This window comes from Odocoileus virginianus, chromosome 3, assembly GCF_023699985.2.
Source record: "Odocoileus virginianus isolate 20LAN1187 ecotype Illinois chromosome 3, Ovbor_1.2, whole genome shotgun sequence".
NCBI classification, from domain to species: domain Eukaryota; kingdom Metazoa; phylum Chordata; class Mammalia; order Artiodactyla; family Cervidae; genus Odocoileus; species Odocoileus virginianus.
In genome coordinates, this window is record NC_069676.1 from 72,719,373 (window position 1) to 72,791,461 (window position 72,089).

Here is a 72,089-nt window from a genome sequence, read left to right on the forward strand (position 1 = left end):
AGAATCAGATGATTTGCTGAAGGGTTCCTGCAAATTTTCACATTTGAATCTACCCACCTGCTTATTGCTGCTAGAGTAGCAACAATATCGCTTCTGCCTGGCTTTCACCTTTCAGTCTAATTTGCATAACTTTCATTGCTAGAAGATAAGCTAGACAGCTGCTGGCAAAGCATTTTCATATGGGTTATGTGTGGGGGCGCGTAACATATTGCATGTAGTTTTTTGGGGTTTTTTTTGGTTAGAGTTTATTTTGGGGGGAATATAATTGTTATGTTTATATAATTACATTCTAGTTATATAATTATATATGTTGAGCATATATCTCTCCCTCTTGGATGTCCCTTCCACCCCCTATTCCACCCCTCGAGGTCATCACAGAGCATGGAGCTGAGCTGCCCGTACTGGCCTACAGGTTCGCAGTTAGCTATCGCTTCTACACATGGTAATGTGTTCATGTCAAACCTAATCAGGTAGTTTTTAACTCTTAATTCGTGACCTGGCAATTCTTAGAAATGCTTTCTAATTACTAGTTGTTGCTCATTGTGACTCTTCTCCAGCAATATCCTACATAAGTAACTACCTCTAACTGCTCTAAGTGCATATAACTACTATGGTATAAAGATGATCATGATATACAATAAATGGATGGGTTAGTTAACCCTTTTCTCTTGTCTTAATAGAGCCCTAACTCCCCTTAGTCTAAGAATTCTGTCTGAGATATCACTCTAATGTAATGGAATATTATTCTTTAACTTCTGAAGACATAGGAAGGAGAGTCTTTTAAAACTTGTTTTCCAAAATACAAGCATAGAAAAACTGTTACTGTACACACAACTGTGTACATGCAGTCATGTGTGCTAAGTCACTTCACTCACCTCTGATTCTTGGTGACGTTATGGACTGTAACCCAACAGAATCCTCTGTCCATGGGATTCTCCAGGCAAGAATACTGGAGTGGGTTGCCATGCCCTCCTCAGAGGGATCTTCCTGACTCAGGGATCAAACCAGAGTCTCTTAGGTCTCCTGCATTTGCAGGCAGGTTATTTATCTCTAACGCCACCCCTAGAGCCCTACTTTACACTCGGGATCATGTTTAATTCTTCACAAGAATATTGTGAGGCAAATACTTCAAGCACCTCTGTTTGCAGGTAGATAAATAGTGGGCTACTTGAACTGAGCAGCAGAGACAAACTCCCAGTTATTAAGCAGTACAGCTGCAGAGTCTAAACTCCCAACTGCTGCACTATCACTTCTCGGAGTACAGATAGGATCACATCTCCAGACTCCTACCATTAAATCTTGTTTTCTCCCAGAACCTAAAATAACTCTTTCTCCCTCCCTCCCTCTCTCAGGTTCTCTATCTCTATCTTTATCTCTCTCCTGAAGCATCCTTTTCTAGTCTCATCCTTATCAATGTAAACCCTTCCCACCTTTCTCTGGGAATTTCAATCATTCTTTCCCTCCTTTCAACCATTTCTCACTTTTATTAAATTTTTTTGGCCATTCCTCTCCTGGCAAACCATATGCTTACAACATTATTACTTATATACTTCAAAATTGTCCTCAAACACAACTGTTTACTACATAAAATGGCAGTGATAAACAAATAATTAAGAACTCCCTTCATCATTTAGGGGAAATGCTGTATTTTTTAATTTCTTTGTACATTATAATGAAATGCAACTGAGAGTTGTCAGTTAGTCATATCTGTTCATAAGATAGGATCTAAACTTGAAAGTAACAGAATTGTTACTCTAATCCATAACTCAGTCTTGCCCATTACTTTAGGCTGACTTTTTCCTAACTGATATAATCAAGTCATACTTAAATTTCCCCATGGTTATGTACACAAACAACACATGCACAGACATACACACACACACATATTCACATACACATACATTAACAAGTGGATTTCATACAGATGTAATTGGAATCGTTTTCTATGTTTTAATCTTTCTTCTGGCATATTGCTCCATCCATACTTTTAAAAGATAACACAACTATAACACCAGATCCTTTTAACTATGCAGTGTTGATTGCATTCAGTGAATTAGCTAGAGAAAGAAAATGGTCCCAATCACTTTAGAAATTATTGCTCAAAAGCTATATATATATATATATTTTTTTTTTTTTTTTCCTCTAGCTACCCCTAGAAATTCTTCCCAGAGGATGTAACACAAATTAGTCAGCTCCAAAGGGTTAACACAAGCAGCATCAAGCCACTCCTTTACCTGGCAAATTATATCACTCTTCAGCATATGTCACTTGCACAACTTTTCAACTCTTTCCTTCCTAAGATAATAGGCCCAGAAGCTGGATGCTGCTGCGCTTCGGCACCTGTCATTTTGACATTTCATGCTTTCTTTAGAAAAGAGAAGTTGGTAGAATGTGAGAAAAGTGGAACTTTGACAGGTTGTCAGAATATCTTGCAGCACAAACCAACCTGCCAGCCAGCCTGTTTTCTGGTATATTTCAAAGTCTCCTAGCGAACGAACTGCAGTTACTGACTGAAGAACTTCTTAAGTAGGAGGATTCTTTACTTTTTACAGATTGAAATTAAATAATTTTCACCTGAAATTGTTTTAAATTTTCAGTGGCTTGCTTACAGTTACATATCAAGTAAAATATAACTTGGACAAGTCAAAACTGATAAAGGCATCTTCACTGTCTCTTTTATTTGAATTGAATAGTCTTCGATTAAGGATGGGCATCTGTAAATCCAAAATAGTTCACGAAATGACCTTGAGCTTGCAACCAGTGAATAGTTAGAAACTTGTTCAAACTAAAAGGGTCTGGCATGCAGCACCAGCAAGGCCACAGAGAAAAATAGGTCAGGAACTATGCCTTTAAGAATACTACCAACAAAAGGAATAAGAATGTAGGTTAGCTGTGATAAGCTCTAGGAAATGGTCATGCAGACAAATGGCCTGTGTAACATATGTCAGTGAGGGCAAGATCTCCTATCAACTGTACTTCAGCTCTGAATGTTTCCAGTTGCATAGATTGCTTCAGAAGGAAAAACAAAGAGTACAATTCAGTTGAGTCAAATTATTGATGGGAACAGTATTTTATTTCTTTTATCTTAACTGCATGCCAAGAAAAGTGAAAAAAAGAAGGAAGAAAATATTATGTAACTCTCCTAGGATGGCTGGTATCATCATTTAGGGATAATTCTGACTTTTCTAACATCAGTTTTTTTAAAATGCCCCTCCCCTCACAAGGTAGTAACTATACATCAGCATGTAGTAATGTGATTTATATGCCTTTATATATGTATATGTACACATATAAATATATATATATCTTTGAAACTACTCTTAAAAAGGAAAATTGTTTGCGTTTTATTTCATTGAGACTTCATGGTATCTTGGGGATAAATGCCAACAGTTAATATTCATCTGACTTCTGCTATAAACCTTAAGCCTGCGACTATTTTTTTTAATAACACACATTGCTAAAATCATTGCATTATATGTAATACAGTCTCCATCTATATGACATAGTGCACTCTTCTAGATGCTATATCCTTCTTTTCTACCTGACACAAGATTTAAAGACTATAACAACTTGCCTCACATATACTGGTTTCTAAGGCAATCTTCCTGAAACACAATTGTTACTGCCCAGATGAATCTGTTTTACATTGTGTGACTTACCTAACCCATTCAAACATTGTTTTTGTTTGTTTTTAAAGGAAAATTACTGGCAAATGTTATCCTTAAATCTTCTTGATGACAAACAAATAAGCAAACAGTTGACTCCAACACCGCATTGACCAGGTGGAAATGGGGAACACAATAAGAATGCCTTAAATTTGAGTGTGGCTGACCAGACAAACCAAATCTCCATGTGAAAGACCAGTGATGACACAGGAGGCGAAATAATCAATGGTTAGCTAACTAAGTTGGCAGATAGAGGATGTGTGCAGAGAAAAGCAGAAAAGCCATGACAGAAAAAGGCTGCTCTCCGGGGTTCTGACAAGTTTTAAGACATGTCTATTCTTATTAACAGCATTTCTCCTGAAGCAGTTTGAGTGGACATGTTCCTTCATACCACTAAACAACTGGTTATAACAGACTCTTCTAAGCAAATGTGAGTCTATCCATAAAAATCATTATCCTTTACATTTGAAGACTGTATTTCCAAACATGTGGCTGTTCACCATTTTTTTTGCATGCATTGTCTCTTTTGTATTAACTCAGCCTCATTTTGTTGATGGGCCTGCACTCTATTTTCTATCTTAGGATGATTCACTCCATCTCTTATACAGAGACCTTTACCCATTTTGTATGGTAAAAAATATATATACATATATTCTGTTGCTTGTTTGCCATTCTTTAATGAGGAGGATATATGTCAAAAAAATCTGAGGCTGTAATTCTGGGGATCCAAATTCTAATTTTTTTCCCCCACAAATATTGGACCTGGAAAAATATCATTTCACTTTCTGATGGATAGTTTTCTCATTTATAAAATTGCAATACTATTACTGACTCATAGTTTGTCATGAAGTTTAAATTGAATTGCATGCATGAAATATCTTAGCATGATATTGGTTAAAAAATTGGCTAATGTGTAATAGCTTGTGTAATAACAATTTAGACCTGAAAGACTGTTTATTCTTTGTGGTATAGCCTCAGGAAATCTTATACTTTTCTTTATTCATCCAATTTTGAGCAAAAGTCATTAATATACATCATTGGAGCACCAGTAATTAATTATCAATTCTTTAAATATATTTATTTATTAATTCTCCCATTGAGCTGTGGTCACTTTGAAAATGTTTATTTAATAGGTAATAATAGTGAACTTATATTAAGTACTACTTACATGATATTAATTTCATTTTCAAATACTACAACAAACTGTGGAAGTCTCATAACACTTATTTCACCAGTATGGAAACTGAGATGACAAATATGTAAGTAATGGACTCAACTATTAGTAATTGAAAGAGTCATGTTTAGATTCTTGTGGGTTTGCTTTAAGAGCCTGGACCTTTATTTGCTAAGCTTTCTGCCCATTTGTTTCCCCACATTTCATCTGTCTCTAGCCATCCATACTGTGTCCTACTTTCTGAAATTTTTTTGTTTTTGTAATTCAAACAATAATTAATGCAATCTTAGATATTTATTATTTGATATATTTTGGTCATGTCTCCCTAAATAGGGGCTTCCCTGATGGCTCAGGGAATCCACCTGCCAATGCAGGAGACGTGGGTTCACTGGGCTGAGAAGATTCCCAGGAGAAGGAGATGGCAACCCACTCCAGTATTCTTGTCTGGGAAATCACATGACTAGGGGAGCCTAGTGGGATACAGTCCATGGGGTTGCAAAAGGATCAGACACAGCTTACTGACTAAACAACAACGCTAAATAGACTGTGTAGAAGTTCAGGGAAGAGGTCATATTTTAAATGTTTATGTACCTTTTGGAGTATGCCAATAGCAAGGAGTATAGGTGGTAAAAAACCTTCAATTTGTCATAGATCAGTCAGAAGCATAGGTGACAAACTGGGCTTGCAACTGGCTTCTAAACTGGGAGGGGTGTGTGTGTGTGTGTGCGTGTGTGTGTGTGAGTGTGTATCCATGTGTGATCACAGAGGGCTGAAATTTTAACCTGGGGAATCTGATGCTCTCTCTTAGTAAACAGTGTCAGAATTAGGCTTTCTTAGATACCAGCAGGATGTCCAAGAATTGCTTGGAAATTCCCTTGGATGTAGGGAAATTGTACCCCACACCCGAGAACATCCCATAAATTCAGGTCCTAGAACACCCCGAAATGCTTAATGTATCAGCTTGCATTCTCATGTGATCCACAGTTTAAAAAAAAAATCACATATTCTCTCTGGCACTTTAATAAAGCATAATCATTCTTCATGATACACCTTCCATCTGTGTTCCATCATTACACAAAGTTTACTTGTTTCAATTTCTCTATTTTATTGGGAAAAGGAGCAAGGGTGAGAGATAATTTTATGCTATTTTTGAACATGCAGTCCAAAAGAGGTTCTATTTTTGGAATAAACACAATTCTTGTACAGGTGATGTTATGGTGTCTAAAGAGAGACCTTCCAAAATTTTTTTCTCAGATAAACCGTAGTCCTCAAATCAGTATAACCTTCTCAGATTTCTTAGATGATTTTATTTGTATTATAATGATTATATTTTTGTCTCTCCACTCAAATCTGAATCTCTTCAGAGTTAGTTCTATATCCACATTGTTTTTTCTTTTGTAAATCCCTTCATACAATGTTTGGCCCCATAGCAGGCACCCAATAAAATCTAGTAGAATGAATGAATTATGTATTGGCCTTAAAGACTGATTCAGGTTCTGTGTGACTCTCCATGGCTCACTGAAGAAGATGATGAGATATTTGTGGATATTGGCCTTACTTCTTTCAAATCCTGTTGCATGAAACTCTGGTTTTACTTTTTCCTTATTATCACTCCATCTCACCTCCTTCTCCCTTCATCAGCTCTGTCAATTTTCCCTAGAAGCCAGGGGCAGAAAGAACTTATTCTATCAGAATAAATATTTCTCCAATTCTCCTTTGCTTCACACTTTAAATTCACCTTTTGAAACTCAAAAGTTAAGAATATGAATCCTCACTTCTTTGCAATGACTGTCTGGTAATGGTATCCACTTGACTAAGTAAGTTCTTAGTGAAAAATGGCTCACTAGGTAATAAGAAATAGAATCAGGTGGAGATGAGGAGCTGAGGGATAAGAAAACACACACACACATATATAAACAGATCTGAGGTTTCCACCATTTGTATATAATCATGTATTACTATATATATATAGCTATTATTACTATTAAAGGGATAAAAATTTTATGTAATTTTAACAATAAAAATGTATAATATACTGTTTAAAGACTTATTTATTAAAAAAAAGTCTTAAACTGTTAGCTCTTATGGCCAGATAAGTAACTGAGATTTCAGTGTTAATTATCCGACTGAGACTTATCAGACTCATTTCAGAGTCTGGATATCTGCAAAAGGAAAAAAATATATATATATAAAAGGTACAGTAGTCTAGTGATTGTGCCAGGGTTTCCTGCCCATCATCAGTTCCCGGCGTCCTCTTCCACAGCTACAGTACCTTCAGCTGGGTTATCTTCAGGGCAGAGAGACCTCAGTGGTGGAACTTCCCCCAGTATCAGAACATGACTACAGACCTCCTATAGGAAAGATCAAGCTACCTTTCACCTCCAAAATGTGTTTGTTCCAGTCTGAGAGGGCTGGAGTCCCTGTGATGGGGACATCATTAAAAAGCAGAGAGGTGACAGTCAACTTTGGAGGTACTCATAGTAAAGTCAAAACAGTTTCTTTGTTAATAAAACTCATTTCTTTCTGAGGAATCCCAAAGAGCCAGGCATAACCTGGATTTAGCAACAGTAAAATATTGATAAGTGAAACCATTCGCCCTACCGCATTGCAGAAAGGAAGAAATTTAGGCCAAGGACACGAGGTGGCCCCTGCTTCTCTACAGTGCTATGTAGACTTTAATGTTCACACAGAATTTGCCTTTTAAGGCATTATCTGAAAGACGCACACATTCTAAATTGTGCAGCACTCAATTTATCTACCTTGGAAGGATGAATGGCCGAGTGAGTCCTGCTGAGATCTGAGCCTCTGAGCACAGGGATTGGAAATGTTTGAACCAGCTGCTCAGCCCACTAAGCCAACTCTCCACCCTCCAACCCGGCGGCCTCTCTGCAGAAGAGTTCAGCTTCACCAGTCATTTCCCCTTCCACCCTTGTGATTTTCCAGAAACTAAACAGATGTCAAGGGAAAAAAGCAAACAGTGTACCTTCTCACAATTTTCTGTGGATCAGAGTACGATTAAAATGTTTATGCTCTTGCTGGGAACATGACAGAGACCATGGAAGGCAGCCCAAGAATCATTTAATGCTTCTGATTTAATTTCTAGCTGAAGGATGGAAGCTCGGGATGTGCATCTCTCAATGCCTAAATTCACATCTTGTGGTTCTCAGAAATGTACACAAATATATCTGCTCTTCTCCATCTCAGCCACCACCAGCATCATGTAAGCTGTGGGTGTCTCCAGTGAATTACATAAACAGATTGTGTCACCTGTCTTTTTAAAGCATTGCAATGTTTTTGTTTATTTTGAAGAAAATACAAATTCCTTCCCATAACCTCCAAAGTCCTATATGTCCTCGCCTCAGACTCTTTCTCTTACCTGTTCTTCTGTTGCTCCCTCTACTCCTTATACATGGAGCACCACCCTTTTCTTCCATTCCTCAGACCCAGCCAGCTCATCCCCACTGCAGAGTCCAGGCACTGGCTGCTCATTCTGCCTGCAAAATTCCCAACCCAAGATTAAATGACTGGCTGTTTCTTCTCATCAATTTCAAGCTCAAATCTTACCTTCTCCAAGGACCTTTACCTCACAGTCCTACCTGTCTCCTCCCCTCCCCTGTTACTTTTATCACACCATCTTGTTGTTTTTCTAGGACTATTTATACCATCTAGGATTATTTTATTCATTTTGGTAATATAGTCTAACCTACCAAAAATTAATTTTCATATAAAAAGAGGAACCCAAGCTCTCTTGCTCATCACTGTATCCTTAATGCAGAGGACAATTCCTGGAACATTGTAAGGTTCAAATATTCATTGGAAAGAAGGCAAAAAAGGTGGAAGGAAGGATAAGAGCCAGTTTTTGCTGTATAGTAAGTTCTGTGGCATGCAAATTATGATGTATCAAGTAATTTTTCATGATAAATTGTTTAGTAAAGAAAAGTGGACATTTGTACGCATGCATGCACAGATATGTTTTGTAAAAAGTGTAGGAAATATACTGAAAGAAAATGTACATCAACATTTTAACCTCAGTCTGGAGTATTTTATGTTTCTGTATTATCTTAATTTTCAAGATTGTAAGTGTATATTACATATGTGAGGAAAAAAGTTATCTTTTTTCCGTTTCACCCTAGATAATATACATGTTTCAATGCTGTTCTCTTGAAACATCCCACCCTCGCCTTCTCCCAGAGTCCACAAGTCTGTTCCATACATCTGAGTCTCTTTTTCTGTTTTGCATATAGGGTTATCGTTACCATCTTTCTAAAGTCCATATATATGCGTTAGTATACTGTAATGGTCTTTCTCCAAGGAAGACATACAGATGGCTAACAAACACATGAAAAGATGCTCAACATCACTCATTATCAGAGAAATGCAAATCAAAACCACAATGAGGTACCATTATACGCCAGTCAGGATGGCTGCTATCCAAAAGTCTACAAGCAATAAATGCTGGAGAGGGTGTGGAGAAAAGGGAACCCTCTTACACTGTTGGTGGGAATGCAAATTAGTACAGCCACTATGGAAAACAGTGTGGAGATTTCTTAAAAAGCTGGAAATAGAACTGCCGTATGACCCAGCAATCCCACTTCTGGGCATACACACCAAGGAATTATCTTAAGTCTATATGCCTCTCTTTTTACACAGGACTCAGTTGCAAACACAGATGCTCAACTCATATTGGCTTAAGTAAAGCAAAGTTTGTACTAGATCATGCAGCTGTTTTGCGAAAAGGCCAAAAATGTCACAGCCCTTTCCATTTTGTCTCATATCTTGTATTTCAGCAAAACTTTCTCCAAAAGAGATAGAGAACATAACTCCTAACAGCCTCCAGACTCATACTGTCAACTTGAAATTAAAATCAAAATTAAAATTAAGGTTGAGATTAAGTTTAAAATTGAGATGCAAAAGGAATATCTTCTCCACTAGCTACAACAGCAGCACAAATCTGTGGAAATGGCCCTAGTGGGGGAGGCCTGGATATCCATCTCTGAACAATTCACTGTACCTTTACCAGGCCTGCATGCCCATTCCCAGGTGAGGGTGGGAGCAACAGCACATTGTCAGAAAATGTATATATATATATAGCGGCATCAAACCCTTACTCACCACCACTGAGTTAAACTACCTGTGCAAATTTTAAGTCAGTTTCTATGAAGATATTCTCTGGGGTTGGTTTTGTTTTTGGACAAGGACCTGTAGCTGAATCCTAAGGTGTTCATGAGTAAGAGGGTAGATAAGGGAAGTTGGAATTAGAAAAATCAGTTCTGATTCTTGAAATAGAAGTTTTCTGTGTAATTTGGAGAGGGTCCCAAAATCCTTCCATGCATGCCCTAAGTGGGATTTTATAGGGATCCCTAAACAAAACCTTCCTTTCTCTCTTTAGGTCAACTAAAAGTAGGCATACAGTTGAGAGAGGCAATAATCAACATATCAACTTTATTATTGGTAAACTGGAAGTCTAGTAAATTTGAGGATATGGCTGATTTATGAGGTCATTTGGCCTCGGTATTTCTCCTCTAAATAAGATACACCCACCCACCACTTCATAGATTTCAATGGACAACCTAACCCCAGTGCTTCTCATTATTAGAGCCTGCCCTGAGAATGAGCTTAGATTTGCATGACTAATCTCTACTCTCAAGCTATCAAAAAGACAAGTTATTTCAAGTTTGAGTTCTATATGTTTATGGCAAAATTGAAATAAGGAAGCTTAATTTAAAGAGTGAAAAAGCTGGCTTAAAACTCAACATTCAAAAACCTAAGATGACGGCATCCAATCCCATCAGTTCATGACAAACAGGTGTGAAAAAAGTGGAGACTGTGGCACATTTTATTTTCTTGGTCTCCCAAATCACTGTGGACAGTGACTATAGCCACAAAATTGAAAGACACTTGCATCTTGAAAGGAACGCTATGACAAACCTAGACAGAGTATTAAAAAGCAAAGACATCACTTTGTCAACAAAGGTCCATCTAGTCAAAGCTATGATTTTTCCAGTAGTCATGTATATATGTGAGAGGTGGACTGTAAAGAAGGCCAAGCACCGAAGAATTGATGTTTTCCAATTGTGGTGCTGGAGAAGACTCTTGAGAGTCCCTTGGACAGCAAGGAGATCAAACCAGTCAATCCGAAAGGAAACCCATCCTGAATATTCATTGGAAGAACTGATGTTGAAGCTGAAGCTCCACCTGATGTGGATGCTTTGGCCACCTGATGTGAAGAACCAACTCATTGGAAAAGACCGTGATGCTAGGAAAGATTGAAGACAGGAGGAAAGGGGGATGACAGAGGATGAGATGGCTGGATGGCATCACTGACTCGATGGACATGAATTTGAGCAAGCTCTGGGAGTTGGTGATGGACAGGGAAGCCTGGCATGCTGCAGTCCGTGGGTCACAAAGAGTTGGACATGACTTAGTGACTGAACAATAACAATTTAATGACAGTTGTCCCCAAATGGAAATAGAGGCTAGGTCAGAAGGCACTTGCCTTTTTAATGCTCAAGATTTTAATCACCAGACTAGATTCCCCTGTTTTTCCTCTATTTCAGGTTATTTTTTTTTTAATAAAATTCTGATGTATATCTTTCATTACCTACTACAGCCCTTCCAGAATATCTACTGAATTTTGAATCAGAAACTAAAAATGAATCTGTTTGAAATGTTCAAAGCCATATCCATTGGCAACTATTGTAGTTCCACATAATGAATTGAACACAGGAGCAGTAGCCCTAATAAGCTGATGAAATCATTGATTTCTTCTATGTGTAATGGTCACATTAAAAGCTGAGATTTTCAGCAGATATAATATTAAGTAATTCAGTGCCTTATCAACTTAACAAAGTGCCTTTTAACTCTATGACCCTAGTGGAAAATGTTTATTGAGACATGGCTATGAATAACAGTGTTTTCAAAACATGATGGCAACATTATCCTATACAGCTTGTCAAAAATAGCATTTCTAAGCTTGCCTGCATTGTTGGCCTTTCTTCATGGAAGGGATGAGAAACAATCATGCAAAAACAGTAAGTTGATCAAATGCTTTATTACTTATCCTATTTACCTGTCTAATCTAAGCTAGAAAGTAATATGCTTAGAACATTCTGCCTTGACCAGTGGTTTCCAAACATTATTTCATATTCCTGCTATGTTAAGGCCACTTAAGATTTTCAAAATATGGACACTAAAATCCAAGTTTAGATAGATGGGATCAGAAAGGAAGGCCAGTAATTTTAACAAGCACTCGCAATGATGATTTGGATAGGCATGTGTATTTGGAAACCATTACAATAAAACTAGGCTCTAGTTGAGAGATCCTCTGGGCTCCTTTTTTTCTTTTCTTTCTATGTCTCTTTCTCCCTTTGATATACATCACCTCCCTTCATAGTCTAATCTCATCACTGAAGGGGAAACTGATATTCAGTGAAATAGAGATTCAACTGGTATTACCCAGTTACTTATGCCTTTGCTGCCTTCTTTATGGATCCTTTTTTTGGAAAAATTCTGCTGAACTCAGTTTCATTAATATATAAATGACTGACAAAACATAACTTTATTTAGCCAGAAGTATTTGTTATTTTGGTGATAACAATGATATTACACTTAAGATAAAAGCAAAAATTTGTGGAGTTACAAGATGAAGAAGAGGAAAAAGGGAAGCCAGAGAGCTCCTAAGAAATAAAGTCTTAAAACTCAAATTTCATATATAAGAGCTTGCAATCTTCTCTTCCTCAGACCAGCTTTATTTGCAGGACTTCAAGACTAACCAAAATAGTATTGATAGATTCTTAAAAACAATGCACCGTATTAAATGCATATGCTTTAAGTCTTCTGTTCGTCTATGTATTCTTTTACCAAAATGACATCATGATGTTTGTGGTAGTTCTTCTTTTATTCCACTCAAAATAAATCAAGAGAATCTTTTCAGTCTTCTATCGTATAATTTTAAGTATCTATGGTTAAAATTACATAAAAGGTAGCATAATATGTTTATTTGATTTTCTGGTGTTGAACATTTATTGTTCAACAGTTTGCTAATACAGTCATGGGTTAGACAGTCTTCTAGAAAATCTTATTATGTATCCATGAGGATTTCCTTAGAATATATTTCTAAAAATAGGAATTACGAGAGGCATGCATGTAGAAAGTATTAAATAATGATAGTTTAAAAATTATAAGTGATTGTTTCCTAGAGAACAATGAATTTTAGATAATTTGGCTATTTTGGAAGATAAAGAAATTGTGTATCTGTGTGTGTGTGTGTGTGTTGACTATTGCATTTGGAATGAAAATGAGCATGTCAAATGTTTACAAATGGCTAATATCTTAAAATTAAATAATTAATGACAGCAGATTAAACATTAAACATCACAGATTTTTATCCGTCCACCTATCTGTATTTAATTTTGCAATTATCTATTTCTCAAACCAAATACTTTTGGCATAAAGTCTATAGATCAGTGGCACTCTTCGGAAAACTCATTTAAAAGAAGGAACCTATATGAACTATCACTAGGCAGTCAGCTTTTCTCTTCGTGGGAAAAAGCAATATAAATCTAGACGGGGGGATCTAAAGAGTCACAGAAAATGGCTCTTCTTAAACGAGTCCTTTAAAAATATTTTTAATGGAATCTTCTGTTTACATTTGAGGGCAAAAAAGGGATCCCAGACAAAACTGAAGTGATAATAGAGATATAGCTCAGGAGGAAAAATAAAATACTTGAGTGAGATATTTCCTTAGAAAGAATAAAAGAATTATCCATCACCTGAAAGGACGGTGATTAGAAAAGGAGACTGAATTGACTAGGAGAGAAGTTATCATTCCATATAAATGACCTGAGTAATTTAATGCAAGTGTTTTCTCCAAAGACTATGCCTGTTGAAAATGAGGGGGGAGAAATGGTAATTGGTTAAGCACTTGGGGAAATTTATAATTCCCCCAGAGAATCTGACAATACAACTGAGACATTCAGTCGCAATCAAAGCCTCCGTGTTCTGTCCTCGGACTTTCTAAAACCTGGACATGGAAATTAGACACTGAGATGTAAGGAGTATGGTGGAGTTGAAAGGGAATTGGATGGGGAATAAGGAGATTTGGTTTCAGTCTTGACTCTCGTGCTCTATCAATTGAGTGACCTTGGAAAAGTCAATTAAATGCTCAATGTGCAGAGTTCTCATTTGAATGGAAATAGTTAATGAAATTTTAATTTATAATTTAGGAATGTAATTTAGTGTTCAGTGGACACACAGTTAGTGCTCAGTGTCCTTTTTCCTGAATCAAAAGGATTTTTGGTGAACATTTTCATTTCATGATGTAAAAGGGAAGTTTTTTTTTTCTTCCCTCTTTTATGTATTCTTGAGTTCCCACTTTTCCCTTTTAATGCTATATTTGCTTAATAATTTATCAGTTTTGCTGGGTGAAATGCAGAGCTGACCATGTGAAAATAAAACGTACTTTCAGAGTGAGCCTGTAGGGTCTGGCAGACTCATATATGGATCTGTATTCAGGCTGAAACCTAGACACGTACAAGATTGGAGTTGGTATAGAATATTAAGGACGAAACTGGGAAGGAGAGAATCTATACAGAGTTTGTTTGAATGCTAATAAATCATGAAATCACTGCTTCCCGGCTACTGGGATTTGCTGCATAAGAAGTCTACAATTCAACAAAGAACCTGGCTCCCTACAGAACTCCGTTTTTTTTCTGGCTCTAACCAATACAATCTAGGAGGAAAAAGGCAGAGTGGCTGTTAGAAAAAAAAAAAATTGAGGAGATTTCAAAAATGGGAGGGATCCCTTGTTCTGAAATCTTACATGTGCATAATTTCTATTTTAATATTAATCAAGCCTTGGTGTCAGGATTGTGATGGCTCTGCAAACATGACTCCTTTGCACGCAGCTGGTTGTTGAGTTAATTTACTTCTTTGAAGGGGCCCCTTGGACTCTGCTGGTATTGTTTTCTGTGTGCAGCCTCCCTACTGCATCTTGAGCTAAGTCAATCTACCTTTCTGAATTTAATGTACTCTAACATGGGTATCAGAAAAGGAGAAGCTGCCCTGACACAGGAAACAAGATCCACAGGAGACTGTACCTTCATTGCTCTCCCCCTGCCAGGAGGGTGTGGGAAAATCTCCCCGAAAATGCTGATGAAGAGGGAAAACATACAGGCCACCTGGGCCTGTATGTATGGAGAAGCTGAATCCAGAAACAGTTCTTTCCGGGCAAACATCTCCTGTTCCACCTCCTCCCCACAAATCCTCACTGTGGAGTGAAACTAATTTAACAAGATATCCCCATTTCCTCTGAACAGTGGTGAAAATATTCCTACAGGACTTTATTAAGGCAGACCCCAAAGTACTCATCAGGCCAATGAAAGGGAAAAATCCTGCTGTGGCTTTTCTCTCCACAACACCACTGCAATTAAAGAAGAAGCCAGTATCAAAGCAGACAGGTAACTTTGTAAGCGCACCAGGCATCTGTCCATGCCCAAGGCCACATTTTTAAAGGAAAGAACCATTATTTTTCCAATGATACAGGAGAGAAACTGCAGGACATATGGGTTAAATTGAAAAGGTCTTACAAGTACCTTAGGAGGTTAACAGTATCACCTGAAGCCAGGTTCCTATCCATTATGGATTCAGCATTTTTTTTGGAATTTGATGAGGTCCAAGGGGATATTTGCAGAGGGGGAGTGTGATTGGCCCTCTCACTCGGCAGCTATTTGGCATCCCATGCCGAGCTCATAAGAAGTTCTTTATTTTCCATGAGGTGCGGTCATTCCTAGTGCAGTATGTGCTCCATACCCGTATGAGCCAGGATGTAAATCACAGCATTTTCATTTCAGTAATGGGTTGAGTGGAAATAGGGCTGTGCAGAGATGACAGAGAGGCTCAGTTCTTATTCAGAAGCACAAAATAAGAATTTGATTTTCTCGGTCTCCCTCAAAAGTGAAATTTTAGCAAAAGTTTTAGATTCAGAAACAAGCCAAATCTAGCAAATTAGTGCACTGCATTTTTACGGGCTGCAAAGGTAATTAAGTCCGTACTGCTCTTGGACTCCCCCACTACTCCCCATTCCTAACTCTCCTTTGTAATGTTCCTGGTGGGAAAGCTTCTTAATCCTCATTCGTGTGTTTCTTTTGTGAACTCTGATGAGGGTTCCGGATTTAAGACTCTTGTCCTTCAGATGGGTTAGTTTCTTACAAATGAAAATAAAAAAAGAAGGGAAGATCACCTACAATTCCCTCTGATCTTGGGAAGTGTTAGGACAAAAATTTTCTCTGTGGCTCACAGTTCAATTTCACACTTTGTACAAGGCTATCTTAGTGCTTTGGGGTTCAACAGATCAATTTAGACTGTGTATTTTTCTGGTTTTGTTTGCATTGTTCTTTTATCTGGCTGCAAGGCTGCTTCTCTTTCAGCAAAATGTCAAATGGTGGTGCCTTTGCTCAATTAGCTTTGCAAATGTGTGTTTGACTTCCTATGGCATTTTTCTCTTCCTTTCTTTGTTGTGTATTTCTTATATTTCAAAGGGGGACATCAAATATATTCTTCTTTTGAAAGAATTAGCATTTTAATTCATAGGTGATAGTCTGCAGTTGTGTTTCTGATTGTGTTTTTAATTAAAGGACAAATATGTGTGCTTTGCTTTCCCATTTGATTCTATTATTTTGGAGGTGAGGGAAATACTTAAATTTCAGCTGCATTGAAGGTAATATTTTGACATAAAATTACTTTATCACATAAAATAGCTTAATCAATGGATTTTGTGTGGCCTACAAACAACGAAACCACTTTTTTCCCCATCTTATTTACATAACCCCTTAAAACTTTTTTTCCAGGATCTGAAAATATGTGCAAAGAAGCAATAAATCTTTTAGTTTAAGTATCACAGAGACCAGAAAGCTATATTTGGTCTCTATTATGATAAACTCAACAAAGTAATTTTTTAAAGCTTAATAGTGATTCTGGATTCTTATTTAATGAGTGAGGGGGAAAAAAAAATAGGCTTGGGCCAGAGTAATAGAGGTAAAATAGTAAAATGTATGATAATACACACCCTCAGTCATTCTTTTCTGTCACTGAGTCCTTTGTTATTTGAGTAAGTTTCACCAACCTCAAATAATAGTTCATTATCTTCATGAATATCTTAGACCTCATCTTAGTTCTTGTAGGTAAAAAACAGGTAAAAATGCAGGTAGAAAATGTTCATCTTTGTCCCCTTTTCTCTTTCCCCAAGTAGGAAAGTGGTGGGTATAGCACATGAAATAAGCTGAAGGTCTTCAAAGAGCCAACTGACAGCTAAAGCTTGCTGCCTCTTATCTGTATCAGGATTCAGTTTCTTTGAAGTTAATTCAGAGATTATATTTCATGCCTTTAAATATTCTTTAAATAAGAATGTGTATTATACCTTTTCCTAAAACCCTCTGGAACATCAGGTTGAAATGAAGCTGAGTGCTCCACTAGTTTTCATTTCAAATATGGGTTGCGGGAGAGTTGCAGCCATTACTTATTACAGGACAGTGGAACCATTAAAAACAGTGCCTTTTTCTTTTCTTTTTTCTCCCTCATCAGCCTCCAGTTTTGCTCCACTCAGCTGAAAAAAATATACTTTTCATCATGGCATGGAACTTAAAGTTATAAAACACACCTGACCTCCCTGGCATTCAGTGGGTAGCTAATTGACTATAATCTCCAGGTGTTACAAACAAAGGCTATGATGTGCTGCTAATAGAGGTGTTTTATCCAGGTTCAGAAGGAAGGTGCTGGTCTGAAGGAAGGAAAGAGGATTGCTGCTGAAAGGAAATTTACTCAAGGTTAGTGGCATGTTTGGTAGCTTTGGTTTGGAAGGACATCAATTTTCTTGCATAAAGCACCATGTTTCCCAAACTGGGGAGATTGGTGTGCAAAGCAAAAATATCTCATGAACCACTGCAATGTGCATGCTGGTGTGAGAGCAAGTCTTGTTTGACCTCAGTGTGAGTAGGGAGAGAGGTGGATGTGCCCAAAAGAAACTGAAATGGAAGAGCCTTGTGTGTTTCTCCCAAGAAAGCCGATAACCTCTTGAGAAGCGTGTGTAAAAGTGTTGTCCATCCTCTGAGTAGGCTGACTGTATAAGAACAGACAAATAAGACTGAATCTGGGGTTTCAGTTATAAGCTTTTGAGGTAACTTCTTCAATTCAGTGCTAAAATTTTGTGATACGTGAAATTGCCTATTTTTTCAATGTAATTTAAAAACATTAGCCATTATGGCGAAAATATTTCAAATTCCTCATACTTAATTTAAACTTAATAGGTTTCTATTTTGAACTAAATATAAGATTGGAGGAATAATGAGGCCATGATATTTCATTGCTTGGGGCCTCTACATATCTTCAAGTCTCCTTGTGCGCGATGTTATTAATTTAAAGTGGATATAATTGTAATAAAGTTTGCCACTCAGAAGAGTTTCAACTTAAGTTCATTGTGTTAAATAAAATAATGGCCTAAGAATGAATAGATATCCATCTTTATCTTGAAGGGCAAACAATGACTAAATTAATTAAAGATTATTAATTGTCAAAAGTCACACCCAAGAGTGCATTAATTTATCAGCTCAAGCCTTCTCTGCTGATTTCTTACTGTGTCTATAAGAAATATAAGATGTAACTTTGTTTGCTTTTCTTAAATTTCTAAGTACCTTCTATAGTAAAACAACTAGAGAAAGCTCTTACACTAGAAAACATAGCAGTTCTTTAATTTCAATTTATGTCTTCTTTTAATACCTAAGATAAAGAGCTACTGACTCACAAATCTAAAGTCTTTTTTTTTTTTTTAACTCTGTTATGGAAATTGAGAGTTTCTGCCAGCAATGAAAGGGCAGTATTGACCACTAAAACAAATGTGGGTATTGTCAAGTCTTAGTATGTTTATTTCTGTAAATATTTGTTCTCATTTAGAAAATTTGATTACTCAATAGATTACAAATAAAACAGCAAATAGATAAATATTTGAAAGTTTATTCAAATATATTTGTTGAGATCTTGATATATTCCAGGTTCTGTTCTAGGTAGTAGAAATGTGACTGATGGGAAAAATAAATGTTTCTGGTCTTCTTGAGTATATATTATGAAATGGGAGTGTAATAACAATAATACAACTATGCTGTGGAAGGAAAAGAGATGCGGAGCACAGAAAGGGGATTTGAGAATGCTAGAGGAGTGGGAAAGGTCCTCTCTCCCCCCTCCATCTCCTCTCTCCCTTTTTGTGTCCACACACACAAAAAATTCAGGTATTAGACAGAAAAACAAATGTCATATGATTTCTCTTATATTTGGAATTTAAAACAACAAAAAGCAAGCTTACAGATAAAGAGACTAGATTGGTGGTTGCCAGAGGATGGGGGTGGGGGAGATGGGAGAACTGGATGAATTGTTTTGTTTTGTTTTAAAATAATTGAATAATTTATAGCAATGATAAAGCATAACTTGTGAGGACAGCAGAACTCTAAGCAGATTGTGTTATTTGGGCCCAGAAGCCAGGGGATGAGGCTTCTGGAAAGATAGGTGCTGAATGGCCAGAGTGTGTATGGCTGGCCCTTCTTGTCCTTTAGTTACTGGCCTCTGTTCCAACCAGAACAACTGAGGTTTAACACATTCCAAATGTAATTTACTCATTGGTGACCTCCTAGGATAACATGGATAGGGCAGAAAAAGCTACTGTTATTTCATAGACTTGAACTGGAAGGAAGTCTGGGAATCACCTTGTCTTAACTCTCTGAAATGATATACAGGAGGCCTAAAGGGATTACGTGATTTACCCAAAAAGTCAATGACAAATTGTGTCTGGAGTCTAACTCTCGACCTCTGCTTGCCACCTTCCCTTCCAGAGAAAATCCTTACAATTATTAGCTCCAATTGGTAGTTGAATATTTGGGCAAATGTGCAGAAGTTTTGAAGAAAATCTAAGGAAATGGTTGGAGTCCTGTGGCATAGATATACTGGAACCTGTTTTTAATCAATATAATTGAAACTGCTAGAATCTAGAATATGCTGTTGTCCTGGTGACTGGACTTTCTATAATGATTTAAACAATTAACAGTTCTAGGATTTTATTTTTGCTAATTATAAAAACATTTGGGAATATACAGTAACTAGGAAATAGAAAAAAATGAAAGAAATAATCACATATAATTTCATAGTTAAGGGGTAATGCAAAAAGCTCCTGGTGGCTCAGATGGTAAATAATCTGCCTCCAATGCAAGAGACCTGGGTTAAATCCCTGGGTCAGGAAGATCCCCTAGAGAAGGGAATGGCTATCCACTCTAGTATTCTTGCCTGGAGAATCTCATGGAAAGAGGAGCTTGGTGCTACAGTCCAGTGGGTTGCAAAGAGACACAAATGACTCATTTTCTTATCCATATTGTGGGATGTTAACTGTGATTTTCTCTTTATGCATCTCTCCCTTCTGACAGCTCTCTTTAAAAAAAAAAATAAAAAATGAATACTTAAGCTAAAACCATATAGGAATGCTATCAGGATCAGGAATAATGTATGCAAAGTGCCAGTTTCTCTAATAAATGAAGGCTGTTATGATGGTTGCCACCAGAACTGCATATTCACAGTGACAAACAGGAAAGGAAAGCAATATTACTGGCATCTTAGCCTGGATAACTGTTCATCCAGGACAAGCAGAGACCATCTGCCAACCTGAAGAGGTTGATGGGGAGGATTGCTTGTTGCCTTGAGGCAGAGCTTTTCCATGGCCACAAAAACAGACAAACAAAACCAAGAAGAGTGAAGGAGTTTACTTAGCAAGAAATCTGGTAGAAGATCAGTCCTAGGAGAGAAAGATCTAAAGCAAAGGCCCTCAGGTGAGAAGTGTGCTTGACATGTCCCAAGAAAAAGAGGCCATTGTGAGCAAGCAGGATCACAACTCATGAGCGTATAAATGGTACTGGGCCAGATCATCGATAGTTCTGATGTCGGTTTGCCTTTTTAAAAAGAAATTAAATTTTTATTGTGTTATGATTAACATGCAATATTATATTAGTTTAGGTGTATAACATAGTGATTTGATATTTTTATTCAGTATGAAATGATCATTTCAGTAAGACCTGTGATTCTGTGCTTACACACTCTTCGTGTCCGACTCCTTGCGACCCCATGGACTGTAGCCCATCAGGCTCCTCTGTCCGTGGGGAGGGTTTCTCCAGGCAAGAATACTGGAGTGGGTTGCCATGCCCTCTTCCAGGGGATCTTCCCAACCCAGGGATTGAACCCAGGTCCCCCGCACTGCAAGAAGATTCTTTACAGACTGAGCCAGCAGGGAAGCCCAAGAAGACTGGCGTGGGTAGCCTATTCCTTCTCCAGGGGAGCTTCCTGACCCAGAAATTGAACCAGAGTCTCCTGCATGGCAGGCAGATTCTTTACCAGCTGAGCTACCCAGGAAGCCCTAGTTACTGTCACCATACAAAGTTGTTTCAGTACTAAAGAGTGTACTCCCTCTGTGTAGAATACATTCCCCTGATGTATTTGTTTTATAGTTAGAAGTTCTTCTTAACCCCTTTCATATGTTTTGTCACTCCCCTAAAACCCTACCTTCTGGCAATCACCTGTTTGTCCTTTGTATCTATGAGTCCATTTCTGTTTATGTTTTGTATATAGATTCTGCTTTGGAAGTGAAATAACCAAGTGTTTGTTTTTCTTGGTCTGACTAATTTCACTTAACATAATACCATCTAGGTCCATCTATGATGTTTCAAATGACAGGATTTTCTCATCATTTATAGCTGTGTAGTGTGCATTCCATTGTGTGTATACTTATATACACATATACACATGTATACATACATGCACACATCTTTATCCATTCACCTGTTTTTGGACACTTAGGTTGCTTCCACATCCTGGCTTTTGAAATACACTGTTATGAATATTGGGGTGCATGTATATTTTTGAATTATGGTTTTGCACAGATATATGCCCAGGAGTGGAATTCTGGATCATATGATAAGGCTATTTTAGTATTTTGAGGAACTGCTATACTGTCTTCCACACTGGCTACACCAATTTACATTCTCATCAACTGTGTTCAAGTGTTCCTTCTTTTTTCCCATAGCCTATTCAATACTTATTGTTTCTTGTCTACTTAGCCTCTAATCTGAGGGATATGAGGACTTTCTGGCAAACTTGGATTGAATAGTGAAATGTTTTTTAAGTTTTAAAAGTGATAGATTGCTGGTGGATGGGTGAGGGGAGAAATGGTAAGGAGAAAAGGAGGCTTATGGAGTGTCTAGACAAGAGAATATGCTGATTCAGAGCAAAGTAGACCTGACAATGGGACTCTTAAGCTGTGAATTCTGCATGTATTTTGAAGTTAGAGACAATGAGATCTTCTGATGGATTGGATATATGGGATGAGAGAGAAGGACAAGGGAAGAATTGTATGAACAGCTGAAAGGATGACTTTTCCACCTGCTGAGCTCGGGATGGACATTAGGAGAACACTTTTTGGTGTAAGATCAGAAGTTCAGCTTTGGTATTGATTTGTCTTTATAGGTGGCTGACGTTGAAATCTGGGGAGAGGTCCCAGTTGGAGCTGTGAATCTAGGAATTGGCCTGTTGATAGTTCTTAAAACAAAGAGGATGGATGAGATCATCAAAATAAGGAAGGTAGCTAGTTCCAAAGACTGGGTCCTGGGGTTCTGCAATGTTAAGAGATTGGAGAGGAGAGAAACAATGAAAGAATGTAGAGTAACAATGTGCACATCCCAGTATAGGCAGATGTGGTGGTGGAAGTCTGCAGAAGTCCTCTTCACGTTGCTCTGACTTTGTTCGTGAAATTTTGGGCAAGGTCACCAGTGGAAAGTGAAGATATATGGGAGGAGGTGGTAGGGGTTTAAGGAAGGAAGGTGGACAATAGTTGTAAACAAGAGAAAGAGAGTAAGCAGGCTGAGAAGTTATCTGACATTTTTGTTGTTGAGTCACTAAGTCATGTCCAATTCTTCGCAACTGCATGGACTGTAGCCTTCCTGGTTCCTCTGTCCATGGGATTTCCCAGGCAAGAATACTGGAGTGGGCTGCCATTTCCTGCTCCAGAGAATCTTCCTGACCCAGAGATTGAATCTGTCTTGAACATCTCCTGCATTAGCAGGAGGATCCTTTACCACTGAGCCGCCAGGAAAGCCCATCTGATGTTTGCTTCACAGCATTAAGGACTCACTTTGAAGTTGTTTAGTTTGAAATTAAAGTGAAACCAACTAGTAATATGAGCTTTCCTTTAGGCACTGTCAGCTTCATGGGTGCAGATGTGGAGTAGGTAGAATGTTGAATTTTATTGCGATGTGATTTTGTGAAGGTTTACATTAAAGTTGAAGATCACAGAATAGAAGTATGTATGTAGAGGAATATCATGCTTGACCATGGTTTATAATCTGGAAAGATGGGAAGTGAGGAGATCCAATGGAAGAAGGAATTTGAACAACTTTTAAAATGAAAGTGAAGCTCCCTGGGGTGAGACATTCAAAGGATTTTAACTACAGCTAAGACCAAATTTAAACAGAACTTACTGAGTCAGCATTTTGTGGATCCTTAGATTATGTGCTGGGTGATTTCTACCTTATTTTCACTTGATCCTCAGCGCTGTTTCTCATATAAGATGACTTGGTGGCAATATATTGAACAGCTTCAAACTTGTTTAAAATATAAAAGCTTCAGCTCAATTTCACTTCTGATTCTATGAGTTTAATTTCTGTTACCCTCAAACTATCTGGAAAAAGACATCTTAAGACATTTGGAGACAATTCAAATATTTTGGATATTATATGATTATAGTAAATTTTTCATTTTCATGGATGCAGAAATATCTTGGCTTAGGTCTTTAGAGATAAACACAAAAGTAATTAAAGATGAAGGAATATGCTTGAGATTTTCTTTCATGTACTCAAGTACGAAGCAAACGTAAAGGGTGTGTGTGTGCATGCACACGCACTTGGTGTAGTGGATATAGTGGTGATTGGAGGAGGATATGAAGCAGAAAGCTGATGGTGGTTGGAGATGGGTGGTTGAAAGTGTGTATATTGGTATTCTTCTAGTTACTCTCTTTATCAATGTATTTGCAACATTTCATAGTCAAAAGTTTACAAAAGCAATCCCAAAGATACCTCACACAGTCATGCTAATTATCATTAACTCATCATCTTAGAGAATGCACTAATTTTAAAGATGACTTGCCCTAAGAGCTGAGGCTAATGGCTGAATGTGATCAGAAAATTGTTCAAGTGAAGTTACATCAATCATGAAAGGATAATTTTAAAGGCCACAACTTTACAAATGCATTTTCTTCTGGTTTTATGGATGGAGGAGCCTGGTAGGCTACAGTCCATGGGGTTGCAAAGAATCGGACATGACTAAGTGACTTCATTCTCACTTTTCTGGCTTTATACCACTTGAAATATTTGAAGAACATCTCTGAGGGTTCATCCATTTGTGATTCTTTGTCACTCCAACACTAAGACTTTAAAATATATCAATTTTTTAGGAAGTAGGAGAAATGTATTTCAGGACAAATGCTATCATTTGGGGTGTGACTGTTTAAAAAATAAGTGATCATTTTTTATGTTCCTTTAATTTTGGTAGATTAATATTGTTTGACCTGATGATAGTAGCCATCACTCCACTCTAGGACCAAGTAGCCTTGGTCCTATGACTGAAATCTTTTCTCACATGCAGTACATTACAGTGAATATGTAGTCAGATCTAGGTTGTTAAGTAAACAGTATTTTCAATAAAAAATATATTATTTGACTTGGGAAAGAGAGAGGAAAGCAGAAACATAAATAAGCCTTTTAGGTCAGTCCTCCATTTGTAAGTATGAATTCCATAAGCTTAAAGGTCCATTGGACTTAAAAGTCTGAAAAAGAAACTTACTGATTTGGAAATTAAATATTTGCCAATAGCTTGAGTGTACTTTATGTAACAAAATGATGGAAATATATTTTGATCATTTAATTTGAAATCATCCATCAATTGCATATCACCTGCTGTGTAAATTTCAGTCTACTCAAAAAAAAAAAAAACCACACAAAATGAGTGCTATAGGACGAAGGCCATTTTGCATAAATATAAATATAAACATACATAGTTTTACAAACACATATTTCTCTATTCCCTGCTGGTATGATTTTGCAGACAAGGGAATATGGCCTATTAGTATTATATTTCATAAATAGATAAAACATGTAAGCTGTATCAGTAAATTACTAGAACATTAGTACCTTTTATAAATCAGCAAAATATTAAATATTCTCCAACAATATCTATTAGAGTTTAGCATATGCTCATCTTTGCAGCTAAGGATATAGTGGTCAGGTACAAATACATGCTTCCTCTGACCAGGAGAGGTACAGTGCAGTCCTAAGTCTAAAGATACCCACTAGAATGATATAATGAGAATTTTGAACCCAGCATTTGTGACTCTCTTTCATTTGCACTTTCATTTTAGGAGATATATATCTATCTATATATATATATAAATGCTTACAGAGTTAGCTGTAAATCCAAGAAAGTTCTGATTCACACAGTCTCAAAGGACCTGAGTATCTACAGTCATTGAGAAAATAATTGTTGGATGCATTGAGTTATTTTTTTTTCCTTCCCTCCTCTCCTCTATTTCTGTAATGGGAAGTTATCTATGTGTAATTATATCTTTAGTGAAAAGTAATTATAATTCTTATCATTGGCTTTTTAAATTAGCTTTTTTCTCTAATAAATAGTATTTTTTACATCACATCTAGCCACTTTGGGTATAGCAAAAATGAAATCAAAGCAAGATTTCAAACTTTAAATCTGCCTAAATGGGAAAAATAAAACTGATAAACATAAAAAGTTATGAAAGGAACATAAATGTCATTATCCACATGTAGAAAGGCAAGAATTCTGAATCGACATTTGTTAAGAGCAAAGTAGAAAAGGGAAGCAACCCATTATTTTAGAATTCTCTGGTAAATTCTCTCTTCCTCTTTTTCTCCTTGCCTCTCTTTTTGACCCATTTCCTCTCTCTCATAATTCTCGTCCCCAACAAAGACTTTGTTAATTTATCATGGCCTTTAAACCTACTATTTGTTTATTTGTCTCTCTATCTGATGTGTACCGTAATTGGGAAAATCTCTGTAACGTCTCAGTATTTTTGTTGATATTTAAACAATACCTTTCTGTAAGTGCTATTCATTAATACATGAGATAATGGAGGAAAGATCTATTTCAGAAAATATTTGCCTTAGAAATACGTTGTTCAAATTGTTCCTAGTAAATAATGACTACTTGAAACCATTGAAGATCATTGAAATAAAGGTATTAATCAGAGTTGCATAAATGTACCATTAGATGGTTGAACTGCTTGGGAGTTGTGAAATTACTATTTGCTGCTGACATCCTTTATACAGGAGGCATCATGAATGATCTTTTATCATAGGAAATAGAAAATTTTAATAACATGTAGCCATTTAATCCCCTTGAGAAAGAAATGACAGCCCACTCCAGTATCATTGCCTGAAAAATTCCAAGGACAGAGGAGCCTAGCGGGCCACAGTCCAAAGGGTCCCAAAGAGGCACACATGACTGAGCAACTAATCATACATTCAGCCATTTAATAATACCTGAGAAGGAAACTGCAACTCAGCCTTGGTCATGCATTGAGTTCACGGGCTCTCGTCTTCTGCAGAAATTTTATACATGACCTTTGTCTTTATAATTTGAAGCGGAAGGCAGGAATTAAATGAATTGAGGATTGACCTGCTCATGGCCAATATGGGGTTGTCTTGAGAAGAAATGGCGTTTAATTCTCTCTCATGAGAAAATTGCAAAACTTCATAAGTTGTTTGTACATCATAACGATTAAAAGTTAAGGCAGATCTAGGTATGAATAGTTTTGCTCCTTGATTATTATATGACCTTAAGCAAAATACATTCCTGGGATGGCACCCATAACCTAGCTGGGCAGTTCCTAAAAGATGCTTGACCACCTCTAGCTGCTCTGCTCTCTCTTTACCCTCAAATGTGTTCATAGCTCCACCGTTTCCTCCCCTAAACCTAGCTAAGACAAAGCAGATTCCATTCTGACTGCTTTGCAAACTTGATTCACTAGCTGAGGGTGCTGGAGAAAATTAAACAGGAAGACAGACTTAAATTGAGTATTAGACATCTTTGCTTTGGCATTCACTGTCCAGGCCCTAGCTGATGGTCTCTTGTCATCAAGTCCTGAGATCTGTTCCTCTTCAAGAAGAAAGCAGCATCTTTTTGTTCTTCTTTCACCCAAGTTCCTGTCCCTGCCTCAAATAAAAACTATAAATCTATAGAGGTTTAGCCCAAGCCATTAAGTGATCTCTGAAATATTTGCTATTAGAACACATCACAGTCCTGGCTACTGGTGAAAATGATAGAGTTTGTAAGTGAAGAGTTACTTGGGTGATCTTCCTAAATAAAAGAGCGAGTCCTGTAGGACATAGGCCATGTGACACAGTTTCCTCTACTGTTGGGTTCATGATCTTGAAGGTGAGAAACACAGTGTATCTAGTGCTGCATTTCATGCCCATGCAAAATATGCAATCAATATAAATAAATTACTGAAACTCGTTAGTGACTTCCTATTATCTTTGCTACAAATATGGCCAATTGAAATGGTTTTTCTCTTCTAAAGATCTCTGCCTCTCTGGGGATCCCAATTGTTAGCATTACAGTGGTAATAGTAAGAATCTTCTTACAAAGTAGCTTTTTATGCTGAGCAGTTTATGAAGTGTTTATAAAAGAAAGACAGCTCTGGAAACAATGCCTCCTATGAATGTACAATGGCAGGTAGCCCTTGACTCAGAGACAAGTTAAACCCCTTCTTCCTTCTACCTCCTCTCTGTATCAAAGCCAGCGTGGGGAGAATGACTGAGGTTTGGAAGAACTAATGCATTTGGAGTAGCACTCAATTATCAGCTATATACATTTCCGCAAGAACAGAAGGCAGCCCTCCAGCAATGCTGGCTTGCTCTACATGCAGTGGCCCCCTACTCAAAATTAGAAACTCTTTCACCACAGCTGCCTGAATCAGCTTCTCTCTTCCATTCTTTTTTGGATAACTACACTCCTCTTTTGGAAGCGATAATGTGGTTGGGATATCTGCCATCATAACTGAGTGTGAATTAAGGGAAAAACAGTCGATCATCTGCCTCAGCAGATGACGACTTGTGCTGGGTTGGAAAGGTAGACCATTTGGCTTGCTTTGGGGCAGGCAATGCGTGCCTGGGCAGTAGAGAAGAGGAGGGCAGTGATTCTTCCTATTTTCTAAACTATAGGATTGGTCTCTGGCAAAATTTCCAAGTGGGTGAGATTTGGTTTGGCGGTTCCCTGTCACTACCTCATCCGCATTTCATCTTCAGTGCCCCCTGGTGCTACATAACCCTACTATATTCCTCCCCTTTCTCATCCTCTTCACATCTTTACTACCTAACTTAATGTTCAGAATCTGAATAACTCAGTGTCCTTAATAGAGCCCTTTCTAGGAAATAAATGATGTTTCACTTCTATGGTCTTGCAGACTTTTGCATTACTACCAGTGTCCAAGTTGAACACAGTGTATATTTTCTCAATGACCCTTCACTTTTTAGTAAGTTGTGAAGTGAATTGCATTCCTATTGCTGGATAAGTCATAGTATACTGGTAGATGGATAGGAAAATCGGAGATCTTTCTTTGCTAGGCATACAGGCAGAAAATGATGTAGTCAGGCCCTTAGACTTCTTTTTCTTTCTTTTCTCATTCCATGGCTCATGTTTGATTTCACATTAATCTCAGGTATATTGTTCAGAAACAGGGTCACTTTAATTTTAGTTCCTTGCATGTCTGTTCCTTCAAACAGAAATTTGCATGACAAAATTTACAACAAGAAATTTCTTAAACTGTAAATCGTTTCAAATAAGAGATGCTGACTCTTTCAAAACAACAAAGCACACACTAGACATATTCAATAAAATTAAAACAAGTAAAATCAATAGTATCAGGTTCTAAGCCAGGCTGTTGACAAGTCACAAACTTTTCTTTTAAACCTCCCATTCTAATGTCATTCTTTTAAGAAAGAAAGAAAAGATGTATTAGTGAGATGTAAAAAAAAAACCAAATCTACAATCAAGGGCAAAAGCAGTGAAATGATTGAAGATTCATTCTTCAGTCTGGAGGGTTTACTGGGATTACTTAAACTAGACAAAAATCTATGAAGGTCATAATGACAATTTCATCATTTTAGACTGATGTATGCCATTTTTATATTGTCTTTGCAGTAAACATTGAAGAGTGAACTATTACATTAAAAGGCAATAATTTAAAAATGTATCTGCTCCACCCTTCTCTAGTTTAAAAAGGATCTTTACCTCTATCATTTAGAAATTAACCAAGAATATATTTTTAAAATTTCTAATGTAGTGCATTCTATAGGTGAAAAGTCATTGGTTTGTGCCAACTTATTTAGCTTGTAAAATTTATTGCTAATTAGCTATAGATATAGAATAGTTCTATATCTCTATAAATATATAGAATTGTTCTATATCTATTTACATATATACACATAAATATAGTTCTATATCTAAAGAATCTATAGTTAATTAGCAATAAATGAAAATAGTATCCAGCTTAGGCAACCTGTACACTCATAGCAAGGAAACAGTCATCACTTTTCAGAAGTTATAAAGCTGTTTGCTTGGTAAATTATTTGGCAAACCATCTGGGCAATAATGGGCTTCCCAGGTGGCACAGGAATAAAGAATCCACCTGCCAATGCAGGAGATGCATTCAGTCTCTAGTTTGGGAAGATCCCCTGGAGGAGGAAATGGCAACCCACTCTCCTATTCTTTCCTGGAAAATCCCATGGACAGAGGAGCCTGGCAGGCTTCAATCCAAGGGGTCACAAAAGAGTCAGACACAATTAAGCGATTGAGCATGCACCCATATAGGCAATAATAGTAAAATAACTGACCTATGTTAGGTGCTGATGATATAACAGTACTAGAACAAGAGCTTTTTATATCTCATTTAAACTTTGCATCAAGCTAGTTCTCTAGACAGGACCTGTTGGCTGATCACTGGATAGTTGGAAAGGAAGAGTGGGAACAAAGCAGCCTCAGAGACTGGCCAGGTAGGTGCAAGAAACCCTTCAAGGAAAGAATTACCTCCATTTCATTGATTCAGGAAGAAGCTTGAGAGATCAAGAAACCTGCCCTAAGTGGCAAAACTAGTAGCCAGTAGGAATGTAATTTATCTGCAAATCTGCCTGGGGCCTGATATAAGCTCTTTTTACCAAATATCCCTCCTTCCCACCTTACATGTATTTTAGCACATCCTTAGGAAACAGGCAGCTTTGTATGGGATTTAACCATGAAAATATTATCATATATCAAAACCCTAACAGTGATTCATATATTAAGCAAACACTTTTAAGTGACTTTGAAATTATAAAATATATTGATTGGCATTACTAGTAAGAATAGTAAAGAGATCATTTGTAACATCACTGATTCTGTTTAATGCCTTCTTGTTACTAATGGCAGGAGACAAATCACAGAGCACAGCTACCTAAGGGGTAGAGTTAGGGAAACACTTTTTTTCCTTTCCATGTTTTTTTCCCATTCTCAATTTGCATAAAAAAAATCAGTGCAGAGCCATATGGGGGGAAAATGTTGCAAAAAATATATATGTTTTGAAAAAATATATATGTATATAACTAAACAGTTTATTTCCCACTTTTTTCCCTTACAAAGGAATTCAGGATTATAAATAAGTGATTTTAAAAGTGATAGATACAGTTACTATCTGGTGTGTCTTACTGAAGACAGAAGTACAGAGACAGAAAGCTGGGGTGCAGCCGGAGAATAAGAACTAAGGCAGGAAGAGAAGTAGGCCAGAGGGGAGGAAGGATTTATAGGAGGACAGGGGAGCCCCACCGGGCAGATGGGTAGGTGGAAAGGATATGTTCAACCTGACCCTTTGATTCTGGCTTCCCCACCCACTGCTCAGTCCCTGGGGCCCTCCTCCTGCCCCAGGCTGTACTATGGCTGGGCTAGATCCCTGGGAGGTCTCCTGGAGAGTGGGTCCTGCTCTGTTCATAGTCACAGCTCTGTTGAAATAGCTCCCTTAACCTTCAGTCTCTCCTAAACCTCTCTCGCCCCTTGACTTTTCTGCACCGATCCCTTTGCTGGTGATATTCTTGTCTTCCCAGCATTTAACCCAAAGCTTCAATGTCCTATTCAAAGCCTTTCCTGTCTACCTCTCATTCCACCCTAGCCATATTGAATTCTCTCTTCCCTGTTTTCATAGAAGCCCCTCTATCCCTCTTCTAGGCCCTAACCACATTGTTTTGTAATTGTTCATAAATTTGTCTGCTCTACTAATAAATTCTAAGCCCCAGGTAAGGACAAAGATGATACTTGTATCTGACTTTTGTTCCTCTTGGGAACCATCCTCATCACAAAATTGGAGCTCCAGAAATACTTCTTGAGTATAAAAGAACTAACAGTTGGGCCCAAGCGAGGGGATGGGGAGAAAAAGCAGAGGACAGCCCTTGTCAGGGCAACTGCTGTTCACCAACTCTTTCCCTTTGTCCCTCCCTTCCTTTCTCATGTTCCTGTATCAACCTGAGCGCTCAAAAACCTTATTATAAGGTTCAAGTTCAGACTGCTTAGCCACCTCTCAAGGCCTTACCTGGTCTTATTTGTATCCCTCGGACTCATCTCTAGATATTCTGTTCCTTTAACCTGTATCCTACGCTCTGTCAATCGTGAACTTTTTAGAGGTCTTAGGATGTGACTTTTGCACACTAAGTCTCCTGACTGTCTGCTTTCTATTTGGAATACTCACACCATTCTCCCTGTCCATCTCTTCTCCTTCCAACATCTGTTTAATCTTTAGTATTTCCATCTAGAATCCTCTACCTCTTCAAGACCATCATTCTACTTATTGACGTAGCTGTCATTGGTTTGATTTTTTTCTTCCCAACCAAGTTGAGTGATGTATTGGGCAAGACTCCACTCTTCCTTGACCCACAACCCAGCAGAGCCCAGCATTCCTATTCAGTATTCTAGAATGGCCAGTTGAATGTTGAACCCAAGAGTACCTTTTTCACTCTACCCCTATCTTCCACAGTAGGAAGTATTGTAATATCTGAGTCTGCCATCCCTGGAGTAAAAGACCATAGAGATCATTTAGATATGTATGCTTATCTATATTCATTCATCTTAATTAATAGACCAGGGATGCCAGCAAGAGGGTTGGTGCTTCTAGAAAAGGGGGAGAAGTCAAAGGACTAAGTTATCTATTTTTAGTAAAATTGTCATTGTGAGTATGGAATTAAAATCTGAGTGCCCAGAGGCCAGATGTGTTAAGGATTAGTTTTATGTTTCGGTTTTTGTTAAAAGTTCCAAATGAGGCATGGAGTACAGACTGGATCAAACTGTATTTAATTTACCCCAGAGCTGCAACTCAAAAGATAAACTACAATAAGAGAAAAACAGGAAATAGAGCTAAATGCCATAAGCAGCCACTTCTTAGTTATATGAAACTTAATTTTGCCTTTCTTTATAGATTCCCAAATTTTTCTACAATGAGGCATTTTTGGGGGAATTCTCCGGTGGTCCAGTGATTAAGCTTCCACACTTTCATTGCTGTTTTCATGGGTTCTATCTCTGGTTGGTGAACTAAAATTCCACAAGCCACATGGCAGGAAAAAAAAAATAAGTGTTTACATTAAATAAAACAACCTCACTTTAAAAATAATGAGGCTTTTTTTTTACTTGTTTTATAAAAAATATAATTATTTGTTTGGACAACATAGTGAGATTTCAAGTATAAGTTTTGAACGTTGAATACAGAGTTGCAGTAATTTTTATCATTGTTGTCAGAGGTCAATGTTATTGCTATTTAATTCAATATAGAATTCTTTTCTCTTATTCCTACCCATTTGTTATTTGCATTTTCTGCTGCTTTTTTTTTTTTTTTTTTTTTCAGAAGAAAATTTCTTTGGAAACATGAAGAGGCTTAAAATATATATATATATATAAAGAATTAGATGATTAGTAGCATATAATGACAATTAGAATTCCAACTTAAAACATTAGATTTGGCCCTCTGATAGTCTGACTATTTCACCTCTATAACTAGAAACTTGCATAGTTCAATCAAAATGTGGGATGCCATGATAGCACTAGACCTTGAGCAGATGCCCAGGGGTCTTCGCTGAAGTATAGTTTAACTAGCACTGTAAAGAATGGCCACTTACATGTCCTACAACCTTTAGTTTCTTCCAATTGTAGAATACAGCTGAATGAATAGCCTCTAATATATCTCCTATATTTTAGAAAGGTGAAACTAATTTGAACCACAGAAGGAGTGGGGAAAAAAAGACCATATATCAGAGAAATGACCACCAGTGATAATACACCATGTGCTTATCAATTTAAAGCTAGAAATTTCCCATTGTTGGATATTAGTGGGAAATTAACAAGAGGAAAACGCCATGGAAAACAGTCCTTATGGAGCATCTACCACTACACTAGTCAATAGATTTTCTACTAAGTGGGTTTGCATGTCTTCTCATCTGATCCACAAAAATCAGGGAAATAGATGTCAGTATTCCATTTACAGGTTAGAAAATAATTACTCATATATATATTAAGATAGTTCTCTTTCACATACTATGCAATCCATTTTTTAAAGGCAGATTATATGTCGATGTATACTTAGAACTCCAGGAGCCAGCATGTGATAAAATATTAATAAATATTTTTTCAGTGATTAAATGATTGAATAAGTGATGTTTTGATGGCTTGTTAGCCTTTCAAAGCTTTTTATTGTTCTCAAGAATATTTATCTTTATGTACCTTCCTTTGGAAATTAGCTTTATCTCAAAATGTAAAAATCACATTTACATATTTTTTTTAACTGAGGTGAAACTTACATAACATAAAAGTAACAGTTTTGAAGTGAAGAGTCCAGTGACATTTAGCACACTCATAGTGTTGTATAACCATCACTTTTATCTAGTTCTAAAACATTTTCAACCCCCTGAAAGGAAACTCTATCCCCATTAAGAAATTGCTCCCCTTTCTGCCTCTAATGCCAACCTACATTCTTTCTCTCTGAGTTTATTTATTCTAGATATTAATGAAATAATATGTAATCTTTTATGTCGGATTTCTTTCACTTAGCACAATGTTTTTGAATTTCACACACATTGTATCATACAGCAATACTTAAATCTTTATGGCTGAATAAATTTTTATTGCATGCATATGCTACAATTGGTCAGTTCACCTGTTGATGGACATTTGGGCCTTTTTAACCTTCTGGCTGTTAAGAACAGTGCTGGTGTGAATGTGTCTGTGCATATATTTATTTGGATACCTGTTTTCAATTGTTTTGAATATATTCCTAGATGTAGAATTACTAGATTATTTAGTAATCCTACATTCAACTTCTCAAGGAATGGTTCAAGGGCTATAGTTCAAGGGCTGAACCATTTTCCTTTCCTTCAGTAATGCCTGAGGATTCTGATTTTTCTACATCCGTGATGACATATACTCTTTTTCTACTTTTTTAATAGCTATTCTAGAGAGTGTGGTCTTGATATGCATTTCTCTAGTGACTAAAGATAGTGAGCTATGTTTTTATGCTTTTTGGCCATTTTCATGAGATTTTACAGGATAGGAAAGTAATGAATAAAACTCAAAATAATCTACTTTCTCTTTAATGACATTTAGAGATATTTCAGTAATTGATACTGCTACAATACATTGCTTAATTCAGAAACTTGGAATAATCCTGGACAATTTCTTCTCCTGAATTCACAGCATCCAAACTAAAGGCAAGTTCTGTTACTTATAATTCCAAAGTGTCTTGAGTAAATACACTTCTCTGCATCTCCTCTAACCTAATCCAGGCCAATAATCTACTTCTCATCTAGAGTATTGTTTCATATTTCATTAGTTGTCTCATTTAATCTGTGTTTTCACAAAGCAGTCAAAATTTTAATCATAAATTATATCATTATGGTGAACTGCTTAGAACCCACCACTTTTCCTTTATTGCATTATCAGTTCAGTTCAGTTCAGTCGCTTAGTCATGTCCGACTCTTTGCTACCCCGTGAATCACAGCATGCCAGGCCTCCCTGTCCATCACCAGCTCAAACTCATGACCATTGAGTCAGTGATACCATCCAGCCATCTCATCCTCTGTCGTCCCCTTCTCCTCCTGCCCCCAATCCCTCCCAGAACCAGGGTCTTTTCCAATGAGTCAACTCTTCGCATGAGGTGGCCAGAGTATTGGAGTTTCAGCTTCAGCATCAGCCCTTCCAATGAACACCCAGCACTGATCACCTTTAGGATGGACTGGTTGGATCTCCTTGCAGCCCAAAGGACTCTCAAGAGTCTTCTCCAACACCACAGTTCAAAAGCATCAATTTTTTGGCGCTCAGCTTTCTTCACAGTCCAACTCTCACATCCATACATCACCACTGGAAAAACCACAGCCTTGACTACATGGACCTTTGTTGGCAAGTTAATGTCTCTGCTTTTTAATATGCTATCTAGGTTGGTCATAACTTTCCTTCCAAGGAGTAAGCGTCTTTTAATTTCATGGCTGCAATCACCATATGCAGTGATTTTGGAGCCCCCAAAAAATACAGTCTGACACTATTTCCACTGTTTCCCCATCTATTTCCCATGAAGTGATGGGATGAGATGCCATGATCTTAGTTTTCTGAATGTTGAGCTTTAAGCCAACTTCTTCACTCTCCTCTTTCACTTTCATCAAGAGGCTTTTTAGTTCCTCTTCACTCTCTGCCATAAGGGTGGTGTCATCTGCATATCTGAGGTTGTTGATATTTCTCCCAGCAATCTTGATTCCATCTTGTGCTTCTTCCAGCCTAGTATTTCTCATGATGTTCTCTGCATATAAGTTAAATAAGCAGGGTGACAATATACAGCCTTGATGTACTCCTTTTCCTATTAGGAACCAGTCTGTTGTTCCATGTCCAGTTCTAACTGTTGCTTCCTGACCTGCATACAGGTTTCTCAAGAGGCAGGTCAGGTGGTCTGGTATTCCCATCTCTTTCAGAATTTTCCACAGTTTATTGTGATCCACACAGTCAAAGACTTTGGTGTAATCAATAAAGCAGAAATAGATGTTTTTCTGGAACTCTTGCTTTTTCAGTGATCCAGTGGATGTTGGCAATTTGATCTCTGTTTCCTCTGCCTTTTCTAAATCCAGCTTGAACATCTGAAGTTCATGGTTCATGTATATGTCTCTCAAATATTGCCTTCTCAGATAAGCTGTTGCTGGTCATGCCATCTAATGCATGTTATTTTCTATTGAAGTAGGATATTCATCACCTTAAGAGGGATCTTTCCCCTTTCAAGTTATATTTACATATTTCCATACTTATTTATTTTTGACCTTCATGCATAAGATTGTAAAATTCACTTACGATGAAGATTGCTTCTTTTTTGTTATCATGGTATATCCTCTGCCTAGCACATACTTTGCTCATGTTTTTTTAGTGAATGTGTATGTATGTTTTTCATAATCATGGACAGTTAAATCAGTACCAGGTAGAAATGCCCATATTTTCTTAACAGCAGATTATTGAGAAAATATCAATTTTAAAAAGTCATCAGTAAGATGTAGTACTATATTCTGAGTGCTGTATTTCTTCAGACGATTACAAGCCTCCCGTTTACTTGTCAATAACCAAATAATGCTCTTTGAAACCCCATGAGTTATATCGAGGGGCAATGATTTGCCTAGTAGATAGGAGGAAAGGTTAGGCAATAGAACAAGATTCAGCAGAGAATGAAAGTACATTCTCTCTTATTATGGTCTTTTCACAGTCTTTGTCTTGCCATTCAAGAGTTAGCACTTTATTTCCACCTCAGTATCTGGTGAGCAGGCTCTAGACCTGTTAACATGGAAATCATCATAGAGCTGTGGAAGAAACATGATTAAACTGTGTTAAAATAGTTCAGTCCTTTCTGGCTAATAGAGAAGAAATAGTCTGGGCTCCTTTATGGATCCCTGAAATGCCGGTAATGGTAATGCTTTACCATTACAATTGGAAGGAGAAAATCAAATTTATACAAAGAGAACTCAGAGTTTCTTTATGTTGGACTGGATATTTGAACTAGTAGAAATACATACTTTTTGTCTGTTATATAGGTGAAAACATTTAAATTACATAGTTAGTTGATCATTAATGTCCATGTTATGATTATTATAAAATAATATTATAATAATTATTATAAATTATTATAAAATCTACCGCTCCCTTTTATGATAATAAGCTCATGAAAGGAATAATATAAAAATTTTATTTACTAGAGTAAACTTACTAAGTTGTCAAGTAGACTATTCAATCCATACTTCAACAAACAATAAACTGATTGCCTCCTTTACCAAGTATTTCAAGTCCGTTTCAGTTGATGATCTAAAACATTGCTCTGTAACATACAATGGGAAGACTTACATTTGAATCATGAAATTTTCAGTTCTAAATGAATATTGTAGCATAGATGTCATCAGTGCTTTACTTGAAGTCCCTGAAGGGATCTATGGACTTGACTCAGTTTCTTTATGTCAATTAAATGTAAATGTAGAAGACTAAAATCCTGTTACCATAATGAATTTTTGATTAAGTTAGTTTCATCATTGATTAGTTTTTTCTTTTCTTTTTTTTTAGGTGTATGATCATATATCCACAAATAGAATTTCCTTATCAATCTTATACCTCTGTCATTTCTTTAATATGGAGAAATGCATTTTTTCTTCTTTCCTGGTCTTAATGGATATGTTCTACTGCTTTGGATAAAATAAAATACTGGCTTCAAGCTAAAAATGAACATTATAATGTGTTAACATATCCATCAATGTGTATTTTTCTGAGTGTTCTGTAAATAAGGATGAGTGTTTAGTTCTATCAATGGCTTTTTTTAGTGTCTGTTGAGATAATCATGATTCTTAAAATATTTTAATGGTGGATATATAAACATGTACTCAGATAAACTGAGGCATATTAAAAATTAAGAATTTGAGTAAAAATTAATTCTAGTAGGGCAATATCTAATCTAGCAAACAGAAAAGGGTTCTGAGGAGTTGTCTTTTATTATAATATTAAAAATAAAAGCCGTTTATAGGCAGAACAGAGGGGTAACAAGGAAGCTATACTAGGCAACAGGTCAGTTAATGAAAAGTCACTTTAGAACATGGTAGGGGGTCTCAGTTCAGTTCAGTTCAATTGTTCAGTCATGTCTGATTCTTTGCAACCCCATAGACTACAGCACACCTGACTTCCCTGTCTATCACCAACTCCCAGAGCCTGCCCAAACTCAAGTCTATCAAGTCAGTGATGCCATCCAACCATCTCATCCTCTGTCGTCCCCTTCTCCTGCCTTCAATCTTCCCCAGAATCAAGGTCTTTTCAAATGAGTCAGTTCTTCAAATCAGGTGGCCAAAGTTTTGAAGTTTCAGCTTCAGCATCAGTCCTTCCAAAGAATATCTAGGACTGATTTCGTTTAGGATTGACTGGTTTGATCTCTTTGCAGTCCAAGGGACTCTCAAGAGTCTTCTCCAACACCACGCTTCAAAAGCATCAGTTCTTCGGTGCTCAGCTTTCTTTATAGTCCAACACTCACATCCATACATGGCTACTGGGGTATATCAGGCTGATTACCTAACTAATGTTGATTAAACAATTCCTGATGGACTGGTTTAAGTGTCCATTTCTGGGAGAGCTGAAACTGGAGTAAAGTCTAAGTTTGGTGATATGGGGATTGACGTCTTTCATTTTGGTCTTGTTTTTAATAACTGTATCAGTATCAATGGATTTCTTAATGTTGGATTAGTGTTATACTTTTGGAGTAAATTCTATTTAGTGATGGTGTATCAGTTTCTTAACACAGCATTAGAGTGGTTCACCCTTTCATTTTGGAGAAGGAAATGCAACCCACTCCAATACTCTTGCCTGAAGAATCCTTGGACAGAGGAGCCTGGCAGGCTACTGTCCTTGGGGTCATGGAGTCAGACATGACTGAGCAACTCACACACACACACACACACACACACACACACACACCATTTGGTAGGCTTGCATAATGTTTTAAAGAAACACAGCTTTCTTTTTTGTACCATCTTTATAAGATTTCACGTTGATGTTATATTAGCTTCATAAAATGAATAAAAGACTTTCTTTTTTCTTCATTTTCAATGTTTGGACAACAAATCACTGACACTCGCCAGTGTATGGAGGGTTGGTAGAATTCCTCTGAGAAAGCATCTGGACCTGGGGCTTTGTTTGCAAAGTGGTTCCTTAATAACATTCTCTATTTCTACTATGAAAATTGGTCTGTTGAAGCTTTCTACCTCTCATGAGGTCATTTTTCAATAATTTCTTTTGGCGTAGAAAATTATGTATTTTTTCTAGGTTTTCACTTTTTTCTCTCTGCTTTATTGTTTCCTTCATTTATTTAATTATGCATAAATTTTTCTCATGATTAAAAAAAACTTTTTACTTTCAGTAATTTCCTCTATTAGTTTATATGTGTGATTTCCCCCCACACCCCATTTTTCTTGGATCAGATTTGCTACTTTTTAAATTAGGTGACTGTTTTTCTGTTCTTTTTTTCATTAATCTTTTACCTTTACTTCCGTTCATGTACTCTTTTAACTTATTTTGCTATTCCTTAGTTTTTCTGTTTATTTTTTAAGCTAGGTGTTTCATTTTTAATCTATCCTGGTAAAACTATTAAGTGCTATGAATTTTCTTCCACTACTCCTTTAAGTGGAACATGTTTTGTATTTTTAGAAATTATATCATTTCAATGTATATTTTATATTTTATTTTGCTCGAGCCTTTTAATAGAACTTTCATTTTGTCTTAATTTTTAACTGAAAGATTTTTTTTTTACTTTTGTTGATATTCTATAATTGTATTGCATAGTGGTCAGAAAGTTGTTTATATTATTTCTATTGTGTGACTTAGAGATATATTTAGTGTGACTCTAGTACATGACCACTTACAGTGAAAGGTTATTTCTCTTGAAGATGGAGCCTCCATTATAAGGGTATAAATTTAAAAATATATTATTGAGATCTATTGTAATGACTGTGTTCAGATTTTCCATCTCTATACTTATTTTAATTGCTATTATCTCCTTACTTATATTTTGCCCAACTTGATTTGTGCTGAGAGTTAATAATTGTCCCAAACCAGAAGAGTAGTAATGCTGGCAATTCAGATGGCTTCTTACTGCATCAGATTTTTAAGTTAACTTTATCATCAGTTCAGTTCAGTCATTCAGTTGTGTCCAGCTCTTTCCAACCCCATGGACTGCAGCATGGCAGTCTTCGCTGTCCATCACCAACAAACAGAGCTTACTCAAACTCATATCCATTGAGTCAGTGATGCCATCCAACCATCTCATCCTCTGTAGTCACCTTCTCCTCCCAGCTTCAGCCTTTCCCAGCATCAGAGTTTTTTTCAAATGAGTCAGTTCTTTGCATCAGGTGGCCAAAGTATTGGAGTTTCAGCTTCAGCATCAGTCCTTCCAATGAATATTCAGGACTGATTTCCTTTAGGATGGACTGGTTGGATCTCCTTACAGTCAAGCGACTCTCAAGAGTCTTTATAGTACAACTCTCACATCCATACATGACTATGGGAAAAACCAGAGCTTTGACTAGATGGACATTGCTGGCAAAGTCAAGTCTCTGCTTTTTAATATTCTGTCTAGGTTGGTCATAGCTTTTCTTCCAAGGAGCAAGCGTCTTTTTAATTTCATGGCTGCAGTCACCATCTGCAGTGATTTTGGAGCCCCCAAAAATAAATTCTGCCACTCTTTCCATTGTTTCCCTATCTATTTGCCATCAAGTGATGGGACCAGATGCCGAGATCTTAGTTTTCTGAATGCTGAGTTTTAAACCAGCTTTTTTCACTCTCCTCTTTTATGCTTATCAAGAGGCTCTTTACTTCCTCTTCAGTTTCTGCCATAAAGGTGGTAATATCTGCATATCTGAGGTTATTGATATTTCTCCCATCAATTTTGATTCTAGCTGTGCTTCATCCAGTCTGGCATTTTGCATGTTGTACTCTGCATAGAAGTTAAATAACCATGATGACAATATACAACCTTGACATACTCCTTTCCCAATTTGGAAGCAGTCCTTTGTTCCATGTCCAATTCTAACTGTTGCTTCTTGATCTGCATACAGATTTCTCAGGAGACAGGTCAGGTGGTCTGGTATTCCCACCTCTTTCAGAATTTTCCATAGTTTGTTGTGATCCACACAAAGACTTTGGTGTAATCAGCAAAGCAGAAGCAGATGAAGAAATACTGCATAGAACTTTATCATAGATAATGTATGTATAAGAAAAAACAGTATGTATAAGGCTATGTACCATCTGCAATTTCAGGTATATACTGGAGATCTCAGGGCATATACACTGAAAATAACAGGTGATTACTATATGTTAAGAAATCTACCAAATACAGGCTTCCCAGATGGTGCAGTATTAAAGAATATGCTTGCCAATTCAGGAGACTCAAGAGATACAAGTTTGATTCCTGAGTCAGGAAGATCCCCTGGAGTAGGAAATGGCAACCTGCTCCAGTATTCTTGTCCAGGATATCACATGGACAAAGGAGACTGGTGTCTATAGTCCATGGGGCCACAAAACGTTGGACACGACTGAGCAACTGAACACATCAGGAAGTACAAGCAGTTATCAAAGTGAGATTCAAAAAGAAAAGAATATGGAGGAGATTGATATCATAAGATTTGGATATATTTATATGCACTTATTTAATAAATATTAATAATATTTACATATTTCTATATAATAAGCACTTGATGAGGTATACTCATATAGATTACCTATGCAATGTATTACTAGATTTACTTATGCAATGGAGACTTAAGTAAATGTTTGTGTGCTATTTATATAGATCCATACACATATTATGTGACCATCAAAAAGTTAATGTTAATTGGTAGAAAACAAGAACAGACCCATTCAAGGAACACAGGTGTCTTTAAATGTAAAGATTCAGAAACTGTTAAAGGAAAAGCATGCATGCCCCAATACGAAGTTAGAGACCTCCTGATTCAAAGATGAGCAAGGATGCCAGTGGACTTTGTCATTAGTGAGGACATCTGGCTCTTCAAGCAGTTATTGCTCTTAAGAAGCTGGCTACATCGTAACTGTTCTTTTGTTGCAAATAACTGCTACTTAACCACACCAGCCAATCTCTGCTTGCTTACTATCTGAGTGGGTGAACTGTAGGTAACCTACCCAAATGTGCTACCCATTCTAGACAGGGCTTCCCTGGTGGCTCAGCTGGTAAAGAATCCGCCTGCAATGTGGGAGATCTGGACATATTAAAACACAGAGACATTGCTTTGCTGACAAAGGTCTATCTAATCAAAGCTAGTCATGTATGGATGTAAGAGTTGGACCAGGAAGAAAGCTGAGTGCTGAAGAATTGATGTTTTTGAACTGTGGTGTTGGAGAAGACTCTTGAGAGTCCCTTGGACTGCAAGGAGATCCAACCAGTCTAATCCTAAAGGAGATCAGTCCTGAAAATTCTTTGGAAGGACTGATGCTGAAGCTTTGGCTCCAATACTTTGGAACCTGATATAAAGAACTGACTCATTTGAAAAGACCCTAATGCTGGGAAAGATTGAAGGCAGGAGGAGAAGGGGACTACAGAGGATGAGATGGTTGGATGGCATCACCAACTTGATAAGCATGAGTTTGGGCAGGCTCTGGGAGTTGGTGATAGACAGGGAAGCCTGGCATGCTGCAGTCCATGGGGTCACAGAGAGTCAAACATGACTGAACAACTGAACTGCACTGATTTCCTGGACACGTTTTGAAGGGTCTGTTGGAATCATACTGCTGGAAAATGAAGTCTATGAAGTTCTTCCAGAAATGTATTTATTTGTTCTTTAACACAATATATAAGGTTAGGGAGTATATATATTGAGCATGCTATGGATTGGAACTATAAAATTAACTTATGTTTCAACAAACATACATCTTCTTCCAGATTTAAAATTTAAAAGAAAAATTGCCCTATCTTTATGAATATTAAACATATTAGTAATGCTGTTTACATCCCTCATTTAAAAATGTTTTAAAATGATCTGAAGTAAATAAAGATTATACATAAGTACATTTTATTTTTCATTTAAAACTGCACTTCATATTATAAATAGAGGGTTAAATGTTAGGGTTTTGAGGTGAATCTAAAAGATGTCAGTTGTAGTTATTGTTAATTATTTATGAACCCGCTGGTAAGGACAAATCATTTTCTTAATCTATTTCACTAATAGAAATTATTTATAAGCATATCATTAATTATTTACATTTTCCTGGTATTATGTTTGCATTAATAATTTAAAAATATATAATTATCTATTAAATCATCTAAATATGATTTAACTTCATTTATTTTTTGTTACACAAATAGCAAGTTGATCATTAACTATAGTCACATGAAGTAAGGTATTCTGCTGTAACAAGCTTGGTTGGGTATTTAGAAATAATGGGGACAATAGCTTGCATATTTATTTTTATTTTACTCAGTATTAGTAGGTATAACTAAGAATATTCTCAAGGTATATTCTCAAGAAAATTTTTAGAATCTCAGATCTGTAAATCTTTTGTCTGTCAGTTACTATATATATACCCTTGAGGGACTTGGCAAATAGAGACAAAGTTTTCTTCTTTTAGTTGCCAATTAACTCACTGCCCTCAGAGCCAAATGACTTGCTCTGTACAGCAGGGAAGGGCTGATTTTTTGTCCTGGGCATCACCAAACAGCTTCATTGAAAACTTTAAGATTTGCTCCTGAACAAAATGTGTACCATGGCAGCTTTGTCCTGCTTCAGTTATGATATCTGAGGTGTAGTATCATCATGAATACATCTAGAGTTTCACAGCCATGGAGTTATAACCAGAAAATAAAAAATGTTTTGGCACGTTTATTGTCCAAATATCTTGATCTAAAAGAAACATTCCTGTTGGGGAGCCTATTTAAAAAAAAAAGGAAAGAAGGATCTTAACAGGCCTTTAAAAAAGATTCAGTGTTTAGGTTACTGGGAAAGAAGGCCAGGTTATCAGAGGATTTTTTTTTTTTTAATAGGAAAATACTCTATATATTATTTGGGCTTCCCTGGTGGCTTAGACTATAAAGAATGTGCCTGCAGTGCAGGAGACCTGGGTTCTATTCCTGGCTGGGGAAGATCCCCTGGAGAAAGGACTGTCTACCAACTGCAGTATTCTTACCTGGAGAATTCCATGGACAGAAGGGCCTGGCAGGCTACAGTCCATGGGGTTGCAAAGAGATGGACGCAACTGAGCAACGAATACGTTCCGTTCACTTTTTTATATATTATATGATAATGAGACAAAGTAAAGGCAAAAGTAATGTGCACATTATAAGCAGAATCACCAGGGTAAAAACATCTTTGAACTTCAATCTCCAGTTATCACTGTCTACTCTTATGTACTATTATGGACTAAGTTGAGTCTTCTCAAAATTTATGTTGATGTCCTAATCACTAGCACCTCCAATGTAACTGTTTTAGGGATAGGATCTTTAAAGAGTTAATTCAGTTACAAGGAATTCCGTTGATAGGCCCTATTCCAATGTCACTGGTGTCCTTATGAGAGGAGATTAGGGCACAGACGCACACAGGACCACGTTAAAACATGTGGAGAAGATGGCCACCTACAAGCCAAAGAAAAAGGCTTCAAAAGAAACTGACCTCGCTGATAGCTTGATTTTTTTTATTTTTTCTAACTTCTAGTCCTCAGAACTGTGAGAGAACATGTGAACACATTTCTCTTGTTTAAGCCACCCACGTCTTTAGTGCTCGTTATGGTAGTACTACCAAACCAGTACACAGACCTTATCCTGTTGAGGTCTGAGTAACAAATTCCCGTTTGTTTTCTGGGTATACAGTTCCGATTGTTTGGATCCAGAGTCTTCTCACTTGAAGCAAGAATTGGAGACAACTGTTTCTCTTTGTTTATGGAATAATAATAACAAAGGAAATTCTGGGTTCAGGCGTTTATTGCTTATTGCTTTGGCTTTGTGCAACAATAGCATTTTTTAATACTTAGTTTAAGGAAGACAGTTTATGTAAATAACCTTCTTGAATGCTTATTAAGAGAGTCTTTCCACAGCCTTTCCTGACAGCCTGGATACCACTGGGTATTCAAGTTAATCTGAAGGTTAAACCTCCCTGCAGATTTCTAAAGAGAACATTACCATGGCCCCAAACTAGGAATCTTAGTAAAAGAGCCTGCTATTTTCTTCTTGGCCAAATCTTGGCATGCTGTAAGAAGGCTATATCTATACCATTTTCTGTATTTATATCTAAATGAGTTGCCTAAATGAGATTATGGATTACCTCAAAGTCATGAAGCCCCACTTTTGTCAATTTGATGATTGTTCTGGGATAATCTTGACCCCACTGCCTTACAGTTTTTGAGCCTGTAATTAAACATGCTAAATATGCAGAGCTGTTTACTGATTTACAGCTATGTAATTTTCAGGTTTAAAATGTGGGGGGAAAAAATTAGCTGCTTCCATAGCAAAATAACCCAAGAGGACCCTTGAGGACAATGGGAGCTACTGTGCATAGAAAAAAGGGTTCATGCCAACATGTATATCTTTTTAATTTGAGGATTATGTTGGAAATGAAACGTAATCTCCAAGGTGAACAAGTGCTTTTGCTAGAGTACTTAACCCTAAATATGAAGCTAGCATAAATTACTTGATTGTTATTAACTGCTGTTTAACTTCCCTGCACTTTTAACACTTATTATAATGGAAAATATCACTTAAAAAAATATTGTTCAAGGGTGATTAGAATGTCCTTTTATATTTAATGTTTCAAAATCATGTGCATGGAGTACCCACCAACATATCAATTATTTAGTCATTAAAAATGTGGGTGCAAAGTCGTATTAGTAGGAATTAGGACTCACTTCAACATGTGCTAAGGCAAGTTGCCTAAATTGCAACAGTGAGCTATAGAGAGGACATTATATTGTTTCAAACAAAAAGAATTTTCATAGCAATTCCCTAAGCTAGATGGCATTGACCTTAAACTGATAGATGACTAGTTATTTCTCCAGCAGAAGATAGGTTTTATTCAAGATCAGCAAAGAATTGCCTTTTGGAATCTGCAACCAAGGCGAACCACATGTAAATCCCCTCATAGTAAGGAGAGGAGAACTCTTTTAAAGAGGGTAAAAGGAAGTTGGGGGTAGGGGTGGGGCAGAAAAGAGTCCTCTGGGAAAATTTAGAGTTCAAAGTGTGTAGTGGCTTTTCACTGACTTACTGTGATAGCCTCTCATGGATGAGCTCTTGTCAGGCAAGAAGTCTTCCTTCTTCCTCTTGGCCTCTTCCATCGTTGCAGGGCATGGCATCTCCCCCTTCTGGCTTCTCAACTCTATTTTAAATTGAGGTTTCTGTTTGTTATAATGTTCACAATGGCAATACAGAATATTCACCCACAGCATATGCATTCACAAAGCACCACAGTATATGGGAAATTGTTTCTGTTGTACAAGTGGGAAGTTATGTTATGACTTCTTATTCAGTTTTTCAAATAATAATTGAATGCTCTTTAGTGTGACTGGGCAAAATTCTTCATTACAAGGTAACTTAACCCAAAATGTCTTGAGAGAATCAAATGTTTCAGCTTTGTAAAAAGTGACATCTAGATACAAGTCTTTAGAATAGAAGGTTGAAAAGGTAGAACTCTCAAGTCTCTGGATATGTTAGTGCTTAGATAATACCATAAATATTATGAAGTGTCTTTTGACTGAAAAAAAAGTGATTTATTTATTTTTTTTTTCTCATTTATTTTTATTAGTTGGAGGCTAATTACTTTACAACATTGCAGTGGTTTTTGTCATACATTGAAATGAATTAGCCATGTATTTACATGTATTCCCCATCCCGGTCCCCCCTCCCACCTCCCTCTCCACCCGATCCCTCTGGGTCTTCCCAGTGCACCAGGCCTGAGCACTTGTCTCATGCATCCAACCTGGGCTGGTGATTTGTTTCACCCTAGATATACATGTTTCGATGTTGTTCTCTTGAAACATCCCGCCCTCGCCTTCTGCCACAGAGTCCACAAGTCTGTTCTATACATCTGAGTCTCTTTTTCTGTTTTGCATATAGGGTTATCGTTACCATCTTTCTAAATTCCATATATATGTGTTAGTATACTGTAATGGTCTTTATCTTTCTGGCTTACTTCGCTCTGTATAATGGGCTCCAGTTTCACCCATCTCATTAGAACTGACTCAAATGAATTCTTTTTAATGGCTGAGTAATATTCCATGGTGTATATGTACCACAGCTTCCTCATCCATTCGTCTGCTGATGGGCATCTAGGTTGCTTCCATGACCTGGCTATTATAAACAGTGCTGCGATGAACATTGGGGTGCACGTGTCTCTTTCAGATCTGGTTTCCTCAGTGTGTATGCCTAGAAGTGGTATTGCTGGGCCATATGGCAGATCTATTTCCAGCTTTTTAAGGAATCTCCACACTGTTCTCCATAGTGGCTGTACTAATTTGCATTCCCACCAACAGTGTAAGAGGGTTCCCTTTTCTCCACACCCTCTCCAGCATTTATTGCTTGTAGACTTTTGGATAGCAGCCATCCTGACTGGTGTGTAATGGTACCTCATTATGGTTTTGATTTGCATTTCTCTGATAATGAGTGATGTTGAGCATCTTTTCATGTGTTTTTTTGCCATCTGTATGTCTTCCGTGGAGAAATGTCTGTTTAGTTCTTTGCCCATTTTTTGATTGGGTCATTTATTTTTCTGGAATTGAGCTGCAGGAGTAGCTTGTATATTTTTGAGATTAATCCTTTGTCTGTTGCTTCATTTGCTATTCTTTTCTCCCAATCTGAGGGCTGTCTTTTCACCTTGCTTATAGTTTCCTTTGTTGTGCAAAAGCTTTTAAGTTTCATTAGGTCCCATTTGTTTATTTTTGCTTTTGCTTCTAAAATTCTGGGATGTGGGTCATAGAGGATCCTGCTGTGATTTATGTCGGAGAGTGTTTTGCCTATGTTCTCCTCTAGGAGTTTTATAGTTTCTGGTCTTACATTTAGATCTTTAATCCATTTTGAGTTTATTTTTGTGTATGGTGTTAGAAAGTGTTCTAGTTTCATTCTTTTACAGGTGGTTGACCAGTTTTCCCAGCACCACTTGTTAAAGAGGTTGTCTTTTTTCCATTGTATATCTTTGCCTCCTTTGTCGAAGATAAGGTGACCATAGGTTCGTGGATTTATCTCTGGGCTTTCTATTCTGTTCCATTGATCTATATTTCTGTCATTGTGCCAGTACCATACTGTCTTGATGACTGTGGCTTTGTAGTAGAGTCTGAAGTCAGGCAGGTTGATTCCTCCAGTTCCATTCTTCTTTCTCAAGGTTACTTTGGCTATTCGAGGTTTTTTGTATTTCCATACAAATTGTGAAATTATTTGTTCTAGTTCTGTGAAAAATACCGTTGGTAGTTTGATAGGGATTGCACTGAATCTATAGATTGCTTTGGGTAGAATAGCCATTTTGACAATATTGATTCTTCCAATCCATGAACACGGTATATTTCTCCATCTGTTTGTGTCCTCTTTGATTTCTTTCATCAGTGTTTTATAGTTTTCTATGTATAGGTCTTTTGTTTCTTTAGGTAGATATACTCCTAAGTATTTTATTCTTTTTGTTGCAATGGTGAATGGTATTGTTTCCTTAATTTCTCTGTTTTCTCATTGTTAGTGTATAGGAATGGAAGAGATTTCTGTGTGTTAATTTTATATCCTGCAACTTTACTGTATTCATTGATTAGCTCTAGTAATTTTCTGGTGGAGTCTTTAGGGTTTTCTATGTAGAGGATCATGTCATCTGCAAACAGAGAGAGTTTCACTTCTTCTTTTCCTATCTGGATTCCTTTTACTTCTTCTTCTGCCCTGATTGCTGTGGCCAACACTTCCAAAACTATGTTGAATAGTAGTGGTGAGAGTGGGCACCCTTGTCTTGTTCCTGATTTCAGGGGAAATGCTTTCAATTTTTCACCATTGAGGGTGATGCTTGCTGTGGGTTTGTCATATATAGCTTTTATTATGTTGAGGTATGTTCCTTCTATTCCTGCTTTCTGGAGAGTTTTAATCATAAATGGATGTTGAATTTTGTCAAAGGCTTTTTCTGCATCTATTGAGATAATCATATGGCTTTTATCTTTCAATTTGTTAATGTGGTGTATTACATTGATTGATTTGCGGATATTAAAGAATCCTTGCATTCCTGGGATAAAGCCCACTTGATCATGGTGTATGATTTTTTTAATATGTTGTTGGATTCGGTTTGCTAGAATTTTGTTAAGGATTTTTGCATCTATGTTCATCAGTGATATTGGCCTGTAGTTCTTTTTTTTTTTGTGGCATCTTTGTCTGGTTTTGGAATCAGGGTGATGGTAGCCTCATAGAATGAGTTTGGAAGTTTACCTTCTTCTGCAATTTTCTGGAAGAGTTTGAGTAAGATAGGTGTTAGCTCTTCTCTAAATTTTTGGTAGAATTCAGCTGTGAAGCCATCTGGTCCTGGGCTTTTGTTTTCTGGAAGATTTCTGATTACAGTTTTGATTTCCTTGCTTGTGATGGGTTTGTTAAGATCTTCTATTTCTTCCTGATTCAGTTTTGGAAAGTTATACTTCTCTAAGAACTTGTCCATTTCTTCCAAGTTGTCCATTTTATTGGCATAGAGCTGCTGGTAGTAGTCTCTTATGATCCTTTGTATTTCAGTGTTGTCTGTTGTGATCTCTCCATTTTCGTTTCTAATTTTGTTAATTTGGTTCTTCTCCCTTTGTTTCTTAATGACTCTTGCTAATGGTTTGTCAATTTTGTTTATTTTTTCAAAAAACCAGCTTTTAGCTTTGTTGATTTTTGCTATGGTCTCTTTAGTTTCTTTTGCATTTATTTCTGCCCTAATTTTTAAGATTTCTTTCCTTCTACTAACCCTGGGGTTCTTCATTTCTTCCTTCTCTAGTTGCTTTAGGTGTAGAGTTAGGTTATTTATTTGACTTCTTTCTTGTTTCTTGAGGTAGGCCTGTAATGCTATGAATCTTCCCCTTAGCACTGCTTTTACAGTGTCCCATAAGTTTTGGGTTGTTGTGTTTTCATTTTCATTCATTTCTATGCATGTTTTGATTTCTTTTTTGATTTCTTCTATGACTTGTTGGTTATTCAGAAGCATGTTGTTTAGCCTCCATATGTTTGAATTTTTAATAATTTTTTTCCTGTAATTGAGATCTAATCTTACTGCACTGTGGTCAGAAAAGATGACTGGAATGATTTCAATCTTTTTGAATTTTCCAAGACCAGATTTATGGCCCAGGATGTGATCTATTCTGGAGAAGGTTCCGTGTGTACTTGAGAAAAAGGTGAAGTTGATTGTTTTGGGGTGAAACGTCCTATAGACGTCAATAAGGTCTAGCTGGTCCATTGTGTCCTTTAAAGTTTGTGTTTCCTTGTTCATTTTCTGTTTAGTTGATCTATCCATAGTTGTGAGTGGGGTATTAAAGTCTCCCACTATTATTGTGTTACTATTAATTTCCTCTTTCATACTCGTTAGTGTTTGCCTTACATATTGCAGTGCTCCTATGTTGGGTGCATATATATTTATAATTGTTGTATCTTCTTCTTGGATTGATCCTTTGATCATTATGTAGTGTCCATCTTTGTCTCTTTTCACAGCCTTTATTTGAAAGTCTATTTTATCTGATATGAGTATTGCAACTCCTGCTTTCTTTTGGTCTCCGTTTGCGTGGAATATTTTTTTCCAGCCCTTCACTTTTAGTCTGTAAGTGTCCCTTGCTTTGAGGTGGGTCTCTTTTAGACAGCATATATAGGGGTCTTGCTTTTGTATCCATTCAGCCAGCCTTTGTCTTTTGATTGGGGCATTCAACCCATTTACATTTAAGGTAATTATTGATAGGTATGGTCCCGTTGCCATTTATTTTGTTGTTTGGGGTTCACGTTGATACCACATTTCTGTGTTTCCTGTCTAGAGAAGATCCTTTAGTATTTGTTGAAGAGCTGGTTTGGTGGTGCTGAATTCTCTCAGCTTTTGCTTGTCTGTAAAGCTTTTGAGTTCTCCTTCATATCTGAATGAGATCCTTGCTGGGTAGAGTAATCTAGGTTGTAGGTTATTCTCTTTCATTACTTTAAGTATGTCCTGCCATTCCCTTCTGGCCTGAAGGGTTTCTATTGATAGATCAGCTGTTATCCTTATGGGAGTCCCTTTCTGTGTTATTTGTTGTTTCTCCCTTGCTGCTTTTAATATTTGTTCTTTGTGTTTGACCTTTGTTAATTTCATTAATATGTGTCTTGGGGTGTTTCGCCTTGGGTTTATCCTGTTTGGGACTCTCTGGGTCTCTTGGACTTGGGTGGCTACTTCCTTCCCCATTTTAGGGAAGTTTTCAGCTATTATCTCCTCGAGTATCTTCTCACAGCCTTTCTTTTTGTCTTCTTCTGGGACTCCTATGATTCGAATGTTGGGGCGTTTCACATTGTCCCAGAGGCCCCTTAGGTTGTCCTCATTTCTTTTGATTCTTTTTTCTTTTTTCCTCTCTGCTTCATTTATTTCCACCATTTTATCTTCTAAGTCACTTATCCTATCTTCTGTCTCTGTTATTCTACTCATGGTTCCCTCCAGAGTGTTTTTGATCTCATTTATTTCATTATTAATTTTTAATTGACTTTTTTTAAATTTCTTTTAGGTCCTTGTTAAACATTTCTTGCATCTTCTCAATCTTTGTCTCCAGGCTATTTATTTGTAACTCCATTTTGTTTTCAAGATTTTGGATCATTTTTATTATCATTATTCTAAATTCTTTTTCAGGTAGATTCCCTATTTCCTCCTCTTTTGTTGGACTTGGTGGGCTTTTTTCATGTTCCTCTAGCTGTTGGGTATTTCTCTGCCTTTTCATCTTGTTTAGATTGCTGTGTCTGGAGTAGGCTTTCTATATTCTTGTGGTCTGTGGTTCCTTTTTATTGTGGAGGTTTCACCCAGTGGGTGGGGTTGGACGATTGGTTTGTCAAGTTTTCCTGGTTAGGGAAGCTTGTGTCAGCGTTCTGGTGCGTGGAATTGGATTTCTTCTCTCTGGAGTGCAGTGGAGTGTCCAGTAATGAGTTTTGCAATGGGTCTTTGTGTTAGGTGTGACTTTGGACAGCCTGTATGTTGACACTCAGGTCTATGTTCCTGCGTTGCTAAAGAATTTGCATGGTATGTCTTGTACTAGAGCTTATTGGCTCTTGGGTGGTGGTTGGTTTTAGTGTAGGTATGGAGGCTTTTGGATGGTCTCTTATTCCTTAATGTTCTGTGTAGTCAGGAGTTTTCTGGTTTTCTCAGGTTTTGGGCTTAAGTCTCCTGCCTCTGGATTTCAGTTTTATTCTTCCAATAGTCTCAAGACTTCTCCAACTATACAGCACTGATAATAAAACTTCTAGGTTAATGGTGAAAAGATTCTCCACCGTGAGAGACAACCAGAGAGGTTCACAGAGTTACATGAAGAATAGGAGAGGGAGGAAGGAGATAGAGGTGAGCAGGAGGAGAAAAAGGGGATTCAAGAGGAGAGAGACAGATCTACGCAGTTATCTGTTCCCAAAGTGTTCTCTGCAGCCCAGACACCCACAAAGATTCACAGAATTGGATTGGGAAGAGAAGGGGAAAGGAAGAAATAGAGGTGTTCTGAGGTAGAAAACAGAGAGTCAAAAGTGGGAGAGTAATCACCACACTCCTAAATAGAAATGGGAACTGAATATTGGATTCTTAAATGTCCAAAATTTATATCACATACTGAAAAACAAAGATTAAAAATCTAGTGTAGAGGTTAGACTCTTTGAAATACAATATTTAAAAACAAAAACAAAAACACACAAAAAAGTTAGAAATGTATATGAAGTTTGGTTTAAAAATAGGGTTTCTCTCTCTCTCTCTTTTTTTTGGCAAGGTTATAGTGAAATGAAAATGAAAATTAAGGAATAATAGAGGAGTATTAGAGGACTTTAAAAGGAAATAGAAGAGAAAAACAAGAAAAAGAAAAAAAAATTTTTTTTCCTAATTAAAAAAATCGTAAAAATATATGAAAATGAAAGTTGAGGAGTAATGGGGGAGTAATAGGGAATTTTAAAAGAAAATAAAAGAGAAAAAATTAAAAAAAAAAAAGGAAAGAAAAAAAAAATTTTTTTTTAAATAAAAAAAAAAAAAAAAAAAACATATATATCTAGGAATTCCTCTGGAGTTGTTGCGGTCAGTGTAGGTTCAGTTCAATTTCAGATAGCTCCTCTTTCCAGCTTACACTTCTCGATATCTATAGACCCCTTCCGGTGTAGTCGGTGTTACCTTCAGGGATTTTAATCTGTTGCACCGGCCCTTTCTGAAGCGGTTCCCTTTGTTTATTTTGGCTTCTCTTCGGTGTCTAATTTCCGCCCTGACACAGGCGGGCAGAGGTGATGTCTTATTTAGGTTCGCTAGTTCAGTTCAGTCCTGCTACGGGGAGGGCGGGGCGCTGCAGACAGATACCGCTCTGTGTGTTGATAGCACTCACCGTGTTCTGGCCACACTGGGTTTGCCCCGCTCACGGGTGTCTGTGCTTTCCCCGTCTACACTGCTCAGGCTCCCGGCTGCTCTATATGGAGCGGGCCCTGCGTTGAGTTCGGTTCCAATTTTCTGGTACTCCACAAAAGCGCGGATTCGGTTGCGCCTGCGTTTTGTGCCTTTCCTGGCCTGAGCGGCCCAGGCAGCCAGAGGCTTGGGCGCACTCTCCCCGCATGCGGCGTGCCTTTTCCCTCCGCGTCGAGCCGCCCAGGCAGCCAGAGGCTTGGGCGCAATCTCTCCGGTACGGCGCGCTTTTCCCCTCCGCGGCCCCAGCGCACGCCACCAGTCGGGTCTCAGGAAGTCTTTAGATAGGAACCGGGGGCCTGTTTGCAGTGTGGGAGGGGGTGCCTTCTCAGGGGCTGAGTTTGCCCTTTTCCCCTCCCCCCTGCCTCCTACCTCCAGCGGGGACGGGCCGGCTCTTCTCTGGACTTTCTCAGTCCCTTTGTTTCGCGAACCGCAGGCAGTGTGTTCCGGCCGGTTAATTTTGTCCCACCGTTTAAAAAAAGCTCCCTCCGATTGCTCTCAGGGTCTTCAGGCTGGTCTTTACCCTAAGCAATGCCGCCCGCTCCTCTCCGTTCCGCCCCCGCTTGTTGCTGGCGGGTGCGGGCGTCTGGGGTACTTTTCTGCTGGGAGTTGCTTTTAGGCACGTAATCTGTGGGCCTTATTTAATTTTTCCTCCCAGTTAGATTGCCGAAAACTTCCCCCAGTCCTGCCAGTGTGAGGGTTTCCTGGTGATTGGAAACTTCCTCTATTAAGACTCCCTTCCCGGGACGGGTCACCGTCTGTAGCTCTTTTGTCTCCCTTTTTATCTTTTATATTTTGTCCTACCTCCCTTCGAAGACAATGGGCTGCTTTTCTGGGCGCCTGATGTCCTCTGCTAGCGATCTGAAGTTGTTTTGTGAAATTTGCTCAGCGTTCAAATGTTCTTTCGATGAATTTGTAGGGGAGAAGGTGGTCTCCCCGTCCTATTCCTCCGCCATCTTGGCTCCTCCCCCAAAAGTGTTTTATTTAAAAATCTAAAATTGCTATGGACTTTTCCAAGAGTCACTGAGATTTTTCTAGGAAAAAAATATAATGCCTGGATGAATGTAACTATTCAATTTATCTCTATAAACAACAAAACATTTTCAATATACTCAATTCTAACTTATCAGTGTCCTCTAGGGCACTGAAGTGAGAAATAATGGTATCAACTCAAACACTACTCTTTAAGTATCTTTTTTTCCCCTAAATTTATTTTCACTGTTAACTTATCAGTAATATGGTAGTGGGATAATTAGGCAGCCACTGAATGCTACCATTAGAAAAATTGCATTCAAAATCTTCTAAACCTCCATTCAACCCCCAAGTGGAGAAAATCTTGGATGTAAATAAACACAATAAACTGGTAACAAAAGTCCTCCAGAGAAAAAAACTGTGGTTAAGGTACAAGGATTGTGCCAGTCTGTACACGGCATATGAGAATAGTAAGTTTAAGTTTCCCTTGTTTGCTTGAAATAATAGTACTTCTAGACGATGTTAATATTTAGGTGAAATTGGGGACTAGAATTCCCTTCTCTCAGGACTTGAATTTGAGATGGGCAATCCTATTTGAGTTCTGAAGCTATTCATGTATTCTCTTACCCACTAATATGGTGACACACAACTGGTTTGTTCTTAACAATTTGGACTTGAATTTGAAGTCTTCCTAGGTTTTATACTGTCCTTACAACTTGATCCTTTCAAAGGTAAATGCTTCTGTGCATATATACCAATGAAGTTTATGTTACTGCATATGAGCGTTACATAGGTGCTTATAGATGCTTATAGCACCATCAGCATGTGTATACTCATTTCACATTTGAGGCATGGAGTCTTAGATGTTCATTATGAGCTGGAACTAGTCTGGAGGATCAGGGAAAGCAGTGGGTTTTTTATTTTGTTTAGGGAAAATGGGAGGCGGCGTGTTTTGTTCTTAAGTTTTCAATTGCTTTGAGGCTAGAACAGATAGCAAAATAAATACTAGATTTTTGGACAGAAAGGTTAAAGCAGGTATATTAGTTTTCTAATTATATTTCTGTATAATAAACTAGCACAGACTTAAAGACTTAAAAGACCATCCACATATTATCTCACCATTCTGTAGGTCAGAAGTCTGAATATGGGCTAACTAGGTCTTACTAAGGGTTTCTTTAGGCTGCAGTCATGGTGTTATTTGGAGCTATATTTTCCTCTGAGGCTCACAAATCACTTGCATCCTCACTGGTTATTAACAGAATTCATTTCCTTCCAGTTGTATCCGTGAGTTGTAGGTACTGGGGATGGCAGATGTGGAGTTTCTTTCTAGACTATGCAGTTAAGGATGTTATCATTATAATGTTTTCAAATGAAGTGCTAATGTCGGTAATTCTATCCACAAGTTGGTAGATGAGGGCAGATACTTGCTGCTCATTGTTCTCAATTTCTAGAGGCAGCCTGCCTTTCTGTGCTCCTGTGCTCTCTAAAACATGCCATACGTAAATGCATCCTCTCCAGTTTAGAAACTCTGACTTCTCCTTTCAGAGACGGGCAGTAGATTTACAAAGTATGCACACCCCAGGGAAGGAATTTTGGAGTCTTAGAATTCGGTCTACTACTGAAGGAGAATTAAGTAGAAACTTTCCATAAGAACCCTGATATATACTTTTCCTCCTTTTCTCAAGTTACTTTTTTCCAGGAATAAAATGGAATATGATGCTTGACTTTGATTGCTACATGAGACTCATGCACACTAATTTGAAAATCACTGTCATGTATACCAGCTGCTTTTCTTTCTTAATAAAATATACCATTTTTTAAGGAGGCCATTTTATAAAATAAAAACTTTACCATATCCAGGATGTCCAGTGAATATAGCCATTTTTGTTTTCATTTTAAATCAGTATTTAAGATTGATTAGACTTGACATACAGAGTTTACTTCTATGACAATATACATCCCACAAAGATTTAAAGTTAAATATTTCATCTAAGTTAGTTATATTTTGCATGACACTTTGAATAACTACTATTGATTTTTGATTACATTATTATCAATATTTATACTGCTATAAACAATGTTTATGGCACTGTAATGATAAGCTCTTAGTGTTACCTACTTGTAGGGCCTGCAATTATGTTGCTATAAATGTAATTTACAGTTATAGTAATTCTGTTTTGTCTCAAAGCTCAAATCCATAAAGTAGTGATTTTTTTTTTCACAAAAACTGGTGACTAATGTAATATTTAAAAAAATAATTTGTTAAATTGACAAGGATACTAGCTGTAGATTTTTTTACCCTCTTCAGACCTGGTTATCTCAATTTTTTGTGTTTTTGTTGGTACCTATTTTTTCCATTCTGTTTAAGATTTCCTTGGCATTAGCTGCTTATAAATAAATAAATCTTGTGGATTTCTTGATATACACATTATATGAGTTTCCTAAATTTTTACCTGATATATATTTGAGATAATATTTCAGGATTTCCCCTTGGCTTATTTGTATGTAATTAGTCAACTTTTTATTTGGCATTTAAAATCTTTTTCTCTTTTTGACTTGCTTCATTTTTAGAATAGTGAATGCTATTTCCTGAGAATAATTTATCTATAAGTTAAAGTCCCTCCCTCAGTTTATAGGAACCATCCTATGCTGAATCAAATTCATAGTATGATTTTGATAAAACAGACATTTGCACGTGAATAAAACCTGCACTTCTGTTTTAAATGATAACAACCTATCTGATCATACTGTCCTCTTATGGGATACTTTGTTTTCTTTCTCCCACTCCACTCCACCCTCTCCACAAATGATTTACCTAGAAAATAAAATGTAATCCCTGAACTGATACCCCCAAAAGCTGTTTGAAATATTTTGCACTGCAATATGTGTACATAACTATAGGAAAAGACTCACTTCCCCAAAATAAAAACAAACAAGATATGTGTATATATATGTGTGTGTGTGTGTGTGTGTGTGTGTGTGTGTATCTTTCTTAAATATATCCCAGTAGCATAGCATTTATTTTTACCTTAATTTTGAGATTTTTTTTTTATTGGATTGGCCAAAAAGTTTGTTTGGGTTTTCACATGAGATGAACTTTTCGCTCAAGTCAATAGATATCAAAATAATGAGACCTTAAAATAAGGATATGCTTAAAATTATATATGCATAAATGCATTAGATTATTTCTTCATTAGGTGATCACTTTGAGCAATGATTTTTCTAATTAAATGTATAGGTAAATGAACTAGCATAAAAATCACATTTTGCTTTGGATTTATTTTAAGATTCTAGTTTGTTAAAATATTGTGAAAAAGAAGCAAGAGGAGAGTTGAATGAAAGTAGCTCAGAATCAAGTCAAATCTCAGCATAAAAGCTACTCGGTGTCAACAAGACTGAAATGCACATACAAGGAAAATATTAATATACATTGCCAAGAAGAATTTCCAGGAATTATGGCAAAATACAGGAAAGATTTCAGTTAAAGATAAATTAAATGAAAGTTTGAGTAATGACTCCCAAAAATCTTGCTAGCAAGATTGAGGGATGTAATAAACAAGTTAAACAAAATGAATCTTTCCAACAAACGGCAAAGAAAGAAGGGAGGTTAAGTACCTGAAACTGTCCATTACTCCAAATTTATGTAGCGAGAGTTTATTCATTTCAAACAAGGGGATTCATACTCTATTTAATAAGATATCACATGGCGTTCCTTTCCATTTACAGTATGTTCCTAAAGGTAAAAACAGCAGGAAAATGAAATTACTTCATTTACCGGAATTACAGCTTCTTTTGTATAAAACTTTAATCATTTTATATATGACAACCTTATGCTTAATGTTTTTAGAATACTCTTCATAAAACATTATTTAGCAAAAGCATACTCTCCCACTGAGCACATCACTGCTTTCAATGGCTGTGCTAATCTACTTTGAATATATGCAGCATTTAATCTTAATTATGATGCTGAAGTCTATAAAACGTTAATTATTCATTTCACATGCTCCCTCCACTTTATTGTAACTCCTAATTTGCTTAACAAAATGTGGCTTTTAATTAGAAGTGTGGAACCATTGGAGCAAGGTAGTGTTTTGAGTGTGTTATGTGTGTATATGTTGTATGTGCTTCTATTGCTTTAGAAATACATGTCTGGAGGAGTAGTGTTGGAATAAGAGAAGTAAAATATTTTAAATTCAAATAGAAAAATCTTCTAATAGTTTTAATTTTCCTTCTTATTTAACTTAGTTGCTTCCTGATTTCCTATAGTCCAAAAGGGAAAGTGAAAAGACACAACTGGTTATCATTTTAATAGTGGACAGTAGTTGGACTGTAGTTAATGTCTATATCTCTTTAAATACTAGCTGAAGATCATGCTCAAGTGCACAACACACAAAGACATGTGCAAAGAAAATCAGGTAATCAGGTCATATTTGCCTACATAACACAGAATAGTCAACTGAAATTTTTTATTCAATTAGTGATAGTTGTGTTTCTGTTAAACTTTTGAGATATGATAAATTATATAATACAAAATATTGTTAAAAGAAACTTGGAAGAAAGTTTAAATCCTTAATATTTTCCAACATTTTCCTAATTTATTATTTGTGGATTTTAGTATCACTTATGTAATAGTTGTACTGTACTTTTCAGATAATTTAGTTTTAAAATTTACATTTTAAAATTTAAAGTAATTTATAAAAGCTTTGTATTCCTGCTTTAAAAGAAAATAATAATTTTGAGATGTAAGTAAGTATAAAACTAATAAACCATTTTTCACGTATCATTTATGGACATATAATCATGAGATGACCCATTCTACATGTTTTTAAACATCGACTCAGAACTCTAGGTATGAAATCATGTATCTCTAAGTTATCCTTTGATTAAGCTGTTCACAAAGACAAGAACTCTTAAATATTTTGTATACATTTACTATAAATTCTGAGAAAGGTCATTTAAAAATTAAAAGGAAAAATCTTCATAAAATTCATCATGAAGATCTCAATTGCAAATTGTATATACTAAAATATTGTGTACAAGAATGAAATTATAGTTGTAGTATAAAATATTAAATTATTAATTGTATCTAGGCAGATATTTTCCAAATACATGCTCATATATTTCCTCACCCAAAAAGAAATCTAGATTGACTTAAGGTTACATAAAGACTTGTAATAGTTTAACTATTATGATGTTTCACTTTTATAATTTATTTGCCAGTCATACTTGAATTACTTATGAAGCTGTTTTGTTCTTAAATGTAATTAACATCTGTATTTCTGTGATTTGGAGGGTTATATCAACTTCTCAGGTGGCCTTCAATTTCTTACAGGGTACAACTTTATTGATTTATTAAATCTTTTTTTAATCAAGTATAATTCTTTATCCCTTATCTCATTTCTAATATATATAATGCTAATTATGGCTACGACTTCTGGAACTACACCATAAGAGACCTCCCATGATTATTCCCATTTTACAGAATGAAGAAAGTAGAAGCTTAGTAGAGATTAGTGATTTGTCAAAAAAAAAAATCACCTGAGATTTCCACCTAGGGCACTCCTAGAGCCTGTAGTTTGTACTATTCTCCTCTCCTGACTTCATTCTGTTGCTGTACTCAGTTCTGTGTCTCCCGAACATTCTCTCAATGCCTTCGAACCCCATTTCCAATCATAGTACTGTTTGATATAATTCTCCAGTCTCACGTCCAGTCTCCTTGGATCCCTACATCCATTGATTCATAAATTAAGTCTTTCATAGGTTAAGCCATCCACTTGTATCAAAATAAAGAAGGAAATAACTGGATTAAAATAAGTGACAAAGAATGGTTATGAATATTGCTGCTGTTTGGTAAAAAGAAAATAAAATCCAAGAAATGGGGGAAAAATGCATCTGAGAGGAGAGAGAGTAAATGAGTAAATGTTATACCCTATTGTGAGGATGGTGCGTATCATACTGGTGCTCAGTCACGTCCAACTCTTTGCTATCTCATGGATTGTATAGCCTGCCAGGCTCTTCTGTTCATGGAATTTTCTAGGCAAAAATACTGGAGTGGGTTGCCATTTCCTTCTCCAGGGGTTTTTCTGACCCAGGGATTGAATTCTCATTTCCTGCATCTCCTCTATTGGCAGGCAGCTTCTTTACCACTGGACTACCTGGGAAGCCCTGGATAGTATGTGTATTCCCATTTAAAGCTTTTATTGTCCTGTCAACAGCAGACAGACGTCTCCTCTGCTACTTTCTGCTGAACTAAATCAAATAAAGTACAAGTGGCAGTATAGTTTATACTTAAGCACATAATATCTATAGCTCGAATCTTTGTTTGAACCTAATCTCCGCAGTTTACCAGTTGAAGTTTATACAACCTCTCTTACCTCGGTTTCTGCCTCTGTAAAGTGGGTACAATAGTTCTTACCTTACAGGATTGCTTACAAATTAAATATTTCAATATATGCAAATCACTAAAAACAGTCACAGGAACATCATACTTCATTCACGGGCTTTCTCTAGTTGCAGCAAATGGGGCTACTTTTCATTGCGGTACTTGGGCTTCTCATCACGGTGGCTTTTCTTGTTTCAGAGCACAGCCTGTAGGTACAAGGGCTTCAGTAGCTGCAGCACATATGCTCAGTAGTTGGGGCTCATGGGCTCTAGAGTGCATGCTCAGCAGTCGTGGTACACGAACTTTGTTGCTCTGCATCATGTGGAATCTTCCAGAACCAAGGATCAAACCTACGTTCTTTGAATTGGCAGGTGGATTTCCTATCCGTTGTAACACCAGGGAAGTCCTGCTTGATTTTTTAATTAAAAATACGTACCTTAGAATTTATGGAAAACATGATTGTGGAACACAATGTTTCATTTAGGACCTTCTAGGAGTACCACATGTAATATATCTTCTCTGCCTAAAGACTTTGAACTCAAAGTCCAAATGTTGTAAGAAAGATTAACTTTCTTCTGTCTTAAATATCTTAACGATATTTATCAAGTTGTTAGATAAAACTCCAGCTTTCAAGAAACATAAATAAAAAATGGCTAATGATGTTGAGGGACATTCTCCAAACTGACTTTTCTATGTATTCAAATCTCTTGGATAACTACAAAACTTTCACTTGCATTTTTTTTCTTTATAAGTTGCATAAACCTAGAAAAACAAAATTGTAAAATCTTGGAAAGAAAGCACAAAAGAGAATAACTTTCCTTAGCTTTATCTCCATCTACCAAGTTCTATATGCTCATTACGTCAAATATTATCTTTCAGGAATAAGGAGGGGGGATCTGCTCAAACTCTGTTTATAATCTCATCATAAGGTTTTCACACAGTCTTCACTTCATAAACTTTTCTGTCTCCTTAACAATTATGTAGTTTTGTTTCTGATTTTTTCACTGTGTCCAGTCCAAAGATCTAAGAGGAGAGGGAAACAGACTACCTAACTAATCTTGAGATGCTCACTTAGTGCTGAGTACTTTAATCCAATTTTCTTTTATTGAACTTTCGCACCCTGGGGAATTCCCAAGGATTGTGAAGTTCTTTGGTGCTTTCCTGAAACATAAGCCAGTCTATCCCTTCTGTCCCTCTCTTTGAAATGAAAAGCTCTAGCTTTTTAGTCTGAATTTAGTTCTATTCACTATCTTGCCATCACACTAAGCTGCTTCTGAAGTTTGCCCCCCACGCAGTTCTGAGTTCTGAAGCCACGTTGTCCACTTTCTTTTCTGTGCTGCTTTTCATGCCTCTTCTTTCGTCTCGCGGCTTTGCCATTCTGTTGAGGTGTCACCCAGGATGCCATGTTCTCTCTGATGTTTGCTCAGTTGACCTCCAGGTCCTTGAGGGCCTTGCAGCATCTTTCTTCTTCCTCCTTTCTGTTTTGTTGCCACAGATGACTTGGTCGAAAGATTTGCAATTGTTTGAAATAGAATGCTTTGCTGTTTTGCCTTATTTTTAGAAGTTAGGAAAATTATGCTTGAAAAGTCAGCCTGTTTTATCTCATGTAATCCTCATAGTAATTCCTATATTCATAGTAATTCCTTAATTACTGCCCACTTTTATACATAAAGATACATTTACATTATGTGACAAGAGACAGGACTTAAACTTCATTTTGAGGAATTTCAAAGCTTGATTTTCCTCTGCGCCATGGTGTTGCTTCTTGAATATTCTCCTAGTTCATTTGTTCTTTACTTAAAGAACTGTTTATTCTTTTCAAGTTTCCAACAACTACATGCATCCTGCGTCATATTGTGATGCTTATAGAATCTGATTAAAAAGCTCAAGTAAGAATATTTCTAATAAGTTGATGATGTGTGCATATAAAAAGTAATTATAACTTTATAATAGTAGTGATAGTACTGATATTTGGGGTCTGGATTATGATTTATTCATTCAATGTATGCATATGTGCATATACTATTGAATGTGAACACTATTCTAGGCTTGGAGTCTAGAATAATGACTCAAACAGAAAGTTCCTATTCTAACAGACCTTACATTCTAAAGAGAAAGACATGCAAGAAACAAACACGCGCATTTGTATATCTCTGTATATCATGTCGCAGTAAGTGCTTCAAAGAAGCACTGGGACATGTGTTTGACATTTGAAATAGTATTAAAGGATTACTGAAGAGCTAGTTGTATGCATGCTATGTGAGAATAAAAAATGTACAGTAATTCTGAGTATAATACATAAATATATAGAAGCATAATAACAGAATGACTGTATGGAAACGCCTTCTGCGAAATCTTGAAGGGTGGTGGTGTAGCAGTTCAAAATGTGGGCTTCAGCATCGAATAAACCCATTTACCTCTTTGTAGCTTGTGTGGTCAGGCACAGTTACTTACCTCTATGAGCCTTACTTTCCTCAGCACAAAATGGGGTGACAGAGCCCCTCCAGGGAGGCCATAAAAATCAAGGGAAGGGCTATCTGAGGTGTTCTGCATTGTTCTTGGCGTGGACCATAGTAAGTTTTGTAGGAGCTAGCAGCGTTAGTGGCAGGGGTAGGAATTGTAGTGGAAATTATTGTTGTTAGCAATACAGCTTCGGAGAATCCCTGAGCATTTCTATGCTTTAAATCTTCTCATACTTTTTTTTCTTTCTTTCTTTTTTTTTCCCCCCGAACTCCTCACGGATGTAGAAGTGTAAATAATATATGTGAAGCACTTTGAATGTATGAAGACAAATTTTTTCTATTGTTATCTGAGGTGTCAGAAATAAAACCTAATTCTGGAGGTTTCCTGAGAGCAGAATTTCCATTTTATGATTCAGTGGGAGTTCTTGCTTAGAGCTGTTTTGCAAAGCCAGTCCTAACATAGTTAGCTTGCATTTGAATAGCTGCCCGAGACCCCCTGAGGAGAGGAGGCGCCTCGCTCAGCACCGGGCGCTCCGGGCGGCTGGTCGGCCCGAGCTCAGACCCCGCTGCTGCCGCTGCCGCCGAGGCGCGGGGCTGTCAGCAGCTGACACCCGGAGCAGGGATGATATGAACACACACCAGACAACTCCCTCTTGTCTCAACAGAGCAATAATGAGCAGCTCTCTGCTGTGTTCAGTTCATTCACGGACACAGACACGTTTCCCCGCGCAGATAGGCGGATAGGTTTGTTACAGGCTCTTAGATGAATGTGTGCAGGTTTAAGATGTTTTTCCCTTGTGGCTCATCTGGTAAAGAATCTGCCCCCAGTGCAGCAGACCTGGGTTCTATCCTGGGGTTGGGAAGATCCCCTGAAGAAGGGAAAGGCTACTCACTCCAGTATTCTGGCCTGGAGAATTCCATTGACCATAGACAACTTTCAAGACGTTTTCTTATTCTGTGTGTGTGTGTGTGTGTGTGTGTGTGTGTTAAGAGCCCTTACAATGAGATCTATCCACTTCATGAAGTTTTCAGTGCACAATGTAATATTGTTCTCTGTAGGTACTGTGTTATTCATCGGATCTCCAAAACCTCTTGTATAAACTTACAAACTGTATACACTTTCCCCCTGCCCATGTCCCCTGGATCCACCTTTCTACGCTCTATTTCTGTATGTTGGACCATCTTGGATTCCTCCTCTTTGTGACCGGCCTGTTTCAAGGTTTATCCATGTTCTCACACGTGGAAGGATTGCTATCATTTAATGATGTTAGAAAACTACTTATATTTAACCATGTCCCACTTGTGCTTATTCAGTTTCCCCTAAAAGTCCTTGAACAAAGTTTTATTTTTTTAATATCACCTCTACCATGCTTAAGCCTAGTGTTTCTTACACACTAGTTACTTCATAACTGTTCATGGTTAACTAACTAGGTACTCTGTTCACTGTTCACTAGCTTACTACAACTGATTGGCTGATGGAAATACAGTTTGTGACAGTAATTACTGCCTTGATTGGAATGAGGCAATATCATCTTAATTAGGCTTTTACCGCCGCCCCCCCCCAAAGGCTCTGGGATGTCTTTCTAATGGTCAATATGTCTCTATACTCCAATTAGAATAAGAAAGTCTACAAGCAATAAATGCTGGAGAGGGTGTGGAGAAAAGGGAACCCTCTTACACTGTTGGTGGGAATGCAAATTAGTACAGCCACTATGGAAAACAGTGTGGAGATTTCTTAAAAAGCTGGAAATAGAACTGCCATATGACCCAGCAATCCCACTTCTGGGCATACACACCGAGGAAACCAGATCTGAAAAAGACATGTGCACCCCAATGTTCATCGCAGCACTGTTTATAATAGCCAGGACATGGAAGCAACCTAGATGCCCATCAGCAGACGAGTGGATAAGGAAGCTGTGGTACATATACACCATGGAATATTATTCAGCCATTAAAAAGAATTCATTTGAATCAGTTCTAATGAGATGGATGAAACTGGAGCCCATTATACAGAGCGAAGTAAGCCAGAAAGATAAAGACCATTACAGTATACTAACACATATATATGGAATGTAGAAAGATGGTAATGATAACCCTGTATGTAAAACAGAAAAAGAGACTCAGATGTATAGAACGGACTTGTGGACTCTGTGGGAGAAGGCAAGGGTGGGATGTTTCAAGAGAACGGCATCGAAACATGTATATTATCTAGGGTGAAACAGATCACCAGCCCAGGTTGGGTGTGTGAGACAAGTGCTCGGGCCTGGTGCATTGGGAAGACCCAGAGGGATGGGGTGGAGAGGGAGGTGGGAGGGGGGACCGGGATGGGGAATACATGTAAATCCATGGCTAATTCATTTCAATGTATGACAAAAACCACTGCAATGTTGTAAAGTAATTAGCCTCCAACTAATAAAAATAAATGGAAAAAAAAAAAAAAGAAAGTTAAATATACCTTTTCAGTTCACCTGAAATGATCACAACACTGTTAATCAGCTATACTTCAATAAAAAATAAAAAGTACAAAAATAAATAAATACACATATAACTTTATATAACAGAAAGTTAAACATTACAACAAATGTGTTAAAATATGTTGAAGCAAGAAAACAATTGTTAACCAAGTATCTTGGTCTCTCTCATTTCCCTTATCTCTTCATTTTCCTTTCCCATTTCAGAAACTTTTCACTTGCACAGTAGATCAGTTTTAAACACATATGAAAAAAACAGTCTTTGGCAATGTGTTGACTGTTAAGAAAAACTAATAGGGCTCCTCTTATTCTTAAAGTGAAAGGTAATACCCAGAGACCTGATTCAAATACTGTGGGGTTTGTTTGAGAGCTCAGTTCAGTTCAGTCACACAGTCCTGTCCAACACTTTGCGACCCTATGGACTGCAGCACACCAGGCCTCCCTGTCCATCACCAACTCCTGGAGTTTACTCAGACTCATGTCTGTCAAGTCAGTGATGTCATCCAGCCATCTCATCCTCTGTCATCCCCTTCTCCTCCTGCCCTCAATCTTTCCCAGCATCAGGGTCTTCAAATGAGTCAGCTCTTCACATCAGGTGGCCAAAGTATTGGAGTTTCAGCTTCAACATCAGTCCTTCCGATGAATATTCAGGATTGATTTTCTTTAAGATAGACTGGTTGGATCTCCTTGCAGTCCATGGGACTCTCAAGAGTCTTCTCCAACGCCACAGTTCAAAAGCTTCAATTCTTCGGTGCTCAGCTTTCTTTATAGTCCAACTCTCACATCCATAAATGACTACTGGAAAAACCATAGCCTTGACTAGATGGACCTTTGTTGGCAAAGAAATGTCTCTGCTTTTTAATATGCTGTCTAGGTTGGTCATAACTTTTCTTCCAAGGAGTAAGCGTCTTTTAATTTCATGGCTGCAGTCACCATCTTCAGTGATTCTGAAGACCAAAAAAATAAAATCTGTCACTGTTTCCACTGTTTCCCCATCTGTTTGCCATGAAGTGATGGGACGAGATGCCATGATCTTAGTTTTCTGAGTGTTGAGTTTTAAGCAACTTTTTCGCTCTCCTCTTTGACTTTCATCAAGAGGCTCTTTAGTTCTTCACTTTCTGCCATAAGGGTGGTGTCATCTGCATTTCTGAGGTTATTGTTATTTCTCCCAGCAATCTTGGTTCCAGCTTGTGCTTCTTCCAGCCCAGTGTTTCTCATGATGTAAGTTAAGTTAAATAAGTAATATAAGAAATATAAGTTAAATAAGCAGGGTGACAATATACAGCCTTGGCGTATTCCTTTTCCTATTTGGAACCAGTCTGTTGTTCCATGAAAGTTACTGTTGGTGAAATGCTGATTAGGAGATATTCCAGAACTCATATTTCAGTGTTACTTGGTCCAGGAGCATATGTGTACATGCTTGCTGAATTGTTTCAATTGTGTCAGACTCATTGCAACCCTATGGACTGTAGCCTGCCAGGCTCCTCTGTCCATGGGATTCTCCAGGCAAGAATAATGTAGTGGGTTGTTATGCCCTCCTCCAGTGGACCTTCTCAACTCAGGGATGGAACCCGAATCTCTTAGGTCTCCTGCATTGGCTGGCAGGTTCTTTACCACTAGTGCCACCTGGGAAGCTCCCAGGAGCACTAGGATTGCTTAATAATGTCTTCTTTGTGGGCTTGTGTGGTGTATCACATCACATTACTTTACAGGGGCTTGTGGTTTTAAGATATATTTAGAGACATAGACATCACACTAGGCAAAAATAGACATTCTGTACAGGTGATATGCTTAACTTTGGAAGTAACAAGTCCAAGGGGGGACTTGGTGACTAACTGGAAAGAAAATGTTTCAATAATCTGCCAAGTTGAAAGACATTTTCAACTATATGATGGGGATAATAATTATTGAATTTGTTGCTGAAATATCAGAGAAGACTTCATATATTTTCAGCATAATAAAACATATGTCCAAGTGTTTTTATCCATCTAAAAATTTTTGAAAAGGGCATAGGGTGCAAAAGGATGGATGGATGGATGTCTTAATTAATTGTCTTTAGTATTCAAGTCAGAGAAACCAACTGGCACCCATGCAAAGATGGGGAATTTATTAAGCAATATAAAGCTAGCTTATGGAATTGGAGGGGAAAAAAAGATACTCTCACCTTAAGGAAGGTAGAAATGAAAACTTAGAAAGCATTTGGCCTTCAGCACCATGGCACTCAGACTCCCTTAAGATGCATGATCTTGCGTCTTCACTTGGTCTTTTCTCTGCTTTCTGCATTGCCCTTTTGTGGCACAAATCCATCCCACACTTGCAAATAGCATGCCTTTTGTTCATGGAAGTATTAGAGCTTGACCTGCTTATCCTAATCCAATTCCAACTCTGAAAGAACAAATATGAATGGTCCAGCCTGGGCCAGGTTTCCATTTCTAGTCCAGTAGAATCTTATCAGGGAGCAGGATAATGTATTCGGTTGGCCAAAAAGTCCATTTGGGTTTACCATACAACATTATGGAAATAAAAGTTTGGCCAACTCAATGGTGAAAATAGGGCCGCTGGGAGCCCATCTTGCATATGGGACTACAGACCTCATAAAGAAGGCCTTATCTGGGATAAGACTCCAGACATGTCTACTACAAATGAGGCTGATTCCTACATGAGACATTGTCAGGAAGGTGAATATGAGTGGTATCTTTTAATTTTTGAAACAGTTATACAATTAAGACCATGAGAGAAATCTTCTGAATATTGTTGTGTTAAAAGAGAACATTTAAATGCCCTCTGTCTTAAATTTGATTTAAACACCCTGTCATTTGGGTAGCCATGCCCTTCTCCAGGGGATCTTCCCTACCTGAACTCAGGTCTCCAGCATTACAGGCAGATTCTTTAGCACCTGAGCCACCAAGGAAGCTGTTGAGATGACTTGAAAATAAGGTTGTTCTCTCCTTCAACTGCATGAATGACAGAAAATCTCTGGTATGGACACTTTCTAGAAATATTAATTAGTGTTATCTCTATGAAATGTGTTATAAGGTTAATGACCACTAGCTGGGGTTGACTATCCCTGAATATAACTTTGAGCTATCTTTGTCTCTTAACCTATACCTAGACAGGTATTCAAAATTTTTAATCAAAATGTCCATCATCTCTTAAAATATTATTCAGCCCAGATAAATATACATTATATAATGATGAAAATGGCTATTTGTCAATGTAAGTATTACTCTTAAAGGAGAAAAATGAAACACTCTCAAATTTAGGATTATTTGGAAGATAAAAAATTCCAACTTTTAAATTTAAAGTTGCTACTGTAATGCTATTTGGCCATGATTTTCCCAATTAACTTATTATTATTAACAGTGGTATCTGATTGAATTCTATCTCCCACTTGTTATTTATTTGTGCTTGCTCATATTTTCTCAGTTCAAAAAGATTTAAATTGAAATAGACATATAATTTTTATTTCTGAAGCAAATTTTTAAAATATACCATTTAGAAGTGCAAGAGAAATTTTCTTCTAATTAGTTAGAATTCACTTTGTAAAAAAGGAAAATCAATGATTAAAGAAACCGTGCACTTTTGGTCCCAGACATATTGTACTCACTTTAATTTTCAAATTGTTATAAATATCTCAGTGTACCTTTTGCAAAAATGAACAATAGGAAATTATGATGATGAATTAGCGATTGTTGCCAATGACTTTGAGGCTTAAAAGAGAAAAAAAAAAGAAACAGTTACCAGGATCTGGTTATCACAATTTTACTTTAAATCAAGTTATATGCTGACATAATTCTTAGTTGTATAATTTCCATTTATGGAGGTAGTAGGTGGTATTTAAAAGAGAGATGAGTTCATTTATTCATTTACATGTTATCATATATTTGGGGAAAGTATGTTTTCAGGAATTACAAGGATTTTTTTTTTTAAGATACTTTGGTTGATACAGAGTTAAATAGATTTTTTTAATCAATTAATTTTAATTGGAGGCTAATTACTTTATAATATTGTGGCGGTTTTTGTCATACATTGACATGAATCAGGCACGGGTGTACTTAGTTAGGTTTTAAGTTAGTCAAATATTTCCCAAACTCTTAAATTGTCAAAGTAAAATAAAAAAAAAAGCAGACTCTTGTTCATACTTCTCTAATGGTTATCTTAATTAGAGAGGAAGGAAACCATAAATTAATGTCATGATCAGGCCGGGGGTTATATATTAAATAATTCATTTTTTCTTTTTTTCTTTTTTTTGCAAATATAAGGTCTCAGTGTCCACAAGATCTGTTTCAGATTGCCTCTCTGACAATAGAGGACTAAGCAATGACATTGATTAGCAGAAGAAACATAGTTTCTGAAATCTTGAAGGATATACATATCTTTAGTTTATATTTCATTTGGAAGTTATATCGAGACAGTTTACTTCAACTTGCATTGAATGCCTCATTTAGGTTCTCAAAATTTCACTAGTGTTCACCTCAGAAAATAATATCTTGAAGTAAATTTAAAACACCCAGCAATGCTCTTTGTATATGATAATGGCTCCCCCCCAAAAAAAAAATCAATTACTGATACTACAAATGAAAGAAACCCACCTACTCATACTACATGATATTCTTAACAGATTGGTTTATCACTATCGTTGTTTACAGAAATTACTATAACTGACTTTCCTTACTTCCTTACAGCAAGAGCTTGTTCTCCTATATGTCTGGACTGTAAAGGGAAAAAGTATTTTTTATAAAATTTGACAGTGTTTCAAAGCTAAAGATAAGTATTTGATGCTTATGAAGAGATTATTTCATAATTAACACTAAGTTTTGGGGATAAAAAGTAGAAGACCAATAATAGATGTTTATCTAGAGATTTAATCTCCTTAGGGAAGATCACGTGGAGAAGGGAATGGCAACCCACTCCAGTATTCATGCCTGGAGAATCCCTTGACAAAGTAGCCTTATGGGCTATAGTCCATAGGGTAGCAGAGTGTCAGACAGGACTGAAGCAACTTAGCACACAGGCACGCACTTCTTTACCTTGCCAAATAGCTTCCAAAATTGTTATGCAAAGCAAATTTCACATTTTGTATAATTCATCATTAATTAACCTATTAAACAATAGTTCTAATGCACTTTTTAATTAGGTACAACATTAATGCAAAGCCAATTTAGATGTAATGAAATATGTTGTGATTTCAAACATACCTAGGCAAAAAGCTAGGGGAGGAAGAATGCAGTAGGCAGTATTACTCTACCCAAAAGGGGCCAGTTTCCACTGACTAATGTCTTTGCCAAGTATTCTGGATTCTAAGTTAAAAAAAAAAAAAAAAACTCAACTTTCTAATGTATAAATAACACAGTGTTCAATTTAAAGTAGAAAATATTCAGGTGGTAGATCTCTTTTTTCAGTTTGTTTCCAGAAATTTGGCATTTTATAGACAGTATCTCTTCCTAAGTAAATTTGGAGAGTTGAACATTTTATTAAAACTGATATTTCTTAGGCATTGTATTACTGGATTTAATCATCCTAAAATTTATGAAGCTAGATGTACTGTATCCTCTATAGTGTTTGAAAAGGAGAACATGCACCCTCAAATTTAGTACTAAGCTTAGTTTTTCTCTTAATAAATTATAATATTTCCAAACAGTTCTTCTGTTGAATGACTTGCTCATATTTGAACTGCTTGTTCATTAAAGAGAAGCTAGAAACACAAGTGCCTGAGTGCATAGCAGGAAACATATTAGATTTGGTACCAGTGTGTAATAATACACTCCTATCTGTAGAAGCAGAACTACTGATTCAACATAGAAGGTGAGACAGAATCATAAATACTTGTTTCTCTTTCCAAAGGGACATTAATTTAAAATGACATTTAAAGCTCTTGTGTTTGACTCTAATACTCACTTCAGAAAAAATTACTTTAAAAATAGTCTATGTCCTATCCACCTCATTTATTCATTTGCTATACATCATTCAAAAATATTATGCATTGCCTTAGGCAGAGGTTAACAGCTCAGACTTGGTAGATTGAGTATGAATATCAGTATCACTCCTACTAGTTATGGGATCACTGTTCCACAGTTTCCTCATCAGAAAAAAATTGAGGATATAATATTACCTATCTTATATGGTTGTTAGTGGAAAAGGAAATGGCAACCCACTCCAATATTCTTGCCTGGAGAATCCTCTGGACAGGGGAGCC